Consider the following 72,089-nt stretch of genomic DNA (forward strand, 5'->3'; position numbering starts at 1 on the left):
ATCCTCGCAGGGAGATTTGCTAGTGCTGTTGCGGTGCGTGGGTTTTAAACTAGATTGGCAGGGGCTGGGACCCTGAGGGCAAATTCAGAGCAGGGAACGGCAGATGGGGAATTAGCAAATGACTCTGAAAGACAGAAGAAGCACAGGTTATAAAGTGTGCAGCACAGGAATTTGGCAGCCTTAAAAGGTTTATATGTAAAGCCAGGAGTATAGCAAAGAAAGCTGATGAGCTGAGGGCACAGATAGACACAAGGCAGTTTGATATCGCTATAATGGAAACTTCGCTTAAAGAGGGGCAAAAATGGCAGATCATTATCCTTGGGTATAGAGTTTCAGGCAGGATAGCAAAGGGGATAAATGAAGGTGGGGGTGTAGCATTATTGGTTAAAGATACAATTACAGCTGTGAGAAGGGATAATATGCTAAATGAAGCACAAAATGAGTCCATATGGGTTGAGCTCAGAAATAAAAAAGGGGCAGCCACATTCCTAGGATTGTACAATAGACCCCCAAATAGTGGAAGGGAGTTAGAAGAGCAAATATGTAGGCAAATTCCTGAGTGCAAAAATAATCGGGAAGTAATAGTTGGAGACTTCAACTGTCCTAATATCAATTGGGATACGAACAGTGTGAAGGGCACAGAGAGCACAAAATTCTTGAACTGCATTCAAGAGAACTTTTTCAGCCAACTTGTAACAAACCCAACAAGAAGGGCTGCAATTCTAGGTTTAGTCTTAGGAAATGAAGCTGGGCAAGTGGATGAAATAGCAGTGGGGGACCATTTCTGGAGATAGTGACCATAATACAGTTAGATTCAGCATCATTATGCAGAAGGACAAAGATAAAACAGGAGTAAAAGTTCTAAATTGGGGGAAGACAAATGTTACAAAGCTGAGAGGTGAACTGACGAAAGTGGACTGGATAACGGTACCAGAAGGGGAGACAGGAGCATATCAGCAGGATATGTTCAAGCGAGATTCTACATAGTGTAGACATGCCCCCACAAAGAAAAAGGGTGGTACTGCCAAATCTAGAGTCCCCTGGTTATCCAGAAGCATGTAGGGTAAAATAAAGCAGAAAAAGAAAGCTTATAACAGTTACAAAAAGCTTAATACTGTAGAAAACCTAGAGGAGTATAGAAAGTACAGGGGTGAATGAAAAATGGAAATTAGGAAAGCAAAGAGGGGGTATGAAAACATATTAGCAAGTAAATTCAAAGCAAACATAAAGATGTTTTACTAGTATATTAGGAGCAAGAGAATAACTAAGAAAAAGGTAGGGCCTACCAGAGATGTACATGGTAACTTATGCATTGATGCTGAAGATCTGGGCAGAGTTCTCAGTGAGTACTTTATCTCTCTCTTCACTAAGGAGAAAGATGATGCAGACATTCTAGTTAAAGAGGAAGAGTGCAAAATATTAGGTACAATAAGCATAATGAGAGAGGAAGTACTGGAGGGATTGACATCCTTGAAGTTCTGGGCTGGATGAATTATATCCCAGGTTGTTAAATGAAGCCAGGGAGGAAATAGGGGATGCACTGAGGATCATTTTCCAATCCTCACTAGGTGCAGGCGAGGTCCCAGAGGATTGGAGGTCTGTGAACGTTGTACCAATATTTAAAAAGGGTGCAAGGGATAGGCCAGAAAATTGTAGGCTGGTTAGTCTGACTTCAGTGATAGGCAAATTATTGGAATCAATTCTGGGAGACAAGATAAACTGTCACTTAGAAAGGCACAGATTGCTCAGGGACAGTCAGCATGATTTTGTTAGGGGAAGATCATGTTTACTAACTTTTTGAGGAAGTAACAAGGAGGATTGATGAGGGTATTGTAGTAGATGTTGTGTACATGGATTTTAGTAGGCAATTGACAAGGTCCTATGTAGTAATTATGGTATTACTTAGCATGCAACATACCTTTCAGAGTAATACTTATCAAGGAAGATCACATGATCCATAGTTGTCAATAGGAGAGCAGTGCAGGCTACCTCAGCAGTCAGTGCAGAGATAGAGTTAGAGTTGAAAGCACACGTGCAGCTGCTGTTGAGTATATTGTAAATAAACTTTGAGTTTCCACCCAAGAAGTGTCTGCTAATCAACTCTGTCATTAATGGCAGAAATCAGCCACCCAACAGCAAACTGGTGACAAGGATAAAACAGGATTGAAAAAGCTAACTGGTGATTCCTTGGCAACCAAGCTAGCACACTTTCTTTTTCATTACAGGACTACTCCTCACACAACAACAGGTGTCACACCCGCGGAGTTTTTGTTGAAACGCCATCTCAGGACGAGAGTGAACTTAATAATGCCAAATTTAGAGGGAAAGGTTGAAAGGAGTCAGAGAAGCCAGAAAACTAGAGACGATTGGCATAGTCATGAGAGGAAATTTATTGTGGGAGAGCTAGTATACGTAAAAAGCTTCGGGCAAGGACCAAAGTGGTTACCGGGTGAAATAAGTGCGGTGACTGGACCTCTATCTTGCCATGTGGAGGTGGAAGGCTGGATCATCTGTAAAAATGTGGACCATTTAAATAAGAGAGAGACAAATCATCAAGATTTGGTTCCACCAGTGATCATGACCGGATCTGTGTTTCCTGTTGAGGATACTCAACCCAGGGATGACATGTCTGATGTCCCTTTAAGAGTTGAGGATTGAGAACTGCCAGTGCCACTGAAGCACCTGATGTTCAGGTAACTCCGGAAAAGGAGGTTCCTGACAAAGAATCTGAAGTTGTGGAGCTGCAACGTTCCACATGTACCAGGAAACCACCTGAAAGACTGAACTTGTAAATTCTTTACCCAGTATAAATATTATGTTGTCTTGAAAAATATGCACTTGTAAATATAATATGTATAGCCGAGTTAAAGGAGGAATAATGTAGTAATTATGGTTTTATTTAGTGTATAATGTACCTTTAAGGGTAATGCTTGTTAAGGAAGATCACATGATCTGTAGTAACCAATAGGAGAGTAGCCTGGGCTACCTCAGCAGTCAGTGTAGAGATAGAGTTAGAGTTGAAAGCACACGTGTAGTTGCTGCTGAGTATAAACTTTAAGGGCAGAATTTTGAGGTCATCGGGCCGGCGCAGTGGGCGGGCCTGGGAGCGGCCAGGAAACGGTCCTGGAAAGGCCTACCCAGTGAGAATCACGGCTCTGTGCTGACCGAGAAGGGCTGAGCAGGTGTGAGGGCCTTTCAGCCGCAGGGTCCAATGGTGACCTGGCGGCTCAAGGGCCACGACTCTGATGTGCCCTGCGAGGTGTTCCTCAGCTGGAGTTGGCCAGGCTGCAATGGCGCTGTAGATAGAGAGTGGAATAATCAATGCTCCTCTGTCCTTTCAGGGGAAGACAAGCCATTACCAGGCATAGAGGTCACGGACAGGTGGAGGCCTGCCCAACCTGCTGCTTCTCGGCAGGTTCAAGCAAGATGCCCAGGAGGTAAGGAGCTGGCACGCTCCACGTGCAACCGGGTGTGGAGAGGTGGGGGTGCCAGACGAAGTAAGAGCGCAGTACACAGAGGTGAAAGCTTCGCATTGTACAGCCATTCTAGTGTAGTCTCTTCATCGACGGGAGCCTCGAACCTGGAACCCCCATTGATCATTGAAAGACGAGAGCACTGTGATGCAGATCTCCAATGTCTCACCAGGGTGTCTGGCATGCGGAGTGACAGTCTGATGACTTTAACTAATGACATGTCCTTGTCCTTCCTTTTAGGTTCACCAGCAGGTATTCACTCTGTGGACCCTGAAGGGCCACCCCTGATGCTGAAGGACCGCAGAGCTTCAATTGCACCTGCGTCACACCCACTCTCTGAAGCAGGCACCAGGTCCCTCCCCTGGAAGCTACATTGGGACACATGGCCTCCTCACCCTTCTGCCCCTCTCTTCCTCAGAGGAGGAGGTTCCTCCAGCAAAGACCACAATCCCCATTACCAAGGTAAGGGAAGGCTGCCTGATACCTGGAAGGGCCCACACAATCTGAATCATCCAGAGGCTTTGGAGACACCAAGGAGACTTGAAATAAAGCCTGGAAATACTAAGCATGAAGCCCCAAACAGAGATGAAGCTGCCAAGTACAAATAAGTCACAGCAGCAAACTATCTACCAAACTCCCCACTACTCACACTGGCAATGCTGCTGACCCCTTTTATCCCGCCTGTGGATGAGGTTTATGAAAATGTCGGCTGGCCGCCTGCCTGTTTTGCCCGTGCAATGAGCGCGAAAATCGCACAGGTAATGAGAAATCGCCGTCAATTGGATTGTTAATGGCCTTAAGTGGCCTCTTATTTAATGGCGTGCGAGGCTCCGGCACCCGTTCGTGCTCGCTGAGCAAAATATCACCCAAGTGCATGATGGCTTTGGGACGCTCGCCCCACATCGTCATGCACTATTTACGTCTGATCGGGTTGGGCGTGTGCCCACCCAAGGGATGTAAAATCCTGCCCTAGGTTTCCACCCAAGGAATGTCCGCTGTTCAACTCTATCAATAATAGTACAACTTGGCCACCCTACAACATCCCGCATGGCAGACTGGTCAGAAAAGTGAGATCCCATGGGATACAGGAGAACGTGGCACATTGGATCCAAAATTGGCTCAGTGACAGGAAACAAACGGTAACAGTCCATGTTTTTGCGAGTGGAAAGCGTTTTCCAGTGGCCTTCCACAGGGCTCAATGTTGGGGCCCTTGTTGTTTTTTGCTTATATTAATAGTTTGGGCTTAAATGTGGGAGGCATGATTGAGAAATTTGAAGACGACACAAAAATTGGCTGTTTAGTTGATAGTGAAGAGGACAGCTGTTGTCTCCAGAATGATATCAATGGTTTGGTTGAGTGGGTGGAAAAGTGGCAAATGGAATTCAATCCAGAGACGTGTGAGGTAATGCATTTGAGGAGGGCAAACAAAGCAAGGGAATACTCAATAAATGGGAGGATATTGAGCGTGTTTGAGGAAGTGAGAGACCCTGGACTGCATGTCCACAGGTCCCTGAAGGTGGCAGGACAGGCAGATAAGGTGGTAAAGAAAGCATATGGAATGCTTTCCTTTATTGGACGAGGTATTGAATACAAAAGCAGGGATGTAATGACGGAACTGTATAAAACGATGGTTAGGTCCCGGCTGGAATTTTGTGTACAGTTCTGGTCCTCACATTACAGGAAGGACATAATTGCTCTGGAGAGAGTACAGAGGAGATTTACAAGAATGTCACCAGGACTTGAAAATTGCAGCTAGAAAGAAAAATAGGATAGTCTGGGGTTGTTTTCACGAGAACAGTTCTCGTGAGGCTGAGGGGTGATCTAACCTTTTTTTCTATTCATTCATGGGATGAGAGCATCACTGGCTAAGCCAGCATTTATTGCCCATCCCTAATTGCCCTTGCTCAGAGGGCATTTAAGAATCAACCACATTTGCTGTGGGTCTGGAGTCACATGTAGGCCAGACCAGGTAAGGACAGCAGATTTTCTTCCCTAAAGGGCATGAATGAACCAGATGAGTTTTTACAACAATCGACAATGGTTTCATGGTCATCATCAGACTTTTAATTCCAGATTTTTATTGAATTCAAATTCCACCATCTGCCGTGGTGGGATTCAAACCCAGGTCTCCGGAGCATTACCCTGAGTCTTTTGTCTACTAGTCCAGTGACAATACCACTACGCCATCACCTCCCAAATTGAGGTATGTAACATTATGAGGGGCCTAGATAGGGTGGATAGGAAAGGCCCGTTTCCCCTAGCTGAGGTATCAATTACCAGGGGGCATAGATTTAAGATGATTGGTAGAAGGATTAGAGGGGACATGAGGAAAAACCTTTTCACCCAGAGGATGGTGGGTGTCTGGAATTCACTGCCTAAGTTGGTGGTTGAGGCTGAAATGCTTAACTCATTTAAAAGGTACGTGGATATGCACCTGAAGTGCTGTAAACCACATGGTTATGGACCAGGCACTGGAAAGTGGGATTAAAAATGAGTGGCTAGCTTCCTTTTCCTCTTTTTATGGCCAGCACAGGCACAATGGGCTGGATAGCCTTTTTCTGAGCCATAAAATTTCTATAGTTCTATGGTTCCAACCCACGGGGTCCTTGATCCCTCGGGAAGGTGGCAATACGGGGATCTTTTCAAGTCTTGAAAAGTAGCTGAGACTGTAGTCAATGCCGCAAGATCCCAACCATAGCACCTCCTCCCACAGCAGTACTGCAGGCTGCTGTTAGCCCTGTCAATTTTTCTTACCACCCACCCCCCCAACCTACCCCCAATTCTCAGAGGGCTCAGGGCTGCTGTCTATGGTGCAGTTAAACTAAGTTGGTATGCTTAAAACTGGCGAGTGGCAATGGGGCACAAGGTTGGCATTTGCAGCTTGATGGAATTAATTTACATGGTTGTAAATTGCAGTACAGAAACAGGCTTTTTGGTCCAACTGGTCTTGCTGGTGTTTATGTTCCACACAAGCCTTCTCTAACCCTACCTTATCTCACCCAATCAACATACCACCCTTTCTCCCTCATATGTTCACCTAGCTTCTGCTTAAATACATCAATGCTATTCACCTCAACTACTTCATGTTATAGTAAGTTCCACATTCCAACCATTCTGTATAAAGACATTTTTCCTGGATTCCCTCTCGGATTTATTGCTGATTATCTTATATGTTTGGCCCTTAGTTTTGGACTGTCCGGCAAGTGGAAACAACTCCTCTATTTTTACCCTATTAAACCCTTACTCATTTTCAAGACCTTTATCAATTCACCTCCCAGCCTTCTGCGGAGGCTAGATCACTGAAAGTATTTAAAGAGGAGGTATATAGATTTTTGAAATATCAAGGAGTTGAGGGCTATGAGGAGCTTGCACGAAAAAGGAGTTGAGGCCTGGGGCAGATCAGCCATGATCTTATTGAATGGCTGGGCAGGCTTGAGGGGCCGAATGGCCTAGTCCTGCTCCTATTTCTTATGTTCGTATGTTCTCTTTTCTTGAGGGAAAAGCCTCAGCCTTCTCTTTCAGAAAAAGGGGTTTAGGATCCAATTTTGGACAAGTTTAGAGCCTCAGGAATCTGCTGCACACTCCAAGTGGACAGCCCATCTCATGGCCAATACTGAAGCTAAATGGAATTCTTACCCCACTGTGGCTTTTAATGCTCGTTAACATAGAGTCATTTACAGTGCAGAAGAAGGGCCTTCAGTCCATCAAGTCCATGCCAGCTCCCCACGAAGCAATCCAGTCAGACTCACTCCCCTGCTTGACCCCCACAGCCCTACAAGTTTATTTTCTTCAAGTGCCCATCTAATTTCCTTTTGATATCATTGATTGTTTCTGCTTCCACCACCCTCATCGGTAGAGAGTTTCAGGTCATTACCACTCGATAAGTTAACAAAGGGTCTTCCTCACATTTTCCCCTCCATCTCTCGCCGAGAGCCTTGAATCTGTGTGTCCTGGTCCTTGTAGTATTAATGAGCCTGTCATAATCTTGTACACCTCTACCATATCTTCCCTCAACCTCCTTTGCTCCAAGGGGAACAACCCTATTCTTTCCAACCTAACATTGTAACTAAAACCACCCATCCTGGAAGCCATTCTGGTAAACCTCCTCTGCACCATCTCAAGGATCTTCACATCTTTACTGAGGTGTGGTGACCAAATCTTGGGGGCCTAACCAAAGCTTTATAAAGCTTCAGCATAATTTCCCTGCTTTTGTACTCAATGCCTCTATTTATGAAACCCAAAACCCCATATGCTTTGCTAACCACTCTTTCAACATGCGCTGCCACCTTCAAGGATCGATGGACATGGACCCCCAGGTCCCTCTATTCCTGCGCACTCTTTAGAATTGTGCCATTAACTCTATACTGCCTCTCACTATCGCTTCTGTCAAAATGCATCGTCTCACACTTCTCTGCATTAAATTCCATCTGCCACTTGTTTACTCATTCTGCTAGCTTATCTATGTCCTGTTGGAGGCAATAAGTATCATCCTCACTCTTTGCCATTCATCCATGTTTGGTACCATTGGTAAATTTTGAAATTTTACTCCACATTCCAAGATCCAAGTCATTTATATATAGCATAAAAAAGGAGTGATCCTATCACTAACCCTTGGGGAACACCATTATTCATCACCCTCAGCCTGAAAAACAACCAACTACCACGACTTGATGCTTTCTGTCCTTAACCAATTTTTTATCCAGTTGGGCACCATAGGCCTCCTATTCCATGAGCCTCAATTTTGTTAACCAGCCAAACAGTTATGATGGCCAAACACAAGACTCCCAACCCCACTCAAACAAGCAATTAACTCTTTCTTTGTACTAGTAGTGAGCACATTGTTTGCTTTAGTCCCTCTTGTCAAGTGGCTTATTTACATTCCTTTTTCTTTTCTATAAAACCATAAGACGTCGGAGGAGAAGTAGGCCATTCAGCCTGTCAAGCCTGCTCCGCTATTCAATGAGACCATGGCTCATCTGATAATCCTCAACTCCACTTTCCTGCATTTTCCCCATAATCCTTGATTCCATTACTAATTAAAAATCTGTCTATCCCAGCCTTGAATATACAACCTCTCAGCATCTACCCTGTCAAGCCCCCTAAGAATCTTATATGTTTCTAGAAGGTCACCTCTCATTCCTCTAAACTCCAATGAGTACAGGCCCAACCTACTCAATCTCTCCTCATAAGAAAATTCCTCCATACCCGGGATCCATCAAGTGAACCTTCACTGGACTGCCTCCAATGCCAGTATACATTTCCTTAGATGAAGGGACCAAAATTGTTCACAGTACTGTAGGTGTGGTCTAATGAGTGCCTTGTATAGTTATAGCAAGACTTCCCTATTTTTTATTCCATTCTCTTTGAAATAAAGGCCAATATTCTATTTGCCATTCCTATTATCTGCTGAACTTGTATGTTAGCTTTTTGGGATTCATGCACGAATACTCCTAAATCCCTCAGCACTGCAGTTTTCTGCAGTCATTCTCCATTTAGATAGTGTCCTTGGCCCAACCATTTCAACTGCTTCATCAATGAATTTCCTTCCATCATAAGGTCAGAAGCGGGGATGTTCACTGATAATTGCACAATGTTCAGCACCATTGGCGACTCCTCAGGTACTGAAGCAGTCCATGTCCAAATGCAGCAAGACTTGGACAATACCCAGGCTAGGGCTGACAAGTGGCAAGCAACATTCACAACACACAAGTGCCAGGCAATGACCATCTCCGAAAAGAGAGAATCCAACCATTTCCCCTTGATGTTAAATGGCTTTACCCATCACTGAATCCGCTACTATCAACATCCTTGGGGTTACATGGACCAGAAACTGAACTAGACGAGCCATATAAAGACTGTGGCTGCAAGAGCAGGTCAGAGGCTAGGAATCCTGCGATGAGTAACTCACCTCCTGACTCCCCAAAGCCTGTCCACCATCTAAAAGGCACAAGTCAGGAGTGTAATGGAATACTTGCCACTTGCCTGGGTAAGTGCAGCTCCCACAATACTCAAGAAGCTTGACACCGTCTAGGACAAAGCAGCCCACTTGATTGGCACCACATCCAAAAACATTCACTCCCTCCACCACCGACGCACAGTAGCAGCAGTGTGTACCATCTACAAGATGCACTGCAGGAATTCACCAAGGCTCCTTCGACAGCACCTTCCAAACCCACAACCACTACCATCTATAAGGACAAGGGCAGCAGATAGATGTGAACACCACCACCTGGGAGTTCTCCCCCAAGTTACTCACCATCCTGACTTGGAAACATATTGCATATCCTTTACTGCCGCTGGGTCAAAATCCTAGAACTCCCTTCCTAACAGCACTGTGGGTGTACCTACACCACTTGGACTGCAGTGGTTCAAGAAGGCAGCTCACCACCACCTTCTCAAGGGCAACGAGGGATGGGCAATAAATGCTGGCCCGGCCAGTGAAGCCCACATTCCGTGAATAAATTTTTTAAAAATTCAGCTCCTCAATTCTTCCTGCCAAAGTGCATAACCTCCCATTTTCCCACATTATATTCCATCTGCCAAGTTTTTACTCGTTCACTTAACCTGTCTATGTCCCTCTGTAGACTCTTTGTGTCATCCTCACCATTTGCCTTCCCACCTATTTTTGTGTCATAATTATGGATTATAGATTATTAATTATGGATTTCTGAACAAATTGTTACGCTTATTTCTTCTGTCAGGTCTGACAGGCTGAGAGTGAAATGTTAGCATTTTCTACTTTTAATAAACTCTGAATATCTAAGTAAAATTAAAAGCATGGGAAATACAGGTTTGAATTTGCAAATTGAAAATCTCTTCACTGGAAGCATAGACTTGTTACGTTAGCCTCCAACGTCAGAACCTATTGTCTCATGCCCCATCTCCCCACCCCCAACCTCATTAGAATAGAAATTTCTTTTCTGAAAGTTTGTGCCTGCACTGCCCAGAAGTTAATTTGAAGTATTGATGTGAAGACTCTGTGTGAAGGAGAACCTCCTGGGCCTGGGTTGCCTGGTCGTCGGGCGATCTCGGTGGGGGCGAGCGGGAGTGGCTGCGAAATGGCCCACCGCCTGCGACCAGGCCCCGACTGTGATCTCACGCTGGCTGGCCAATTAATGGTGAATCACATGCTGCGGCGCTCAGTGCTGCCGGGGTGGGAGCGGGGAGGAAGGCAAATGCTGAAGTTTGCGCATGCGCGTGGGTGCGCACAGTAAAAGTTCCCTGAAGTACAGAGCTGCCTCAGGAAGCTGAAGATTTTTATCAATAAAAATTAAGAATTTTAAAATAATGGAAACATGCCCCCCCCCCATGTGATTCTGTCGCATGGGCAGGGACATGTAAAATATGAGTGCAAAAAGCTTTTAGTTTTTAAAAAAAATCACTGGTCGAAACCGCATCCCGCCCATGGATGTGATTTTGCCAAAAATGCAAAGGCCGCGGGACTTTTCGCCCACCCGCCAACCTAACGGTTGGACAGGCAATGAAAAATTCCTATCAATTAGTTGATTAATGTCCTCTATAGGCTGCTTAATTGTCGGCGGGTGGGCTGCCGACTCCCATGCCTGCCCACTGACCGAAAAATCGCACAAATGCACGATGATGTCAGGACGCTCGCCCGACGTTATGCGCCATTTCGCTCTCGTTCGGGTCAGGCGCACGCCCACCTAATGAGCCAAAAATTCTGCCCTTGATGTCAGTCCTAAATTTGGATGTTACCACTTTGAACCTTTTCCTACAGCCATGGTTTCATTTAAAGTACTGTTCTGGATTTGCCTTTAGCACCAGCAAGATCCTCTAGCTGTCTCTTTCTTTCAGGGCTGTGGGATTTAAGAAGTCCAAAGGTGCTAAATATGTCCAGTGCAAATATGTCATGCTTTGTTAGAAAGTCTAGATTTAGCATATGGTTTTGGTCCTAATAGTTTGCCATAACTTGAACTTGCTTGGAGGTGCTAAACCAGAAACATGCAGTTTTAACATTCAAGTGCTGATTAGGCACAATTTTCATGGAACAGCAAAGGTGGGCTCCTTGCACCCACTTCCAGCAAAGGAGTGGGTGGCACTCACAGGCACACAATGGCACCCTGCAGGATGACTCAGGGACTAAGGGAGAGGGCACGCAGGTTTGCAGATGTGAAACTGGAGGTTCTGTTGCGGAGACCCAGAGGAAGAGAGATGTCTTGTATTGACAGGAGGAAAGGATGCCACCTGTCCTCCTCTCCTGGCAGGCCCTCTCTCCTTCAGCTGCTAATGCTGCTCTTTCTGGTCTCTTCTCTTCCTCCCATTCCTCATCCAAACCAAGGGGACTTCTGGTGAAATTCCCATGATTAAGCATTGCTTCCTAGTGTTGACCCCTAGAAGGTATCCAATAAAGTGGAGCAGCACAATGCCTGCTCTTTTTACATGAAGCCTTCAGAAAATATCCGGAACAAATGTTACACAATTGTTGGGGAAGTCTTGACAAAATGCCCCAGAAGGACTCCTGAAATGATTTAGAGGTCGTCCTCACAGTTCCAGCAACACTGAAAATGAAATGGTCAGCATCCCTTAAAATAGCACTTGAAAGCAACATTGGCGCTGTGTTTACACCAAAGCAGCTAGTTGCTGTTGGGAGAGGATGTTAGGGTAACCATCAGTAACCAAAATGACATGCAGTGGCTTTAATAAACGCTAGCAGGGATTTTAAGTGACTATCAATGATTTAATGAGCCTGCAGATGGCTGGTGTGATGCTGGCTTCAACTCCTTTACCAAGATGACATCATGTTTTAACCGTAGGCTAAACCGGTGTTTCAGCTCAAGGCCACCTCAGCGAATCAAACTGCCTAAATGCGTTGCCCAAAACACGCCCACAGACTCTCCAGTGCCTCATTACCCTATACTTTTAAACCAGGGACCAGTCTTTCCTGAAATGCCTGCAGGACTTGAAGGGCATGCTGTGTGCTAGATTTTTTTATTCTTTCATGGGACATGGGCCTCACTGGCTAGGTCAGCATTTTTATTGCCCATCCCTAATTGCTCTTGAGAAGTTGGTGGTGAGCCACCTTCTTGAACCCCTACAGTACATGTGGTGTAGGTACACCCACCATGCTGTTAGCAAGGGAGTTCCAGGATTTTGACCCAGCGACAGTGAAGGAACGGCGATATATTTCCAAGGCAGGATGGTGAGTGGCTTGGAAGGGAACTTCCAGGTGCTGGTGTTCCCACGTGTCTGCTACCCTTGTCCTTCTAGGTGGTAGTGGTCACGGGTTTGGATCAAATTAATACTCAGCCCAAGACAAAGTAAGATATGCACCTTTAAAAAAAGCGGCCAACAGAATGAGATAGATATATATTTCCTGGGCTGCTCATTTTTATTCCCATTGGTGCAAACATTGGCAAAAAATTGATGGTAGGAATTTAACCGAATGGAAATCCTTTTCGAGGACAATTCAGCTTGCATCTTCAGCTGCCGATGGGGGACAAACAAGTAAGAGAGGATCATTGTTTGGCTTTTTTATTTCATTCTGAAATAATCTTATTGCATATTTTTTCATTTTTTAAATTGCACTTTTACAAAATGGTGACTACACATGCACCATCTATACCCAAAGGGCAGGAGGTTAGGACCTAATCCAGCAAAAGCAAGTTTTAATTTCCTAGTGCCTTTAGTGTATTAACAAGACTGCTCACAGAGCTGCGGCCAGACAAAAAATGTTTCTGTGCCAGCAGCAGCTCCAATGAGCTTCATGGCCCTAATGGTGAGAAAAGAAAGGCGTTTGAGGGAAACTACTAGGAGGGAAATTAGTGAGATTCTGAAGGGCAGACAGCATGAGTGCAGGAAGGTGAATGGAGGTTAAGAGCTGCAGGGATGGGAAGATGCAGGAATCATTTCAAAATGGAACTGAAGGATGGTAGGAAAATAAATGGGTAGTTTGAGGAGTAGCAGACACATTTGGCGAAAGAAGTTAGATGTCAGGGAGTAAAGCTTGGGTCAAAATCCAGGAACTCCCTCCCTAATATCACTGTCAGTGCACCTACACCACATGGACTGCAGCGGTTCAAGAATGCAGCTCACCAGCACCTTCTCAAGGGCAATTAGAGATGGGCAATAAATGTTGGCCTAGCCAGTGACACCCAGAACCCATGAGGAAATTAAAAAATGTAGCAGCAAAGAGAAAGAAAGACAAAGTAGCAGGAGAAATGAAATGGAGAAATGACAATACTAAGGCCTGAATTTTCACGGGGACGAAGGGGTCTCTGGTTTAACCAAAATGGTGCCAGAGCCCTGATTCTGCAAGTCCTGCCCCTGACCCTGGCAACAACCATTTTTGCTAGCAATGGGGGAGGTTGCTGCAGTGCAGTGAGGGAACATGGGTTGCACTTTGCATTTTTGTGGTTCACAGAGACAGCAGCACATTGAAAGATGCAGCTGTCTTCAAAAAGAGATTTAGTTTTCATTAATGGGATGCCCAAAGAACGAGTTGTAGACTTTAGACCTTTGCGGAAAAGACCTAAAGCTGCCGGAGCTATTTGGAGAGGTAGGGTACCCTTTTATCATTTTAGGTAGGTCCAAGTACACCTTTGGGATAGCTCCAGGTATCCCTTTGGGAGAGCTAAGGTGCCCTTTGGGATTGTTAAAAGTAGAAGTGAATGTGCATAAAAAGTAGGTAAACTCATTAGAGCTGTCAAGCTGTCAAACCGTTTAAATCTCCTGCCTTTAAAAAAGTCTGCAATTTAAATTTAAAAAAATAGTCCTTGCTATTTCATGCTGTCTGTTGATGTAAGCCTGAGGGTTATCATAATAGGATTTGTGCTGCACGAATGACTTCACAGCCTATCATTAACACAGTGGGATGTCTGTCAGTTCACAGTTTGATTAACAACTCCAAATAGTTATAAAGGCCAGATTTTCTTGTGCAGATGGAGTGGCTCCCTGTCTTAGCGAAAATGGTGGTGAGGTCCGGATCCGGAGTCCCACCCCTGAACCTGGTTGCTGTCATGTTCTCAGGGGCGGGAATGAGGGCAGGTTCCAATGTGCACATCCGTGGTTCAAGGAAGTAACTGCACATGTTAAAGTGCTGATGCCTCAGTGTGATCTTATTTTGGCTAGTGAGACGTTGAAAACATGACTTGTGCACTTTAGTCTCATAGAAAAAGGTCTAAAGCTTCCAGAGTTCTTTGCAAATGTAGGGTACCCTTTTAGAGAGGTAAGGTACCCTTTTGGATCTGGTCCCAGGACACCTTTGGGAGGAGTCAGATGCCACCTGGGAGAGGTAATATGCTCTTTGGGAGAGCTAAGATGCCCTGTGGGATTGTTAAAATTAGCCATGAATGTGTGTAAAAGTGCATTAACTCATGAAACTGCCAAGCTTATTGAAAATAACAAAATAACTGTCAAGAGAACTGTCGAGAGAACTGTCGAGCTGTCAAGGCATTTAAATGTCCTGCCCTTTAAATATTAGAAAAAAATCTGCCTGTGGTGTTAAAAAACAGTGCTTGCTGTTTCACTCTGTCTACTGACATAAGCTGAGGACTTTCTTTACAGGATTAATGAAGTTCCTGTCAGTTCATGGTTTGATTGAAAGCTCTAATTGGTTATAAATTCTTTGAATTGGGGTTATGAATACAAATGTTTGTTTCCATAAAGGATTAAAGGAAGTTAAATGTAGTAAATGTTTTTTAATAATGAGTGTTTTTTTTTGAAATACTGAATTCATCAATATACATTTAAGAACTTTATTTAATCTTAGCAGGGGCCCTGAGGTCTCCCTATGGTGGATACTGGGTGAGTTGGCATGGTGGGTGTAAGGGTGGTGGGGGCATGGGGGAATGAGTTGGCACTAATTTGGCATAGAGGCTGCAAAGTGCCATGGGGAGTGATGGAGGGCTATAGGATTCCATGAGGGGCCATGGAGGCGTGGGTAGGGTGGCATTAGCTGGCTTGGACTATATGAGGGGCAATGGAGGTGGGTGGTGGAGCTTGGGTCGGCATGGGGAGCATGAGGGAACATGCAGGGTGGGGGGCATGAAATGGCATAGGTTGGCATGGTTGAGGCATGGGAATGTGTGGGGGTGAGGGGAAAGGGTTAGAGGAATGTTTTTGATTTTATTATTTTTTGATATCTTTGACCAAGTGCCAGAACACCACTACAGGCCTTCTGCCCAGCCTATCTCAGCACTTGGCAGCCTAAACTCATTTCAGGATCACCCACCATAACTCCTCTTTCAACCTGCCCCCCGGGCCAAAAATTAGAACTTCTGGAGCACTTTTTCTGAGGTTGGGTTTTGTGGAGCTAGGAAGGTTTCTCAACTCTGCGCTCCTGACTTAGGAGCAAAAATTTGGTCCAAAGCCTGTGATGTGGGGCTATGAATACAAATGTGTGTTTTTATAAAGGATGAAGCACTTGAATGAAATGTTTATTTTTATATGGGATTAAGTAGCTGAATGAATTTAAATGTAGCAAATGGATTTTTATGAATGAGAGTGTTTCTTTTAATAAAGTCTGCAATGCACACTTAGAACCTTATTTTATTTCATCTCAGTATGGCCCCTGAGCTCTGCCCATGGTGGCTACTTGAATAGTTGGCATGGAGCGTGTAAGGGCAAAAGGTGGTGGGTGGGGGCACGGGTTGGCATGAGTTGACATTAAATTGGTAAAGGGGCTATAATTAGGCCATGGGGGTGTGGGTACAGGGCATTGATTGACATGAAGGGTATGAGGGGCCATTTGGAAGGTAGAAGGGCATGGATTCGAATAGGGGCTATAAAGTGCCATGGGGAGTGGGTAGAGGGGCATAGTTTTGCATAGGGGCTATAGGCTTGAGTGTCAGCACATTGATACCTGTTGAAAAAGTGGATTACGGGTTAGACAGCAAGCTCTAGATAGAATGGACTTGATCCATTCTTACACTGGACCTTCTCAAGTCAAAATTGCAATTATCCTTCTATTTCCAAACTGAGATCTAGCACTTCATAATAGAAAACCATAGTTACAAATGATTGCGATAGCTAGTATCTTGTCATTGTGTTTTCTACTTAATTTTGAAACTTTGTTTTTTGTGTGCTTTGTCAGCTTTGAATGAGCACTGCTGGTGTGGTGGGGTCAAGATTGGAGTTTCTTAAGGTCCAATACTCTCAGGAAAGCCTTTGACTTATTCTTCAATACCAAATTCAGGTGGCATGCTGTAATGAACTTGATGTACCGGACAGGTCTCTTACTTGAAGCAGATGTCATACTTCTTTAACAGCTCAGGAATTCCTCTACTGGCTCTTCAGTTGAGCCATGGTTTGCTCAAGATTCAGTAGTTGGGGACCTTCATTTAGGTATTTAAATGTGTGTTCTCCCACCACTGTGGTCAAGGCCCCCAGATCCACCACCATGACTAGAAGCTCCCCATTCACTTGAAAGGCACAGTTATTGGTTCACTTTTTACTGGTTTGACATTTTATAGGGAACAGATATCAGTATTGGCAGTTTCTGGTTCTGTTGTATTTGCACTTCAATTATCTTGGTCTGCTGTCTGATTGGCTGTATCAATTTTGCCCTGCATTGCTTTATTAAATGCCCTTTTTTTGTGGCAGTGATGGCACTCTGCCTCCTTTAATCTGCAGGTTTCTGGTACATGGTTACCCCACATCGGTAACAAATTAATTTCTGAATCGCTGCTGAGATGCTTCCACTAGGCCTTTTCATTTTTCAAGCAGCCGAGACTGTCTCCTGCTTTGCTGCTGTCTCCCTGATTTTCACACCATGCCCGGCAGTAGGTTCCCGCCCCAACTGAAGAACGGCGCCATGTTGCACACTCTCCATTGCTAGCGCTATTGCCATGGTGCGCTTCAGCTCAATATTAACTTCTGCAAGTAAACGCTGCTGAATGGCATTGTCGTGAACGCCACAAACCAACCAATCCTGCAACATGTCATTGAGTATATCTCTGAAGTCACAGTGCTCAGTCAACTGCTTCAACTTTGCTATATAGATTGCGATGGACTCTCCCGGGGCTCTTACTTTGGAGTTGAACTTAAACCTCTGCATAATCACCGATGGTTTTGGCTGAAAATGTGTCTTCATGAGGTCTACCAATTTGTTAAAAGATTTAGAATTGGGCGTGTTCAGGGCCATCAGACTACAGTTGAGGTTATATATCTTGCTACCATAGTCTTTAAAAAAATTGCTTTCTGCTTCTCCTCCGCTGTTATTTTATTCGCCACGAAATAAAAGCCTAGGCACTCTATGTTTTGGCTCTAGTCCTCCACGGACGAGTCATAAGGGTCAATTCTGCCAACAAATGGCATGTCTGGTGAGTATACTTTCCTTAATAATTGAAGCTCTTTTAAATTCATTCCTGGGCTGTGGGTGCCTCTGGCTCAGCCAGCATTTATTGCCCATCCCTAATTACCCTTGTTCAGAGAGCAGTTAAGAGTCAGCCACATTGCTGTGGGTCTCAAGTCACACGTAGGCCAGACCAGGTAAGGTTTCCTTCCCTAACCAGATAGGTTTTTACAACAATCAGCAATGGTCCTGTGGTCATTATCAGGCTTTTAATTCCATATTTTTATTGAATTCAAACTCCATCACCTGCTGTGGTGGGATTCAAATCATCCTGGGTCTCTGGAATACCAGTCCAGTAACAATACCAATACCACTATGCCACCCCACACTCCCCGAGGTTCAGCGTCGATGCTCTTTATCCTCGTCGCCAATTGTAATGAATTTGAGGTACCGACCAGGTTTCTTACTTGAAACAGATAACTTTATTACAGAGCTCTTTTAGAAGCTCCACCCCTAAGATTCCGTGCTTAGGACGCATCCGTCAGTACAATCACATGGCCCCTAAAGGCAGCAGGAGAATTTATACCTGCAATCACTACACATGCTGAACGTAGAAGTAGATTATTACGTCACAGAAAACAGGTCAGCTTCTATTACGGTAGAGCAAATGCCACACTGAATTAAGCTAAATAATGCAAATACTCTTAAGCTATGTTTTGGCAGGCGTAGCTCTGCATACAGCTGAACAAAAGGCTTTGAATAAAATCATTACGTAGTTCAGCAACTATACAAAGTTGGCTTCGTTCCCTTATTATTTCTCCTCAAGTTTCTCAGTGTAACAATGAGTCGGGCAAGCAGAGTTAAACAGTCTGAAGCATTCAAGTATTATTCTCAGCTTCCTCTTCAACTTCCAATTTCTTACATATCAATGGTTGTTCAATAGAAGATTTAACATCTACCTTTTAGGGGCATCTTTATCTGAAAATAGGCTATTCATTTTAACCCTTAGCCTAATGTGAAACATAGCATTTGGCAGTATTGCATTTTTAACATACTTAAGAACATAAGAACATAAAAATAGGAGCAGGAGTAAGCCATATAGCCCCTTGAGCCTGCTCTGTCATTCAATAAAATCAAGACTGATCTTGGACCTCAACCCCATTTTCCCACCGAATCCCCATATCCCCAGTTTCTCCTAGGGTCCATAAATCTATTGTTCTGAGCCTCGGGTATAGACAATAACTGAGCATCCACAGCCTGCTAGAGTAGCGGTTTCCAAAGATTTTTAATTCTCTGTCTAAAGAGATCCTTCCTCATCTGTGTCTTACATGATTGACCCTTTACTCTGAGACTATGGACCCCTAGTCCTAGATTCTTCTGATAGGGGAAAGAACCTGTCAATGGTTGCCCTGCCAAGCCCCTCAGAATCCTATAGTTTCAATAGGATCACCTCTATTTTTCTAAACTGTGGGGAGTTTAAACCCATTATAATCAGAGTCTCATCATAGGAGAACCTTCTCATCTCAGGGACCTAGTGACCCACCACCTCCAAGGCAAATACATTCTTGCTTAGATAATGAGACCAAAGCTGTACACAATACTCCAGGTGTGGTTTCAACAATGTTCTGTACAATTTCAGCAGGTCTTCCTTACTCTTGTATTGCAGCACTCTTGCAATAAACGCCAACATGCTATTTATCATCCTAATTGCTTACTGCACCTGCATGCGAACTTGTGTTTCTTGTACGATGACAAAAAAATCTCTCTAAGCATTAACATTTATGTTTATCCTTATTCTCTGCTTTTAGCTTGTTAACCAATCCTCTATCCATCACAACATATTACCCCCGATCCATGAACCCTTACCTTTTCTCTTATGTGGCACTTTGTTAAATGCCTGCATTCACTGGTTCTTTATATACCCAACTAGTTTAATCCTCAAACAACTTTAATAAATTCATCAAGCACAATTTATTTTGATAAAACCATGTTGACTCTGCTTAATCATACTTTGGTTTTCTAAGTTCCTTGTTAACACCTCTGAAAGAATGGATTCCGGCATTTCCTGAGGACTGATGTCAGGTTAACAGTTCCCTGTTTTCTCTCTCCCTCCTTTCTTGAACAGTGGTATTATATTTACTACATCCCAATCCACTGAGGCCGTTTTAAGATGTAAGGGCTGGTGGAAGATCATAACCATTGCAGCCACAAACTCTGCAGTCACCTCTTTTAGAACCCTGGAATGTGGATCATCAGGTCCAGGGGATTTTAGACATATCAGTTTCTCTAATACATTTTCACCATTGATATTAATTACTTTAATTTGTTCACTCTCATTAGTCCCTTTCTTCCCCCACCATTTTTTGGTATGTCTTTTGTGTCTTCTGCTGTGCAGACAGATACAAAACATTTGTTTAACATCTCTACCATTTTGTTAACATTCACTGAACATTTATAATCTGCCAAAAATGTTGTACAAACATATGTGGAGTTAGATGGTCTTCCTACAAACTAAATCGTAAACTGAAATTGGTGTGACTTTTTGACTAGACAATGTAATGTAAAAGAACTTAATCAAATACTTACTTGAAACTTTCTCTAGAATCAAGTAGCACTGGTTTGTGTTTGCTGTGCCAGTGAATGAAATCTGAATGAACATCTTTCCTGGCACATACTCAAAATTGCCTGCTTATCTGATGTATATTTCTGGTTGACTTCTCTGTCAACCAAAGACTCAAAAAGTAAGTCACTGTGGAGTAGCATAGTCCTGTACGTGAAATATGCGACTGATACAGGGTATGTTGTGTTAGTTCATCTTAATAACACTCATGGCTTATTCTTGAAAATGGCACTAGATTCCATATGGAATACAGTTTGCCCCAGCCTAACTCCTTTACGTTCACAAACACAATGGAATCAAGCATCAGTAGCCAAAAAAGTGTTGGTAACACCTATAAATCGCAAGCCAGTCTTTGTGACATGTTAACTAACACAATTGCCTGTGGGAAAATTGGGCCTAATTTTTTTTTATTCATTCATGGGATGTGGGTTTCGCTGGCTGAGCCAGCATTTATTTTACAGAAATATGTTTCTCAGCATATTTTAACAGCTTTGAGCTCCCAAGCATTCTCTTGCTATAGCTGAATCACGCAATTACTTTTATGATAAAAAACAGAATGGTTGAAGGATGTATATAGCCAGTATTTGAGGTCGTATAAGCTGAATGTATAGCCCAAGATCACTTCATTTCCTTGACCTCACTTCTCAGTGCACACGATACTTCTAAATTAAATAGGTAATGACTTTGTTACTCAGCCATTCCTTGGATAGCATGGCATGCAAACCTAAGCATGTGATGATGACCCTGGATGTACCACCTGAAAGGGTGGTGAAAGCAGATTCAATAGCAACTTCAAAAAGGAATCAGCTATATACTTTGAAAAGAAGAAATGTACAGGCCCTATGGGGAAAGAGCAGGGAGAATGGGGCTAATTGGTTAGCTCTTTCAAAGTACCAGCACAGGCAGAGTGGGCTGAGTGGCTTTCTTCTGTGCTGAATAATTCTATGATTATTCTGGTGGAAGAAAGAAAACATCATCAACCAGTGGTGGATGTCATTGATTCAGAAAGTTTAATGGATTAACTTAATGCATGGTCACAACCTATTAGGATGTCAAGTCTTCCCTGCCCACTTATTAGGAATAAGCAGATGGATTGAATTTGCACTTATCAGCAGCAGAACACTTTGATTTCACCTCTAGCACTTTCAATAAGAATTTTAATATGTATGCATAATAATTCGCCATTAGGCAAAATGATGGAATAACAATGTCAGTAACTAGTGGTGTTTAGTTCAAATAGGGTTACATTCCAATGTTCACAAATCAAAGTGAGAGAAGGAGGTGTGAAGTAAATCTAATAGCATTTCCATCCACATAATTATAATCTATCTGCCCACCCACACATAAGTACTCCTGTACATGTAAATTCTGAAAATCTTAATTACAGTTAATTTGATCACCAGCTTCTGAGAAGTATTTCAGTATCTTATAGGATGCATTTACAAACCCTAAGGGAAAACAACAATCATAGCTACGGTAATAATTCTCGGAAAACATATGCATATACATTTATATAATAACATATTCAGCTTTGATCAATGGGCAGGAACACATCCTTCTTCATGTGCTGCTGGGAAATTCTGTAAATAAAAGAGATTTATTGCCTGAGGTTGTGGTAATTGCTACAGCAAAATCCATATTGAAGTCAGAACGAGCCACAGGGAGTTATAACCCGACTCATCTGGCATTGATAGGCAGGTAAAATAATCAAGGCATTCACATGAAAAGCACAGAGACCATCAAGAGTTGCTAGCATGGCTTTAGAGGTAACAGGGTGTCACGTGTTGACTGCAGTTACCAAAGATGCGAACTAAATGAACAGATGAGAGCTATTGAGTGAATGTTAGAAGAATGGTAGCAAAGCAGGAGTCTTAGAACTATGGAAAAGTTACAACACAAAAAGAGACCATTCAGCCCATTGTGTCTGCACCAACCGAAAAATAAAAAAAATAAAAATAAACTAGCTGCCCATTTTAATCCCATCTTCCAGCACCTGGTCCCTAACCTTGCAGGTTACAGCACTTTTGGTGCAGATCTAGGTGTCTTTTAAATGAGCTGAGGGTTTCTGACTCTAAAACCAAATCAGGCAGTGAATTCCAAACAGCCACCCTCCTCTGGGTGAAGAAGTTTTTCCTCATGTCCCCTCTAATTCTTCTATCAACCACCTCAAATCTGTGCCCCCTGGAGGGGTCATTGACATCTCCGCTCGGGGAAACAGGGCATCCCTGTCTACTTTATCCAGGCCCCTCATATTCTTGTACATCTCAATCAGGTCACCCCTCAGCTCCTCAGTTCCAAGGAAAACAACCCCTGCTTTTCCAATCTTTCTTCATAGCTGCAATTTTCAAGCCCTGACAACATTCTTGTAAATCTCCTCTCTCCAGAGCAATTATGTCCTTCCTGTAATGTGGTGACTAGAACTGTACACAGAATTCCAGCTATAGCCTAACCAGCATTTTATACAGTTCCATCATTACTTCCCTGCTTTTGTATTCTATACCTCTTCCAATAAAGGAAAGCATTCCATATGCTTTCTTTACCACTTTATCCGCCTGTCCTGCCGCCTTTAGGGACCTGTGGACATGCGCTCCAAGCTCTCTCACTTCCTCTACTCCTCCCAATATCCTCTCATTTATTGAGTATTCCCTTGCTTTCTTTGCCCTCCCAAAATGCATTACCTCACACTTCACTGGATTGAATTCCATTTGCCAAATTTCTGCCCGTTCAAACAAACCATTGATATAATTCCAGAGACAACAGCTATCCTTTTAACAATAACTTAGAGGATTCCAGAGTTTAGGGCTGGGAAGCTGCCAATGATGGCAACAATGAAAATCAAGGATACTCAAGAGGCCAGAATTGAAAGGACACAGAGAACTTAGAGGATTACAGGGATGGAGGAAGTTGCAGAGATCAAGAAAGTTGAGACCAGAGAGGGATTTGAACGCAAGGATGATGATTTTCAATTTGAAGCATCTGCATACTGAGAGCCAACACAAGTCAGCAAGCACAAGAGTGATAGGTGAACGAGACTGGGTGGTGTTAGGATATGGACAGCAGAGGCCTGGAGAAGCTTAAGTGTGTGGATGGTGGAAGGCGAACAGCCAGCCAGGAAGCCATTGGAGTAGCTGAGTCTAATTATAGAACCAATGTTATTCGAACTGGGAAAATTTTAATATTGACAGTGTAATAATTATGATCACATTAGTTTACTAATTCAGTTTGGTTTTATCCATAGAAATTAAATCCCATTCTATAAATATAGTCAAGCATTTACAGTGAGATTGTGCTAAAATGTCTATCTCAGTATCACGTTAAGATAGCATGATGAATCTTTTGCAGCGCCCTTCTTTTGACCTTGTTTGTCAGAGGGATTTATCAGACATAACTGACGTAAACATTTCTTTTGCAGTATTGGATATAAGAGTACGGTAATAGTGCCCCATTAAGAACCACAGTTCACATACTTTTTTTGTATCAAAAACTAGTGCACTTAATGATCAATCTGCTAGGAGAATAGCAGCCAGCACGCATCAGTTTTTATTGCATTCATTCCACAACCTAGTCATGTTAATGTTTTATGGTTTAATATGGCGTGATGAACAATATATTAATTCCACTCTTGCACAGGTCTCCATCAATCAGTATCACTATATTAATGTTGCATACTGCAACAATTCTTTGTGGTGATTTACCCCCCAGCTGATATTTTATGTATATCATTCTAGATTTAATGAATGCTACTCTTGTTTGAAGTTGAACCTTTGAGGAGGCCTGATATCACTGTATATTGATGTACTCGTGTGCTACTCCATGGGCAGAATTTTCCTGTTGGCGTGCGGGGGCAGGCCCAGTGTGTCTGCATGTAAAATGACGCGTGCTGGCGTTGGGCGAGCGTCCCAATGTCACCATGTGCCTTTGTGACATATGGCTGGGCAGGCGCGTGATGCTGTCCAACGCACGCCTGACATTAATTAACGGGCCACTTAAGGCCCTTGACTCCCCAGTCGACGCCGATTTTTCGGCGCCCTTGCAATCTTCAGGTTGGCGCACGGGCGCAATGGGCAGGCGGGTAGGGCACATTTGTATTAACCTCATCCACGGGCAGGATAAGAGGGCTCACTGGGGTCGCGAGTGTGCACAGTCAAGCATTTATTTATGAAAGTTTTTGAAACTTGCCTGTGTGATCTGCAGTACTTCAAAACGCATACCAGCTGCTTTTTCTGGACTCTTAAGCTTCAGGTCAGCACACTGCAGTGACTAACATTTTCTGGGCCTGCAGGTTTCAGGAAGCATTCCCATAGCCTGGGAATTGGAGGTGAACTGTCCACTGGAGGCAGCTCCTCCTCTGAGGAAGGGAGGGCTAGAAAGGGGAGGAGGCCAGGAGTGCACATTCAGCCTCCAGACGAGCCACCTTTGGGAGGCCAGGCACAGGCACAAGGGGTGCAGAGCCAAGAGGTTGTCCAAGGTGGAAGGAGCCGCAGAAGATGCCACTATCCTGCTGCCAGGGTATACAAGCGATGAAGCAACTACCTCAATATGTCTGAGGTGCAGTGCCGAAGGAGGCTCCTTCAAGGGAGACAGTCAACTATATCTGTCAGATGAAAGGGGCTGAGATCTCCGCTAACTGTGTGGGTGGACACCCCATGCCAGTAGCTCTGAAGGTTAAAGTTGCCCTCAACTTCTATGCCTCTGGCTCCTTCCAGGGGTTAGTGGGTGATTTTTGCGGCATCTCCCAATCAGCTGTCCACACTTGTATCAAGCAGGTTACAGATGCTCTGTTCAGATGGGAATTGACCTTCATCCACTACCGTTGGGACCAGGCAAGCCAGACACAGCAAGCCAGAGGCTTCACAGCCGTTGCTGGCTTCCACCACGTCCAGGGTGCAATAGACTGCACACATGTGGCCATCAAGGCGCCAGCAGGTGAGCCCGGTGCCTTTGTCAACAGGAAGGGCTTCCACTCCATGAACGTGCAGATAGTGTGTGATCACAGGATGCTGATTCTACAAGTCTGTGCAAGGTACCCAGGCAGCTCCCACAATGCCTACATCCTCAGACACTCCCAGGTGCCGGGGCTCTTCAGTGCTCCAGCCCGGCTGGATGGATGGCTGCTGGGTGACGAGGGATATCCCCTCAGAAGGTGGCTCATGACGCCTCTCCGCCATCCAAGAACAGAAGCTGAGCAGTGGTACAATAGGAGCCACGGCACCACAAGGGCTGTGATGGAGAGAACCATTCTCAAAATGAGCTTCTGAAGCCTGGACCGCTCAGGGGGCGCACTCCATTACCCCCAAGATCGGGACTCAGTAATAGTGGTTGCATGCTGCACTCTGCACAATCTTATGCTGGAAAGGTGGGGGCGCTGTGGACAATGAAGACGTAGACGCAGTGGCTGTGGCTGCACACGATGAGCCCAGCAGTGAGTCCAAGGATGAGCATGCACAGGGAAATGCTAAGGGGGTAAACGCTGACCCAGGCATACTCCATTGGGGCAGGGACACCCGGGAGGCTTTAATCCAACGAAATTTCAGCTAGCACAGCACATGTGGACCACCAGGACAAGCCTGGGCTGTAGGCTCAATACTCGACACCTAAATTCATAATCTGCCAGGTTAGGAAAAGTCACTAAGGGCCTTGTTAATAAAGCTGAATGTCCAACAAAGCACTCGTTATATTTTTGGAAACCATACATGCAGAAGAAAAGAGGCACCCTCAGCCATGGTAACATATCTGAATTTAATATGTCAAGCAAACCAACTTATTCCAAAAAAAAGAGAATAGTGTTATAATTCAAAACAAAGCATAAGGACCTCATCTCAGGCCAACACAAAAGCACCAGTGAAAAACTGGTGGTGTGCCTAAGGTGTCTTATGTTTTTGTTTCCGCGTGCTACGTCTTGGTACTGCCCCCTCACTCAGAATGGTATCTGAGACAGCCTGCTGACTCTGCTGTCCTGTTAGCCTCGATGACCTTGGCAGTTGTCCTTTGCCCCATGGAGCCAGTGCTGGAACCACCTGGGAGGGAACTGCCAGTTCCACAGCTGGCATCTCCCCAGTCGTCGCAGCCTCATTGGATGATAGGTCACTGGGAGAGGGGCGGAGGAGCTGCCGCCCTCATCTGGAACACCCTGAGAGGTGCCCGCAGAGACGCCAGGCACCTGCTGCAACGACGTGAGGTCGCTTCGGACCTCCCTGCTCACTGTGGATGGATGGGCACCGAGCTGGGAAAGTTGATGCCCAAACCATCTCCCATACTGGCACTGACCAGCTGAGGTCAATGCAGGTGTGAGGGCTTTCTGGTCAGAGCGCATCCCCAGGAAGCCCTGACAGGTCTCCTGGAGGAGCCTCTTCACAAGAGTCGCCACTCTCTCCATGGAGGACGCATGGCGCTTGGACATGTGGCTCATTCCTTCGGCGATCGCCCGCATAGATTCCTCCACCACGGAGACCAAGCCAAGCATAGCCTCATGTATCTCCCCCAGATGCTCCCGCACACCCGGCCGCATTTCCTGGAGCTGCTGCGTTGCGGATGACTCCACAGGCACATCATCCGGCACCGACTGGGCATTTGCCTGGTCCTCTGCAGTTCTCCGACTGTTGGCGTCATGGGCATTCTCTGTCTCTGCCAGCTCCTCCAGTGACTGTGAAGTGCCCTCACCGCTGTGCCCTGGGACACGAGCGGATGTTCGAATTCCCACCGAGGTGCTAATATCTGCGCTGGTGCCTGCCTCGCAGAAATGGTGTGACGCTGGTGAGACTTCAGGCCCCTCAGGTGTGAGAGGGGACCTCTGCTGCTCCTCCTCCCAGCCCTGCTCCAATGATGCTGAAAGGAATAACAAAGACAGTGGATCAGTTAATGTGAAGACAATATCAACGTGTATCCCTGTCCCCCGAATCATTATGCATTCATCCTTTCAAAACCAAAGGTCAAGACATGTTGCAAAATTAAATCAATTAACATTCAGCAGTGCTATGGCTGTTGGGAGAACAATGCTGACCTCACTGTTGGGCATAAATAGGTGGCACCCCGGCCTCACCAAAACCAGTGGACCTTGATACATGGCACCCCTCCAGATCCAGGGCCTCCTGCTCGAAGCGGCTAAAAATGATAATTTGCACCTGGCCACTGCCAGTCCTCGCACGCTCTGCCACACTATGAGCATTCTTCTCCAGAAAATGAGAGATGAGCATTGATTAGTGAAAATTGCACATGGACTCTCTTCGCACACGGCCCACCCCAACCAGAGTTGGACATATCAGGGCTCCAGTACCTCCTCACCCCACTGCTGCCGAACACTCACACAAAGGTGCTAGGCCTGTTCCCCAGCCCCCCATCCCACCCTTGGCCACATGCTGCCTACATCACATTAGGCACCACATGGTATATCCTTCCATAGCAAGGAGGCGCAAACACATGGAGCGCAGAGGGCAGCAGATGGTTCATTGCCACGCCATCTTGAAGCTCCCCTCCCAGCATGTCATCACCCTGACTTGGACATGTCCTGGAGTTCCAGCACTGCGCCTAGGTGCAGCTCCTCCAGGTTGCCCCCAAACCAGCCACGTGGGACTCAGTGTACCACAGGCTGCGGGGGCAAAACACATCTCTTCATCACCCTCTCAGGGTGACCTCGACATGGGCAGTATCTGCTGGCCCACTCAGCAAAGGACTAATGCCGTCAATGATTCAATGCAGTCACTACACTCAGATTTGCGGGGAGATGGAGGGGATGTGGGCGATGTGGGAGGGGCAGCAGGGGGGTAAGCCGACCTGCTGGGTTACGTGACCAATACCAACATGGTACTCACCCTGCCAGAGCGCAACAAATTATTGAAGCGCTTGCGACGCTGGATGCAGGTGTGCCACACCGCCACATCGCGGCAGCTCACCACGTCTGCCTCTACCTCCTAGGTATGTTTTGTCATGTGGGGGGTCCTCCCCCTCCCATCCTGGGGAAACAGCAAAGGCTTAATTGGCCTTAATTGGCCTGCCTGCGCAAAATGGCGGTGCAGACCCGATCGCCGGTAGCGATCGAGTCCCCGCATGCCCACACCCACTCCCGCTCTGCCCCCCCGCCAACCTGAAAACTCAGCCCCATGGAAATATGACAGGCAACTGTTGCCATACCCTGTGCTCTGATAAACCATCTGAGGAAAAGCACTAACTGGAGGCAAGTTATCCGTCTCTGAAGAAGAGTCATATGGACTCAAAACATTAACTCTGTTTCTCTCTCCACAGATGCTGCAAGACCTGCCGAGTTTTTCCAGCATTTTCTGTTTTTGTTCCAGATTTCCAGCATCCACAGTACTTTTCTTTTACCTGTCTTGAATTTGGAACGGGGAGGTGGGGTCTGGAATCAGAAAATATGTCAGACTTTGCTTCTCTTCTGCATTAAAGCTTCATAGCACTGTCCCAGGAAGCAGGTTCGCTGTTCCTTCACTATCGCTGGGTCAAAATCCTGGGACTCCCTTTCTAACAGCACTGTGAGTGTACCTACACCACATGGACTGCAGCGGTTCAAGAAGGCAGCTCAGCACCACCTTCTCAAGGGCAACTAGGGAAGGGCAATAAATGCTGGCCTAGCCAGCGACACCCACATCCTGTGAATGACTTTTTAAAAAAAGTTGTCTGCCTATCCTTTTGCTTATGCAATCACATGAGTGCAAGATAACAAGGCAAGAAATATTTCCAGAGTCGGGTTATATTTCCTCCTTAGCACTATTGTGACAGTCTCACTAAAGCGTTAACTTTCCAACCCTCTGTCTTTGGCATCCTTTTGTTCTAATGAGGCTTAGTGGATGCTCACAGAAAAACATCTCATCTTTCAATTAGGCACTTTATGGGACTCAACATGAGTTCAATAATTTCAGATTATAACCATTGCTTCAATTTCTTTGGACAGTAGTTACAGGTAATGATTCTTCTGTTGTCATTTGCAGCTCCTCCACACTTATCTTTTGTTTCTTTTCTTATCCTATTTTGCCACCTCCTTTTGCCTGGCACTTTTAACCCTTCTGTCATTAAATCTTTCCTGCCTGTCACAGATATTCCCTTTTGTTCTTTTCTCTTGTCCACCTCCCTTCCCTATCTCTGTACTTGCTAAAAACAAGTTACATCTCTAACTTTTTCCAGATGCTGCCAGACCTGCTGAGTATTCCCAACATTTTCTGTTTTTATTTCAGATTTCCAACACCTGCAGTATTTTGTTTTTGTGTCAGTAAAGTTTGGTTTTGACAATTCACAACTCAAAAACTATTTGCCAAAGTATTAGAGCAAAGAAGAGCTGTAGTTTATTTACCCTATGATGCATCAATGCTAATGTTCAGCTTTACTGAACATTATTTTATTAAGAAGTCAACTCAAATTCAAAACAAAAGTGTCCTTTACCTAATTATGAAAAAGCCATTGTAAAAAATTGATTTTCTGGTCTTGGATAATTTGCATACAGTGGTAACTGTGGCTCAGTGGGTAGCACTCTTGCTTCTGACTTGTTAAGATTTGGGGTTCAAGTCTCCAGGGCTTGAATGAAAAAATCAAGACTGACACTCCAGTGCAGTATTGAAGGAGCACTGCAATGTTGGAAGTGCTGCCTTTCAGATGAAACAGTAAACTGAGGCCCCATCTGCCTGCTTGAGTGGATGTAATTAAACAACTCAATGGGGGAGCAGTCATAGAGTTTTACAGCACGAAAGAGGTCCTTTGGCCCATCGTGTCCATGCCAGTCATCATGCTCCTATCTACTCTAATCCCATTTTCCAGCCTTGTATGCTATGACATTTCAAGTGTTCACCTAAATACTTCTTAAATGTTCTGAGGGTCCCCGCCTCTACCACCCTTTCGGACAGTGAGTTCCAGATACCCCCCTAACCCTCTGAGTGAAAAAAAAATCCTCAAATCCCCTTTAAATCTTCTGCCTCTCACCTTAAATCTATGCCCCCTGGCTATTGACCTCTCCACTAAGCAAAAAGGTTTCTTCCTATCTACTCTATCTATGCCTCTCATAAGTTTGTACACCTCAACCAGATCCCCCCTCAGCTGTCTCTGCTCTAAGAAAGCAACAACAGCCTAAGAAGACTCTCTTCATAGCTGAAATGCTGCAGCCCAGGCAACATCCTGATGAATCACCTCTGCACCCTCTCCAGTGCAATCACATCCTCCCAATAGTGTGGCAACCAGAACTGCACACAGTACTGCAGATGTGGCCTAAACAGCTCCATCATAACCTCCCTGCTCTTGTACTCAACGCCTTGGCCAATAAAGGCAAGTATACCATATGCCTTCTTATCCATCTTATCTAATTGTCCTGCTGTCTTCAAAGATCTATGGACATGCACACCAAGTTCCCTCTGATCCTCTGTACTTCCTAGGGTCCTACCATTCATTGTGTATTCCCTTACCTTGTCATTCCTTCCAAAATGCATCACCTCACACTTTTCAGGATTAAATTCCATTTGCCACTGTTCTGCCCATCTGACCATCCCATCTATATCGTCCTGTAGTCTAAGGCTTTCCTCCTTACTATTTACCACACATTGAATTTTCGTGTCACCTATGAACTTACTGATCATACCTCCTACAATCATGTGTAGATCATTAATGTACTCTAGGAACAGCAAGGGACCCAGCACCGAACCCTGCAATACGCCACTGGACATAGGCTTCCAGTCACAAAAACAGCCTTCGACCATCACCCTCTGCCTCCTGCCTCTAAGCCAATTTTGGATCCAATTTGCCAAATTGCCCTGGATCCCATGGGTTGTTACCTTCTTGACCAGTCTCCTATGTGAAGCCTTACTGAAGTCCATGTAGACTACATCAATTGCACTCCACTTTTCTATATACCTAGTAATCTCCTCGAAAAATTCAATAAAATTTGTTAGACATGATCTCCCCCAAAAAGCCATGGTGACTATCCTTGATTAATCCTTGCCTCTCCTAGTGGAGATTAATTTTGTCCGTCAGAATTTTTTCTAAAAGTTTCCCTACCACTGATGTTAGACTTACTGGCCTATAGTTCCCTGGTCTATTCCTACTATCCTTCTTGAACAATGGTACCACATTAGCTACTTTACATTCCTCTGGCACCTCTCCTGTGGCCAGAGAGGATTTCAAAATTAATGTCAGGGCCCCTGCGATCTCCTCCCTTACCTCCCACAGCAGCCTGGGAAACATCCCATATGGGCCTGGGGATTTATCCACTTTTAAACCCGCTAAAGCCGCGAAAACCTCCTCCATCTCAATACTAATTTGTTCAAATATATCACAGCCCCCCTCCCTGATTTCTATACCTACATCATCCTTCTCTATAGTGAATACAGATGCAAAGTACTCAATTAAAACCTCACCTACGACTCCTCACATAGATTGCCTCTTTGGTCCCTAATGGGCCCCAATCTTTCCCTTGTTATCCTTTTGCCCTTAATATACTTATAAAACACCTTTGGATTTTCCTTTACTTTACCAGCCAGTGTTTTTTCATGCCCCCTCCTCGCTCTCCAAACTTCTTTTTAAAGTAACCCCATGCACTTTCTATATTCTTCTAGGGCTGCCACTGCTTTGAGCCCTCTGTATCTATCATAAGCTTCCCTTTTTTTTCCTTATCAAATCCTGTATATTCCTTGACATCCAAGGTTCTCTGGATGTGTTGGTCGTACTCTTCACCTGTATAGGAACATGTTGGCTCTGCACTCTCACTATTTCCTTTTTAAATAACTCCCTCTGCTCTGGTGTAGATTTGCCTACAAGTAGCTGTTCCCAGTCCACTTTGGCCAGATCCTGTCTTATCATATTATAGTTGGCCTTCCCCCAATTCAGAACCTTTATTTCCGGTCCATCTTTGTCCTTTTCCACAATTACCTTAAATCTTACTGAATTATGCTCATTATCACTGGAATACTCCCCCATTAACACATCTACCACTTGCCCGGCTTCTTTCCCTAAAACTAGGTCCAGCAAAGTCCCTTCTCTTGTAGGACTTTCTATGTGCTGGCTTAAAAAGGTCTACTGGATATATTTTAAGAATTTCGCCCCCTCTAAGCCTTTCACACTTTGTCTATCATTGTTAATATTAGGGAAGTTGAAATCCCCTACTATTATTGCCCTATTACTTTTACATTTCTCTGTGATTTTCCTGCATATCTGCCCTTCTATCTCTCCCTGGCTGTTTGGGGGTCTATAGTACACTCCCAGTAATGTGATTACCCCCTTTTTGTTTTTAAGTTCTACCTATATGGCCTCATTTGGGGAACCTTCTCAGGTATCATCCCTTCCTTTTTGCAGTAATTGACTCCTTGATCTATATCGCAACACCACCTCCTCTTTAAACCCACCCCCACCAAACTATGCCCTGTCTTGCCTGAAGATGCAATACCCCGGAATACTCAGCTGCCAGTCCTGCCCCTCCCTCGACCATATCTCTGTGATAGCAATGATATCATAGCCCCATGTGTTAATAAACACACTCAACCCATCTGTCTTATTCACAATAATCCTTGCATTAAAACTAATGCCCTCCAGCCTTGCCATGCTCCCTGTGCCTTAACTTGACTATAAGCGCCCTGCCTTCCAGGCAGAGGAGGCTCCACAAATATCCCCATCCTCAATGATAGGGGAGCACGGCACATCAGTGCAAAATGTAAGGCTGAAGCATTCACAAAAATCTTCAGCCATAAGTGCTGAGTGGATAATCCATCTCGGCCTCCTCCAGAGGTCCCCGACATCACAGGTGCCAGTTTTCAGCCAATTCAATTCACTCCATATGGTATCAAGAAACGGCTGAAGGCACTGGATATTGCAAAGGCTATGGGCCCTGACAACATTCTGGCAATCATACTCAAGGCTTGTGCTCCAGAACTTGCTGTGCCCCTGGCCAAGCTGTTCCAGTACAGCTACAACTTTGGCATCTACCCAGCTATGCAGAAAATTGCCTAGGTATGTCCTGTACACAAAAAGCAGGACAAATCCAACCCAGCCAATTACTGCCATCACTCTACTCACCATTATCAGTAAAGTAATGGAAGGGGTCATCAACAGTGCTATCAAGTGACACTTGCTTAACAATACCCTGCTCACTGATGCTCAGTTTGGGTTCCGCCAGGGTTACTCAGCTTCTGGACTCATTACAGCCTTGAGTCAAGCCTAGAAAAAAGAGTTGAACTTCAGAGGTGAGGTGAGAGTGACTGCCCTTGACATTAAGACAGCATTTGACCGAGTGTGGAATCAAGGAGCCCTTGCAAAACTGGAGTCAATGGGAATCGGGGGAAAAATCTCTGCTGGTTGGAGTCATACACAGCACAAAGGAAGATGGTTGTGGTTGTTGGAGGCCAATCATCTCAGTTTCAGGGCATCACTGCAGGAGTTCCTCAGGGTAGTGTTCTCAGCCTAACCATCTTCAGCTGCTTCATTATTGAGATTTCATCCATTATAAGGTCAGAAATGGGGATGTTCGCTGATGATTGCATATCACCTTGAATGTTCAGCACCATTTGTGACTCCTCAGATGCTGAAGTATTCCATGTCCAAATGCAGCAAGACCTGGGCAATATCCAGGCTTGGGCTGACAAGTGGCAAGTAACATATGCACCATACAAGGGCCAAGCAAAGACTACCTCCAACAAGGGAGAATCTAACCATCATCCCTTGAAATTCAATCATTACAATCTCTGAATCCTTTACTATCAACATCCTGGGGCTTACTATTGACCGGAAACTGAACTGGACTAGCCACATAAATACTGTGGCTACAAGAGCAGATCAGAGGCTAGGAATCCTGCACTGAGTAATCACCTCCTGACTCCCCAAAACCTGTCCACCATCTACAAGGCACAAGTCAGGAGTGTGATGGAATACTCTCCACTTGCCTGGATGAGTGCAACTCCCTCAACACTCAAGAGGCTTGACACCATCCAGGACAAAGCAGCCTGCTTGATTGGCACCCCATCCACAAACATCCACTCCCTCCACCACTGACACAGTTCATTGGCAGCAGTGTGTACCATCCACAGGATACACTGCAGAAAATCAGCAAGGGTCCTTCGGTAGCACCCTCCAAACAAGTGACTGCTGCCATTTAGAATGACAGATGGGATCACCACCTCTTGGAAGTTTCCTTCCAAGCCACTCACTATCCTGAATTGGAAATATATTATTGTTCCTTCACTGTTGATGGGTCAAAATCCTGGAACTCCCTTCCTAAAAGCACTGTGGGTGTACCTACACCATATGGACCCAGCGGTTCAAGAAGGCAGCTCACCACCACCTTCTCAAGGACAATTAAGGGTGGGTAATTAATGCTGGCCTAGCCAGCGAAGTCCACATCATGTAAATGAATGAAAAGTAAGATCCCATGACACTATTTCGAAGGAAAGCAAGGGTGTTATCACTGATGTGTTGGATCTAGGTAGGAAGAGACTGGACAAGGGAAAAAAATAGAGATGAGATTGAAAGAAATATGTTCAATGGAACAGAAGCAGGTTGAAAACAATGTGTTGACCAGCACAATCTTGTTTATAGATTTCAGAAAGGAGGCAAAAGTGGGCTGTTCAGGTTGGAGGCAGTGCAAGGAAGATCTCCAGAGATGAGGTCACTGACAGTTCTGGAAGCAATGGCTTGATGTTTGGTAGTGGGGTCACTGGGGAGCTAGGAGGACATGTTGGAGAGATGGAATTCAGCCTCTGCTAGGTAGAGGTCAGTACGTGAGACAACATCAACACTACCCTTGACAGCAGATTTGATGACGCCGTTGAGGCTGGACCTCAGGGAACAGGTGCTACCAGTTCAGAGGGAGACAGTGAGGGAGCACAGAAATTGAGATGGCCAGCAGTTCTCAATGAAAAGTTCTGGAGATGGTAAGAACTTTGCTGAGGACAGAGCATTCAGAGTCAGAGAGGGGAAGGTCAGAAAATAATGTGGATACCGGCAAGGGATGAGATTTGAGGAAATGATGGGTTGGAGGAAAAAGAAGGGGAAGAAGAATCTGGTGGGGCAATGGTACCCATGAGTTTTTGGAGCTTGCTATCCTTCATATCTGAAAGGAAGAGCAAAGGTTTTTTGTTCAAGCACCAATAGGGGTGAAGAATGATACGAAACTCTATAGCAAGGCAGAATCACAGAGTTACAGAATTGTTATGGTGCAGAAGGAGGTCATTCGGCCCATCATGTCTGCACCGGCTCTCTGAGCATTTTAACTTAGCGCCAATCTCCTGCCTTTTCCCCCTAACCCTGCACTTTGTTTCTATTTAAATAATCATCCAATGCCCTCTTGAATGCCTCAATTGAACCTGCCTCCACCACACTTTCAGGCAGTGCAATCCAAACCCTAACTACTCGCTGTGTGATTAAGTTTTTTCTCACCTTGCTTCTTTTGCAAAACACTTTAAAACTGTGCCCCGTTTACGAGTGGGAACAGGTTCTCCCTAACTACTCTGTCCAGACCCCTCATGAGTTTGAGACTTCTCCAAGTCTCCTCTTAGCCTTTTCCTCTCCAAGGAAAACAGTCCCAACTTCTCCACTCTTTCCTCATAACTGAAGTGTCACATCTCTGGAACGATTCTCATAAACCTCTTCTGCACTCTCTCCAATGCATCCACATCCTTCTTATAATGTGGCGCCCAGAACTAGACACAATACTCCAGCTGAGGCCTAACTAGTGTTCATCAAAACCTCCCTGATCTTGTACTCTATGCCCCTATTGATGAAGCCTAGAATACCGTATGCTTTAGAAACACCTCTCTCTACCTGTCCTGCCACCTGTAATGACTTATGTAAATACACACCCAGGTCTCTCTGCTCCTGCACACCCTTTGGACTAGTATACTTTATTTTCTACCGTCTCTCCATGTTCTTTGTACCAATGTGTATTACCTCACACTTCTCTGCATTGAACTTCATCTGCCACCTATCTGCCCAGTCCACCAATGTGTCAATGTCCTTTTGAAGTTCGACACTGTCCTCCTCACAGTTTACAATTCTCCCAAGTTTTGTTTCATTCGCAAAATCCTGGAACTCCCTCCCTAACAGCACTGTGGGTATATCTACACCACATGGACTGCAGCGGTTCAAGAAGGCAGCTCACCACGACCTTCTCAAGGGCAACTAGGGATGGGCAATGGATGCTGGCCCAGCCAGCGAAGCCCACATCCCGTGAATGAATAAAAAATATATATATATTTGTTCCTTCACTATCGCTAGGTCAAAATCCTGGAACTCCCTTCCTAACATAGCACCTTCTCACGAGCAACTAGGGATGGGCAATAAGTGCTGGCCCAGCATGAATAAAAACAAAACTACAAAAAGCTGTGCACTGATCTAATCAGACTGTATACAACAGGTACCTTCAAGCAATAAGAGTGAATATCCGGCAGCCCCTGTGAAACATACATGAGGTGAATGGCAAACCAAAACATGACGATGATGTGCACGATGAGATGCAGAGTGGCAAATACGTGTTTCGCACTGTCAATCTCTTGGAAAATATAAACACTGTCACACTGTCCAAAATGTTTTCCAGGATTCAAATTATCTGTCCTAAGAAAGTGGGTAACTACACGTTATTGACCAAGATTGGCACAGGGGCAAGTGCTAACACATTACCCCTGAGAATTCTAAAAGACATGTATCCACAGACATGGAAGGCTATGGTGTAACCTACTGCTGTGTAATTTTCAGAATACAACAGTTCACTAATTCCATGTGCAAGAAGCATACTCATGAGTGCGAGTATAATGAATCCTCCTGGGTGGCAAAGGTGTTCTATGCCATGGAGACTAAAGGCCTGCAGGTGTAACAGCATGCCATAACGTTACACTAGTGAGAACGCATGGAACCAGTCAGGCTTCAAACAGCAGATCAATCTCAGAAACTACTCCTATCATCTCAGTCCATACCCAACATCAAGATATCTAGAATATTTCAACAAAATTGGTAGCTTCAAAGGAGTTGCAATGTTATGCTTGCAGGAGAATGTGAGTCCATCAATTGATCTGGTTTATTTCACATATTTTGCCTGTAACTATAAGGAGAAATTGTGAAAGATTCCACACTATAGAATCTGTGAAAAAGCATCACTGAAGGATGGCCTGATTCACTTCAGCATGTTCACCATTTTGCCCTTACCGGGTGAGCTAGGCATCTCCCGGGGTGCCATTTTTAAAGGCAGGCAGGTCATCATAGCGAAATCTTTGCGGACCTTATATTCTTCAACAACTTCATCACTCACCCAGGGGCATAGATCGGATGAGAAGACTGGCAATAGAGACAGTCTATTGGCTGGGTATGAACAATGACTTTGAAGTCGTCATTAAGAAGTGCAAGGCATTGCAAGGGCATATGCCAAGTCAGCACAAAGAACCATTGACTCTACATGAAGTCCCTACCCATCCCTGGTCCCAAATTGTATCCGACCTCTTTCAAGTCCATGTCACCGACATCATCGTCATCGTCGACTACTTTACCAAGTATCCCATTGCTCAACAATTGCATAATGTGTCAAGCATAACTGTTGCGCATTGTCTGAGTGTTTTTTTTCAGTTTATTTGGTGTGCCTAGAGAGATCATTATAGATAACAGCCTGTGATTTATTGGCAAGTCTTTTCAGGATACGTGTGAGAAGTGGAATATTGATCACACTACTTCTTCTCCTCATTACACGAGATTTAACAACCTAACTGAATGAATGATAAACACAAAGAAATCCCTAATTCTCAAATGTAGACTGACCAAGCAAGATCTACACATTGCAATGTTACATCTGAGAGCAACACCTTTAAGTGCAACTGTTTCATCACTGGCAGAGCTCATGTTTGGCAGACTAGTGCATACCAATTTACCTACTCTTACCCGTTCTGAGTGTCGATGAGCAACAAGCATGATGAAAATGCAGGCACAGAATTGCCAAGTTTATAATTGGCAACAAGTACGCCTCCAGGATCCCACAGAAGGGATGTGGCAACCAGTCGAGGTGACAAGGACTTTTTCAGAACCAAGGTCCCAGAAAGCCATTACACACAGATGCTCAATGTGAGACATAATCAAGGACAAATCAGATCAATTTCAGCTCCTCAACCACCATACTGTCCTATTGAATTGAGGACAAGATCCAGGATGAAATCAGGAACAACATCCAAGAGTGACGAACCCACAGATCACTGTGAGCAATTAAAGACACCTCCAGACAAAGTTACCATTGCAAGATCTGGATATCCTAACAAATGATCTCTACGCTTTAAGGACTGCAGCCCTGTACACTTATGTAATGGTAATTAAACATGAAGATGTATTGTAAATAGTTATACTTCTTTGGCAGGAGGCGAGTGTATCTTTAAAAAGGAAGGGGGAAGTGAAAAAGCTCTTTGTGTACTCCGAATTCTCATGGACTTTGAGTTTTTAATGGTGAATGGAGCGATCTGAAAGGTTGTGCATTTAAATTATGTGCACGCTTGTTGAATTTTACAGATGTTGTCTGACTAGAATATGATCAGATGAACTTGTCTGTTGAGCTTGTCTCACAGCTGCTGTCTGTGACCCTGATGTGTTCTCCTCATGTTCAAACACCTCTGTCTCAGGATGTTCCGATTCTGAATTGGCCTCCTCATGAATCTCAATTTCCAGGCCTTTCTGACAAGCAGATTTGTGGAGGACACAGCAGGCTACCAGGTGGTGAGATGACATTGAGATTGTGCTGTAGGGAGTGTCCAGACTTATCTGGCAATTTGTGATTTCTTTTCAGCTTGCAAATGATAAGTTTGATTTTAATTTGAAACAATAATTTAGGACAAAATTACTGGTCATATGGACAAACAAGGGTTAATTAAGGGAAAGCCAGCACGGATTTGTTAAGGGGAAATCACGTTTAACTAATTTGCTAGTGTTTTTTGAAGAGGTAACAGAGAGCTATGTTCTTTGGGAACTGGGCTGACCGATTCTTTTTCCCCTTCACCGTCAGGTCAGTCGGCCTGGAGGTGCTGGGGATATGGTTCGGAGGGACCGGGGCATGCGTTAGAAACTGGATGGAGCGAGTGACGATGGTGGAAAAAAAACTGGGCATGTGGGAGCAGCGCTCCCTCTCCATTGCAGGTAAGAACCTGGCCATCAGGTGTGAGGCACCCTCGGTGTTGCTGTACGTGGCGCAGGTCTGGCCCATTCCTCACTCCTGCGTGATGGCGATCACCGGAGCCATCTTTCGCTTTACCTGGAGGTCGAAAATGGATCGTGTTCGCAGGGACGCGATATACAAGCCTCTAGATAAAGAGGGAAAAAACATGCCTAACATCGCCCTCATCCGGATGACCACCTTTGTGTGTGGCTGTATCAAGCTGTGCGTAAACCCTCGGTACGCAAACACCAAGTGTCACTACGTGCTGAGGTTCTACCTATCCCCGGTGTTGTGAAGGATGGGTCTGGCCACGCTGCCGCAGAATGCTCCAAGTAGTTGGACCGTACCGTACCACCTGTCCCTCGTGGAAAAATTTATGCAAAGAAACACTTTTGACCACAAATCCATCAGGCAGTGGTCGGCACGCAACATCTTAGAGGCCCTGCGGGAAATGGAGATCGTGGATCCTGTCAGATGATTCCCCGAGCAAACTGTCAAAGTCATTTTGCAGAATGCCTCATCGCCAGAACTTACCAACAAGCACCAAGATGTAGCTTGGCTGGTGGTGAGAAAGGCCCTCCCCGTCAGATCCTTCCAACATGCCAGGAGTCTCAGCCCTCTGCATGTTGCCCTCGGGGTGGCTGTGGTGGGGAGGAGACCATTGTTCACCTCTTTGTGGAATGTGCCTTTGCAAAGAAGATCTGGAGAGAGATGCAGTGGTTTTTTGTTGGTGTTCACCCCGAGCAGTTCTGTGACACAGGACTCTGTGCTCTACGGGCTGGTCTCAGGGACACATACCGAGACAAACATCAACTGCAGCTGGAGGATCATAAACAAAGACGCTCTTTGGTCTGCCCGAAACTTGTTGGTCTTCCAGTGCAAAGAATTGTCCCCAACCGAGTGTTACAGACTGGCACATTCCAAGGTCCAGGGCTATGTGCTGAGGGACGCAGTAAAGCTTGGGGCAGCCGCCGCAAAGGCCCAGTGGGGAAAGGTCGCTGTCTAAGACCTTTCTGCCAGAGTGCACCAAGGGGCTGGGAAAGGTATAGACCCCTCGGGATGTACGGCTCAGAATAAATGTATGCATTGAATACTAATTGTATTACAATTGTATTGAAGCACCTCAGAGTGCAACATGATGTATGTTGATAACTCCAATACCATTGCACTGTCTGTCTGTAATGACCATATTGAAATGATAGTAATATTCATTGATTGTATTGAAGTGCCTCGTGATCCATGTTAAAAGCTGAATCTCATTGTACTTTTTGTGATAGTGATTTAGGAATGTTTTATAATGTTCTTTCAGATATTTTATGAATAAAGTATATTTTTCAAAGAAAAAAAAAACAGAGAGGGTAGATGAGAGCAATGTTGATGATCTGGTGTACACGGACTTCCAAAAGAGATTTGATATAAAGCCGCAAAACAGAGTTGTGAATAAAATTAGAGCCCATGGAATAAAAGGGAAGGTAACAACATTGATACAAAATTGGCTGAGTGACAGGAAACAGAGAGCAGTGGTTAATGGGTATTTTTGGATCTGGAGGAATGTTTGTAGTGGAGCTCGCTTGCACCAGGAGTCAGTGTTGGGAACCTTGCTCTTCCTGATGACTTAGACCTTAGTGTACAGGGCACAATTTCAAAATTAGTAGATGATATGAAACCTAGAAGCATTGTGAACTGGATGAGGCAAGTGTAGAACTTCAAAAGGACATAGACAAGTTGTTGGAATGGGCAGACAAGTGACAGATGAACTTCAATGTGGAAAATGTGAAGTGATTCATTTTGGCAGGAAGAACATGGAGAGGCAATATAAAATAAAGGATACAACTCTGAAGGGGTTGTGGCAGCAGAGGGACCTGGGCGTAGATGTGCATAAGTCATTGACGGTAGCAGGACAGGTTGAGAGAATGGTGAATAAAGCATATAGTGTCCTAGGCTTTATTAATAGAGGCATAAAGTACAAGAGCAAGGAGTTTATGTTGAACTTATATAAGACACTAGTTTGGCCTCAGCTGAAGTATTGCATCCAATTCTCGGCACCACACTTTAAGAATGATGTGAAGGCATTGGAGAGAGTGCAGGAAAGATACACGAGGATGATTCCAGGGATGAGGAACTTCAGTTATGAAAATAGACTGGAGAAATTAGGGCTGTTTTCCCTGGAGAAGAGAAGACTGTGAGGAGATTTGATAGAGGTTTGCAAAATCATGAGGGGTCTGGACATAATAGATAGGGGGAAATTGTTCCCACTCGTGAAAGGATCGAGAATGAGAGGGCACAGATTTAAAGTAATTCGTAAAGGAAGCAAAATTGACATGAGGAAAAGTTTTTTTGCACAGCGAGTGGTTGGGGTCTGGAATGCACTGCCTGAAAGTGTGGTGGAGGAAGGTTCAACTGAAGCATTCAAAAGGAAATTAGACTGTTACCTGAAAAAGGAAGAATGTGCAGAGTGGAGAGGGCGGAGGAATGGCACTCGGCAGATTGCTCATTTGGAGAGCCGGTGCAGACAGGATGGGTCGAATGACCTCCTTCTCCAACCATTCTATGTGATTTGAGTGTCGGAATGAGCCTCACTGTCGTCCTTTTCATCCTTTTCAATGTTGTTGGATGCTACACTGGAAATAAATAGCCCTTTTCTCCGAGAAGCTAGCCGATGTTTGGCCCTGGTTTCTGCAAAAGCCCAAAGACACTGTAAGGCTAAAATATGAATGGATGGGACTAATCCTTAAAAAGTTGAAGCGATGCATTTACAACCTTGTAAAATATTAATCATATACCTATACTTTGTACAATAGATCAGCATTTGGTGTATACACTGTACCTAGAGAAGTATAAATGCTTCATATTTCATTTGATGAAAGTACAACACACAAACAGATAAGTCTGCTTAGATCTTGATAATGTCTCACCTTCTATCTTCATAGGCATATGAAGCGTGCTTATAATATCAACAGTCTAAACCATGGATGAACAATTATGCACACTGGACTCTGAGATTGACAATGGAACAATTTCAGCATCAGCTGCTGTAGGGCATCTCTCTGGAATGTTCACAATGTTGCTGTGGTTGTTATGGGGATCCCAGGTCTAACAAGTATTGAAGAATGTTTTCTATTTGCTTAGAAGGTAATGCCTAAACTCAGCTGTTCAGATTGATGTTGTCAATTGTGGGGCTCTGCCCAAGTGGCTTCAACCACTGGCTCAGAAAGCAATGATAACCCAGTAAGTACAACAAGTGTCTTGTTCAATTACTCATTGGCTGATGCCCTTGGATTGCTTGAGGTCAGGAGACCTGAGCTCTAGCAGACCATGCACCTGCAGGTATCCGCATGGTATTCAATCTTTGCGCTCTCAAGGGAATCTAGGCCAGCAGATCCTAACAAGGGATAACACCGACAACATTCAACATATATTAGAGTCAGTCACAAGTTCTGGTAATGTCAATCATTGAAGAAAACATCTCAGAAAAATTCCTTGAAAACTTACACTTCGTGCATTCATTTTAATTCATAAGGTTATGATTTTGAATATATTCTGCAACCTGTGATTTTTTTTTACTGTGCAGAAAGACGAACTCAAAGCAGAACAAGAGAGGCATTTGCAGTTCTTAGTCATTGGCTTTCATGTGATGTTAAATAATATGCCACAAAAAGCTAAATCTGAGTGAGCAAATTAAAGAATATCGTGCCCAAATCTTAAAAATTACTAGTGCAACCTTGTAGTGAAAAAGCGTTCTGATAGGATTGCCTGTTCAGAATATCAAGTAGTTTATATATCTCACCAAATATACAAAGTGTTTGAAACTACACACATTCTTTATTTTTATGCCATACAAAATCGTCGAACTATTTAAGTCAACTTGTTTAAGTAATACCGTTTCATTTTTACATGCTGTGTATTCAGATTATATTGAAGCAAGAAACATTTTAAAATCTTAGTGTAACAGATTTGTAGGTGTGAAGTGAATTAATGGAGATAAATGGCCAAGTCTGCACTACCTGGAAGGCCCATTCCCCATTAGCTGTACACATAGAAATTCATTAGCAGGTCATCCATAAATTTCAGCCCAGGAAAGGACAGACTATTGTGCAAAAATACACACGAGTAATGAAATTTCCCCTGTCTCCCTCAGACAGCTAGAATGAGAGGGTACGCGCTGGTAGTGCAAACCTCCTCCTTCCCCCATGCAAAGAGAAAGGCAAGTGACACCAGGGGTGCAGACCACCTTTCAGCCCTGTACCATTAGGTGAGGCAAGGACATTCAGTCATGGGATCTGGGTATTGCAGACAAGCCCAACATTTGTTGTCCATCCCTAAATTCCCTTGAGAGGATGGTGGTGAGCCACCTCCTTGAACTGTTATGGTATGTCATAGTGGTTTTGATACAACTGAGTGGATTACTAGGCCATTTCAGAGAGTAGTTAAGACTTTACAACAGTGTTGTGGGTCTGGAGTCACATATAGGCCAGGCCAGGTAACGATGGCAGATTTCCTTTCCCATAAGACATTAGTGAACCAGGTGGGTTTTTATGAGAATCCAGTAGTTTCATTACTGACATTAATTTTTATTCCGAATGTACTTAATTGATGAGATTTAAATTTCCAATTTCTGTGGTGGAATTTGAACTCACTTCTTTAAATCATCAATCCAGGTTATGGTTCTGGGAGGGATGCAAAGACGTAGGCCTGGATTTTTACCGATGTGGGATGACTTGGGAACCCTTTAAAAATGGTGGGCTGGTCCCGATTTTGGGATTCCTGACCCCATTCCCGGGCTATCTGATTTTTGAAAATGCCTTTAAAGGGTGCTGGCTGGTTCCCGTCAAAATCCCACATCTGGCACTCCTGACCTGGCCGGATCCATTACAGAGATAGGCATGACCTACTGCTCTGCAATTTTCATGGAGTTGGGTCAGGTTTTTAAAGAGTCATGGTTCACGGCCCTTCAGAAGAGTTGTGAACCCTAAAATGCATAAGGGATCTTTTAAAAGGTAAGTTCAAAAGGTTCCCCTAATGCCCCTACGTCAAGCTCTACTTTTCTATCCATGCCCTATGGCGCCTCATGCTCCCAATGCTAATCTGTGGCACTTCCATCCCCATTGACCTACTATATGCAGCCTAAGCCCAATGAAACCTGTAGTGACAGTAGGATGTGTAAAAAAAAGAGCTTCGAAAAAAGTAATTCATTCACAACTTTCCCCTGTGTTGAAAAAAAAGTCATTTCACTACAAGCTAATAAAAGTGTCAATCATCCAGAACTATTACAGTATCAATAACAAAAAAGCCACTAACCTTTGGAACCACTTAACATTGAGTCAACAAACATTGTGAAATTGACGGCAGAGATCAGAGAGACTGATCTGGCAATCAATGTTTTCTCTGGGATGCAGCTGTTTCAACAAGGGTAGTTGCCTCAACCAAGCCTCATCTTGTATGTTTACCTGAGAGCCCAAATATCATGGGCCAATGGACATGGGAGTGCCATTGCTTAGCATGGAGGGTGTGAGGGGCTATAGGGGTTGGGTGGCAGGGCAGTGCTTGACATAGGGAGCATGAGTGGACCTGGGCAGTCGGTGCGGGGGGCATAAGGTGGCATGGATGGGGCATGGGGAGTATGTGAGGGGTGAAAGCTGATGTGTCTTTCTGTTTTTATTTTAACTGAGGTGAAGTCCCACACCACTGAGACCTTTTATACAGCCTGCCTTGGCACCCAACAGCCTCTGGGGCTGCCTTCAAACTTCTTCCTGGTTTGGCTGGCCCAATTCTAGCACACCCCCACACACATACCCTGTACCCCCTGCCCCACCGGCAATGAAGATTCCACCTTGCCAAAAATTTTCCCCCGAGGAGGGTGAGTCGAGCCGGGAATTTTCCCGACCCCCACTACCTACCTCGAGGATGAAAATCTAGGCCATAAGACCAGGAAGTGTGGCAGATATATAGCTGAGGGTGCGTGTTTATCACAGTAAAAAGGAATTCTCAGCTGTCTGCAGTAATTTATCAAATAGTATTCTAATTGTGATAGTAACAAAAGTTAGTTGATATGCAGATGTCAAGTTATTTCTCATCATCTTAACCTTGAGCTGTTTTGGCTTATTCTTGAAATAACAACACCCTGCCCCCCACCCCCATCTCCACCCCCACCCCCCCACCCCTTTCCCACCCCTTCCCCACCCCTCTACCACGATGGGAATTATAGTGATAGACTTTGGAATTGTTGCCATAGAAGAAATGTCAATCACTGAATGAGTTGTTCCAGTGAATTGACAGATTGGAATAACTGCTAAATTCGCTTTCATTTTTCAGGTAGAGTTGGGGATTATCTCCTTCAGATTTTTGAATAATTCAACATATGAATTAGGGTTTTGGCCGGAATTTTCCGCCTGCCCATGGAAACGCTGCCATTAGTTGTTATAAAGGAAATAATAGCCAAGAAACTCAAAAATATTTTCGAAAAGCTCTTGCCTACTCTTACCCCTTTGCCTAAATTGTGCATTTCAAGTAATATTAAAGCAATGATATTTCGGCATGAAATCTATTATCCTGTCTGTAATTACCAGCTCAATTGATAGGAGTTTGGAATAGAGCTCAGTATGAGAAGCGGCTGAGCCATATTGTCAAAGTGAATTGCACATAAACCTCACCATACTTTCAACTGCATTCTCATTGAACTGGTCACAAGAATTACAGACAGTTATATTACACCTGGTTGCTGAAACTGTTACAATCCACAGAGACATGCAATGGCCTGGTAAAATAACCATAAACTTTGATAATTGCAAGCCTGTGGCATCTAGTTGAAACAACAACACACTTTACAATAAAGGGCACTAAAATGCATTTTGCTCAAGGCAGGATTACTTCAGCATGAGGATTTATAGTGGTATTGTTTCCAACAAGAGAAAAGAAAGCCCATATAGTCCCATTAGCGCTCTGAGAAAACGCACACATATTGTCAAAAGCACCAATAACTGACATGCAGCATTAATAGGAAACAGAGTAGGCCATTCAGCCCCTTGAAACTGTTCCACCATTCATATTGTGGCTGATCTGTAGCTTAACTCCACCCACCTATCTTGATTCAGTAAGCCTTTACCACCTTTGCCTAATAAAAATCTAGCAAAACTCAGATTTGAAATTTTCAACTGGCCTAGCCTCCTAAGCTTTTTGGGGGAAGAGGATTCCAGATTTCCTTGACACTTTATGGGAAGACAACCTTAGAAGATTGCAGAACTAGTGAACTGGAAATGGTCTATCCACCCATGATCCACCCTTAGGGACCAAAATTACATCACAGGTTTGTTACAATGGCATGAGAACTATATGAAGTTACTTTGCCTGCTATCTTAACAAAGTCTTTGTCCTTTAATTTAAATAGGGTGACATCTCCACTAAAGAGCAACGATTTTGAATGTTATTATCCTGTAGTCAAACTATGCAGTCCATTAGGTTATATTCATTTACGTTTCATCCTCAAGTCTCCGGTCTTTCTTATCTTGTTCTAAAATTGTCCCTTTCTTCCTCTTCTTCAGTTGAGCTATTACTGGGACTCTGTTCAATCTATTGCTTTGATGGCACGTTAGCTTTTGGATCCAGTGGCTCACTGGCCATGAATACAGCTTTAAGGATGTACTGAGTGTGTGCAGCCACAACTCTTAGGGCCAAACTAACCAGGTTTCTGCTCCACTATTATAAATGCACAGACCAGCCACCCCAAAGAAGCACTGTTACCTCACCACTTTAATGGCATGATTTGGAATCTGTTAATGGACTAAAAAATAAACTTGAAGGATTTCAATTTCCTGTGGCAAAAAGCAATTCTGACACAATGAGGTAATAGGTCCACTGTAACATTATTTACTTTCATTCCTTGGAATGTTTCAGACCCTGGGATGTCCCATGACTGCCCTCAAGAGGTTTCCATTGTGCCTGATGAGTGTATTTCTGGGTGGGAACTGCATTAGAAACACCCTTAAGCACCGCCATCCCCACCCACACCCCAACCAAAATCTCTCCAAAATGTATTGGGTGTGGGTGGAAGATTTGTATGCTCGCCACCCGCTCCATCCCCTGCACCCTGTGCCAATCTCCCTCCATTCCCTGCCCCTCCCACTTCTCTATCCTTATGGGAATTTCAAAGAATTCTTCAATCAGATGAAAACCCATTGGATCTGATCACCGCCACATTCCTATTAACCCTTCTCCACCAATTCCCCAACCCCAGGTGATCCCTGGGATTTTTCACCTTCCCCTAACTCCTATTAGGCTGATGGGAATGTCCAGTTTAATTATTATTTGAAAATTATGAAAGTAAGATTTGTTTAATCAATTTATTTCAGTCAGAGTCATAATAAACTTTGTTTTGGTGGGCGGTGGGAGGGCTAAGGGGGTCAAACCATATACGTTCATGGATGACCAGCAGCTCTGTTGCTGAACAGTGATTGACTTACTTGGGGGAGTGTGCTGTTAAGGGGGGGGGAAATAAAACCTGCAGGCTACACTCACTGGCCAGAATCACAAGATGGCACTTGGAGAGTACCTTGTTGCGTAGCCACAGTGGTTGTCCAAAATCAAAAACCACTAGCACATCCCAAAACCACAACCTCTACCACCTCAAAGGACAAGGGCAACAGGCACATGGAAACACCACCACCTGCAAGCTCCCCTCCAAGCCACATGCCATCCTGGCTTAGAAATATATCACCTTTTCTTCACTGTTGCTGCTGGAATTCCCTCCTGAACAACACTTTGGATGTACTTACACCACATGGACTGCAGCGGTTCAAGAAGGCAGCTCACCACCCCCTTCTCAAGGGCAATTAGCACCAGTAAATAAACGCTGGCCTTGCCAGCGATGCTCACATCCTGTGAATGAATAAAACATTTATGCAAATAATCCCCCTGCACCTGTTGCAATTTTCACCTCGGCATGGCTATTCCAGAGCCTACTCACAAACCCTGGGTGGGAAGCTGAGGCGAGGGAGGCTGCAGCAGCGTTATGCAGAACAAACTTGATCTTCACTGAGGTAAGTGTCGGTTTACTGCATTCCTGTACCCCTGTGCCTAGTTACCAGCTGGCAGAGTGTGCTCAAAGTACATTCCATCCAAAACTGCCTGTGCTACTGGATTCTGATCATTTGTTCCCATGGATCCAGCAACTGGATAAGTGAAGGGAAGTCAGTGGACAGTGTAAGTGGCAAGTCTAAGTAAAAAGAAATAAGTTGCTGCTCAATGCAAGAGCAGCCCCTTTAAATCATTGTTGTTTGGCTGTCTGCTGTGGTACTCGTTCTAATCTCAGAGAAGAGGACTGGTATTTCCTCCTTGTGACCACCTCCACTAATACCTTCAGGGAAGACCAGGGCAAAATAGTCTGAAAACCCTCATTTAAGCTCCATGATGCACACTGCCTATTCTATTTAGGAGGCTCAGGGCAGCTTTCAGTGACATTGCTCCTGGCTGAATTCCATCCGCCTCTATGCTACTGGGCAAGTTGTCCATTGATTTCATGCTGATAGCTCTCCCATGACACTGAAATAAAGCACAAACCTAAAAATGGTCTATTGCCCTTGTGAAGGTCATTCGACAAGCAATGTGCCCTCCATACCCACCTCTTTCCCATTTCAGACAAAAGTTGGAAATCGCCCCATTGTGATTTATCTATCAATTTTAAAACATAACATGTTTTCCACCACTTAATCAAAGAATTGGCACATTATTCCTAACTTATAAGCTTCCAATACCACTGTAAGATTTCTGGTAAATCTCTAGGATGTTGGTAGTGAGGGATTAAGCAATGGTAATGCTGTTGAATGTCAAGGGGCGATGGTTAGATTCTCTCTTGTTGGAAATGGCCATTGTCTGGCACTTGTGGCAAAAATGTCACTTGCCACTGATCAGCCCAAGCCTGAATGTTGTCCAGCTCTTGCTGCATGTGGACGTGGGCTGCTTCAGTACCTGAGGAGTGGAGATAGGACTGAACATTGTGCAAACATCAGTGAACATCCCCACTTCTGACCTTATAATGGGGGGTGGGGTAGGTCATTGATGAAACAGCTGAAGATGGTTGAGCCTAGGAGACTAAGGAACTCCTGCAGTGATGTCCTGTTGCTGAGAAGGTTGGCCTCTGAAAACCACAACCATCTTCATTTGTACTGGGTATGACTCCAACAGTGGAGTTTTCCCAAACAAAAACAGAATTACCTGGAAAAACTCAGCAAGTCTGGCAGCATCGGTGGAGAAGAAATCAGTTAACGTTTCGAGTCCTCATGACCCTTCGGCAGAACTGAAGATCATGAGGACTCGAAACGTTAACTGATTTCTTCTCCACCGATGCCGCCAGACTTGCTGAGTTTTTCCAGGTAATTCTGTTTTTGTTTTGGATTTCCAGCATCCGCAATAGCTTTTAGCTTTTTGTTTTTATCTTAGTGGAGTTTTCCCCTTGATTCCCTTTGACTTCAATTTTGTTAAAGCTTCCTTGATGTCACACTTATCAAGTCAAATGTGGCCTTGGTGTCAATGGAAGTCACTCCCACCTCACCCCAGGAATTCAGCTCTTTTGTTCGTGTTTGAACCAAGGCTGCAATGAGACCTGCAACTGAACAATCCCAACAGAACCCAAACGGAGCATCGCTGAAAAGATGATTGGTGAGAAGAAAGAAAAGCAGGGAGTTCTCTCTAGTGCCCTGGTTACTATTTATCCTTCAACAAAAACAGATCATCTCCTCATGTCAAACATTTGGGACTTTGCTGAGCACAAATTGGCTGCTATGTTTCCTACGTGACCAACAGTGACTGCTGCTGCAATTTAAAATTACTACTTCAGCTATGAAGTGCTTTGGGGTGAGTTGAGGTCATGCAAGGTGTTGAAGAAATTCAAGTTCTTTCCATTTTAATGAAGCGGCAGCTTCTATATACATTCAACTCATGTTCAGTGCCTGCGGTCATGTTTAACAAACCATTCCCGGTGTAACAGGAGGAATTGGTGCTTTGCATTTTGCACAGCCTATACTTTCATCAATGTAACCTGGGCTGTCTGATGTTCTTCTCCTTGATTAATTTCATCATGAGGAATGACACATGTAAAAGTTTCAAATACTGAATATGGTCAGTATTGATTTTTCTTTTAGATGGATTTCTCTTGCAAAGTTAAATATAATTGGAATGAAAATAAAAGTTCTGGACATAAGCTGAGTTCCCTACAAATCCCATCAATTTTAAACTCAATTGGATACATTGGACCAGGTTTCCCTGTTTTAGTGCTTGCATGTCCTGGGTTCAACTGGGCACAGTGAAGGAGATAGTCAAGCAGGGAGGATCACGCGCTACTGGTAGAGCCAGCCAGATTTGTTTCTTACTGTGATTTCCCTCCATCCATTATGCTGTGGTAATATGATAAGTCCAAATACAGGAAAAGGAAATTATGTCCACTTAAAAATGTATTTGATTGTGCCACATATCTTTTACTGTTATCATTCAGAGAAGACGACAGGCTTTTTGTCCAAGGAACAATTGGTGATTGATTTTCCTGTGCTCCTGTGCCCAGGTATCAGTTGGCAGGGTGTGCTCAAAGCACACTCAGTCTGAATTTGTGGTGCCATTGGATTCAGGATAGTCTGCAGAGGGCAGATGCTCCCCTGAATCCAACATCTTTAGTCGGAAAGTCAGCCAGCAACACCTGTCAATGTCATACCCTTCAGGCACTGTGCAGAGCAGCAGCCAAAGGCATTTGGTGCCAATCTCTGTCCCTGGAAAAAGAAAGGGATTTATTTTGAATCTGGCTATCATTGTTGCCTTTCTGTCTCTGGCTGCCTGATTGGAGAGGGCCTAAGTGCATGGGGCTAAGGGCAGCTTCTTCTAGTTACTCCTCAGCATAGGCGCCCTTTTGGTGTTGGGGAAAAGAAGGGAAAACTAGGAACACCCCACCCTACTTCATTACTGTGGCAACCTTTAACCTGCACCTATTGTAGGAGTGACTGAGCACTTAGAGAAATTTGAGCTGATTAGAGAGAGCCAGCATGGATTTTTAAACAATAATTCAAGTCTAACAAACCTTAATTGGATATTTTGAGGAAATAACTAAAGTCATTGACGGGAATGTCTATGGATATAGTTTATATGACATTCCAACATTGTTCCACGGAAGAGACTGTTAGGTAAAATTAAAGATCATGCAAATTGAGGCAAATCATTGACACGGCTATGAGATTGGTTAGGCAGTAGAACACAGAGAGCAGGGATAATGAGTATTTAGGCAAACTGGAAGGAAGTGACTCATGGTGCCTCATAATGTGCTGGGGCCTGAAATGTTCGCTATATTGCAAACTTAGGTAACACCATAGAGAGCCATGTATCGAACTTTTTTGAAGACACAAAGATTGGCGGAATAGTAAATAAAATGTGTAGCTGAAAAGATGGTGCAAGAGGGAGGGTTTTAGATTCTTGGGGCATTGGGATCAGTCCTGGGGTAGGTGGGACCTGTTCAGTCTGGATGGGTTGCACCTAAGCAGAGAAGGGACCAATTTCCTCATCGGGGCCATTTGCTAGTGCTATTGCGGAGAGTTTAAACTAACTTTGCAAGGGTGTGACAATCAGGAGATACTGGAGAGGGAGACTAAGGTGCAAAGAATATTGGGAGGGATAGATAGTACTAGAGTAGGTAATAGTAAGGCATTAGGTGGGTTTCACCTGATAATTCGAGACAAATTAATAGTCACATGGACAAATGGGGGTTAATTAAAGAAAGCCAGCATGGATTTGCTAGGACATTTCTGAGGAAATTTAAGAGCCAACCACATTGCTGTGGGTCTGGATCACATGTAGGCCAGACCAGGTAAGGACAGCAGATCCCTTCCCTAAAGGACGTTAGTGAACCAGGTGTCTTTTTTTTTTAAGATGAGAGGAGTCTTGACAGGGTGGATTTGGAGAGGATATTTCCTCTTGTGGAAGAATCTAGAATTAGGGGTCACTGTTTAAAAATAAGGGGCCGCCCAGTTAAAACAAAAATGAAGCAATTTTTTTTTCACTCAGAGGGTGGAGAGTCCTTGGAACTTTCTTCCTAAAAAGGTGCTGGAAGCAGAGTCTTTGAATGCTTTTAAGGCAGGGAGGGATAGATTCTTGGCAAGCAAGGGGGTGATAGGTTATCAACCATATGCAGATTTTAAGTTACTATCAGATGTGATAGTATTAAATGGCAGGGCAGGCTCAAGGGACTGAATGGCCTACTCCTTGCTTGTATATTCACCATTTGATTTCTAATTCCATCTTTTTTAACTGAATTCAAATTTCACTATCTGCTATGGTGTGTTTTGAACCTATGTCTTCAGAACATTACTCTGGGTTTTTGGGTTAGTAGTCTGGTGACAACATGACAACATGACTACACCACTACAACACCACCTCCCTTTAATAACCTGGACCTTGTTCCAGCTATAAAAAGTCCTGGCTAAATCAAACCTGGAGTGGTGTTTAGAATTCTGGCCACTGCACCTTTGAAAGGATATGTTAGCTTTGAGGGGAGTGCAGCACAGATTCACCAGAATGTGTCTAGGGCTCCACAGGTTAGATTATGAAGAGAGATTACATAAACTATGCTTTTAATTCCCTGGAATAGAGGAGGTTAAGGGATGATTTGATTGAGGGTTCTTTTTGGATTTTGATAGGAATTGGTAAGGTAGATTGAGGGAAACCTTTTCCTCTGGCAGAGCAGTCTAGGATATAACCTTAAAATCAGAAACAAACCAGGAGAGAAGTTATGAAACACTTTTTCTTGCAAAGTATAGCAGAAGTGTGGAACTTTCAGCACCAGATGCTAGCTCAATTTACAACATTAAATTGAGGCTGATCGTTTTTTGATAGTCAAGAGTATTGAGAGATGGGGAGTGGGTTAGGATACAGATCAGCCATGATCTTACTGAATGGTAGGATAGACTCAAGGGGTGGATGGTCTACTTTTGCTCCTATGTTCTTGTGTTTTTATTTAAACTGAATTCTAATTCCATTGCCAGAGTGGTATTTTAACTTAAAACAAAAACAGAATTACCTGGAAAAACTCAGCAGGTCTGGCAGCATTGGTGGAGAAGAAAAGAGTTGACGTTTCGAGTCCTCATGACCCTTCAGCAGAACTGAGTAAAGTTAGGAGAGGGGTGAAATATAAGCTGGTTGAAGGTGGTGGTGGGGTGGGGGGGTGGGGGTGTAGGGGCGGCACGTGGGGGGTGGGGGGAGAGAAGTTGGAGGGTGGTGGTTGAAGGGACAAGCAACAAGCAAGCAGTGATAGGAGCAGATAATCAAAAGATGTCACAGAAAAAAGGAGGTGTTGAAGGTGGTGATATTATCTAAGAAAATGTGCTAATTAAGAATGGTTGGCAGGACACTCAAGGTACAGCTCTAGTGGGGGTGGGGTGGAAAGACTGACAGGGTATTACAGTTATAGATTTAAAAATAATGGAAATAGGTGGGAAAAGAAAAATCTATAGAAATTATTAGAAAAAACAAAAGGGAGGGGGAAGAAACAGAAAGGGGGTGGGGATGGGGAGGGAGTTTAAGATCTAAAGTTGTTGAATTCAATATTCATTGTGGAAGGCTGTAAAGTGCCTAGTCGGAAGATGAGGTGCTGTTCCTCCAGTTTGCATTGGGCTTCACTGGAACAATGCAGCAAGCCAAGGGCAGACATGTGGGCAAGCAAGCAGGGTGGAGTGTTAAAATGGCAAGTGACAGGGAGTTTTGGGTCTTTCTTGTGGACAGACCACAAGTGTTCTGCAAAGCGGTCGCCCAGTTTGCGTTTGGTCTCTCCAATGTAGAGGAGACCGCATTGGGAGCAATGAATGCAGTAGACTAAGTTAGGGGAAATGCAAGTGAAATGCTGCTTCACTTGAAAGGAGTGAAAACACTAGGCACTAGGCACTTTACAGCCTTCCGGACTGAATATTGAATTCAACAACTTTAGATCTTAAACTCCCTCCCCCATCCCCACCCCCTTTCTGTTTCTTCCCCCTCCCTTTTGTTTTTTCCAATAATTTCTATAGATTTTTCTTTTCCCACCTATTTCATTATTTTTTAAATCTATAACTGTAATACCTTGTCAGTCTTTCCACCCCACTCCCACTAGAGCTGTACCTTGAGTGTCCTGCCATCCATTCTTAATTAGCACATTTTCTTAGATAATATCACCACCTTCAACACCTCTTTGTTCCTTTTGTCTGTGACATCTTTTGATTATCTGCTCCTATCACTGCTTGCTTGTCCCTACAACCACCACCACCCCCAACTTCTCTCCCCCCCCACCCTCCACCTTAAACCAGCTTATATTTCACCCTTCTCCTAATTTTACTCAGTTCTACTGAAGGGTCATGAGGACTCGAAACGTCAACTCTTTTCTTCTCCGCCGATGCTGCCAGACCTGCTGAGTTTTTCCAGGTAATTCTGTTTTTGTATTGCATTTCCAGCATCCGCAGTAGTTTTTTGTTTTTATCTTGGTATTTTAACTTGTTTTCTTTGGGTTATTAGTCCAGAGCTCAGGGTTAACTTGTTTAGAAAAATAACCATTACACCATCGTAGCCCTGCTTTTTAAAGGATCTTATAAGACACAATAAGGCACTCTTATGCTGAGCAGTAACATAAATGGTACCTGTTAAAATGAAGACACTATCACCTTGAATGTGATTTTGATCTCAAGTATTAAAAGTTCCTGATTAGGAATAGGTCCAGCTGCTTATTTTTAACGTTGTCAAATCTGTAGGGGGTGGTGGTGTGTGTCAGCTTCACCTCTGAATTCTGAGCAGTCCGAATTGCTCTCACTCCCTGGGTTCTAGACCTTGGACTTATTTGGGGGTTGTGACAAAGTGCAGCAGACAACTGGTTTTGGTGCAAGAAAAAAAAACTGGGTTTATTGAATTTACAAATGAATTTATAATATTAAGATTACACTGAGATTATACAGACTTACAAAGTACACTTAGTTAAGAATGGGGAACACACGGCATAAGCTTGTCCCACCCCAAAACCTAATTAAGTTGAACTAGGAGAGGTCAGGGATCATGCTCACCAACCAGGGTTCCTTGACAATTTGAAATCCAGCCAGGTAAGCCGGTTGCCGTTTTACGCTCTTTGTGTCCTCTAGGGCCTGCCGTCCCCACGTGGTCCTGGTATGTAGAATCTGCGAAGGTTCTTCAGTTGGGTGGAGGACGCGGTTGTGGGTGGTCGATCTTCGTGGAGGGCTGCGGTTGTGGCCTTGTTGTCTTCGGTTGAGCCTGCCACCCCGTACCCCTCACTGTGATGTTGCCTGCGGGCCTGCAAACCTCCAGATCTCCTCCCTCCGCTTGGCACATCTACCTCTCCCTGCTTAAACTCTGCCTTCAACCGCTGCAAAAACTGCTCACTCTCCAGATCTCCTCCCTTTCGTAACTGGTGGCCCAATTAGACTGTTTTTTTCCGAATTTCTTATCTCAATCCAAATCAAGGTTAGTTCTTTGTCTGATTTTGGTGGGCTTCCTCAGGTGATTGTTGACTCGTTGTTTTTAATGGGCTCGCATGATGTTTATCGTTGTCTTCCTGTCCCCGTAACTAGTCTTGAGCTGAAAGCCATTGTATATGTGGAGTATTGATGGGTTCACATAATTACATGATTGCTGCCTTTCTTCCTTAGTAGTTAGTAACGATTATTTATGCAAGATTTTGATGGGCTTTCGTTTCATGTAAGATGAAGTCTTTCTCTGGGTTGATTGTTTTAAAGGGAAGAATGCGTATTCTGTCTCCTCTCATTGTCTGGTTACAGGCAACAATCCACACTGCACTCAACAAGCCCGGGCATGTCCAGTCCCAGGCCTTCATGGGCTTCAGGGTTCTACACTTAACTCAGCAGTTGGGTCCTCTGCCATAAAAGTCCAAAAGGCATTTCCTTGTTTATGATATGAAAAATGTGGGAATTTTGAGAACCCTTCAAGTAACAAAATCCTTTCATTTCAGTATCGAATGGTAATGCAATTCTTAAGATAGCCTTGCTTCTCTCATGATCTCTACCAAAGTATTCTTTCATGAAATTATTGAAATCCATGTCATTCTACAAAAGTACAATGTAATGTTTTTAATTTTCTTCAAATCATTTTCCCTTTCAAATGTTACCTCCTCCTGGCAGTCACTCTGATCCGAAGAATTGTCTCGAATCTTTTCCCTCTCACCCCAAAATTTTAAATGGCAGCTAGTGACAATCTTCCACTTTCCTTCTGGGCATGTCTGAAAATTGACATTTTTAACCTAATTTCAGAACAAAAAATAAAATCAAGATCATCAAAAATCTCCTAACAAAGAATCATAGAAATAATGGGCTGAATTTTATGGCCTAGGCTGAAGTCCTGTTCAGGGACCAAAAGCGGGAGACGCGCCCGTTTAGGTCAGTGGCATAATCCCAATTCACTGGCAGTCGCTGGGACCACTGACCTGATTAAGGAAAGTGGCCCACCCCCAAGTGCCACCAGCCCAATCAGAGGGCTGACAGCTCAACAGCCTCAGCAGTGCCACCACTAGCAATGGCCACTGTTGGGGCTGCACCTGCAGGATGAGGGCACATCGATGGCCATGTGTCCTCAAAGTGGGGTCTGGGAACATTGGGGTCAGACAATATTTTGTCCTTGTCCTTCACATTTATTGGCATATGCCCCCAGATCATCGACATCCCCTTAAAGTTGAAGACAAGTTTATCTATTTAATTTTTTATTAGATTTCTGCTTGATTTGGCTGCATCTTTCCACATTGATACCACTAAACACTCTCATCTTTCTATCAATGAGCCCTCCTAGTGGACTGCCTTGGCTTTATTACTGCTCTCACCAACCTTGTTGTCCTGCTGGTTTTATTGCTGAACCCATTTTGTTTGGCTCTAAAATAAAATTGGAAGAAAATATCTCTTTTTTCATGTATTTCTTCTTGGGAATTGGGCAAACTAGTAAAGCAGTATTTGTTTCCTACTTCTATTTTGACTGACCACATTAAAGGTCAACTCTATATTGTAGGACTAGAATCATATGTAGGTTAAACAGGGCCCACTTCCCTGAAGGATGTCAGTGAGCCAGTTAAGTTTTTATGACAAACCTGAAATATCTCATTTAAGTTAAACAGGCCAGCTGCAGACACCTAATTCCCATTCCCAGGAAGCTGGTTGGTCAATTTTGGCCCACTGCCAGTTGGCAGCAGCCTTCAGGTCAGTCCTGGGGTGGGGTGGCACCATATGAAGCATCGGTTAGGAACAGTCCTGGGACAATATTCAGGTAATTACATTAATTATGATTTTCAGAACTTACATTTTTTAGGCAGCGGCTTCTTAAAGGATCATTTGGTTAGTCTACATGTAGTTCTAGTTGCTAATGGTATGCTAATCACATTGTTAAGGTATGCAGGTGAAGGGCATTGTTTAACTAAGTATTTCGAACACTTATAAAGAGAGACTGCTGGGGCATTTGGTTGGTAGTTAGGAAGCAGATGTATGTCGTGTTGCAATCTGTGAATAAACCTATTATCAAGAAAAGTATTAGTGTCTAGATTCATATTACACCAACTGGCTTGGGATCGTACTAATACTGGATACCCTGAATGCCTTCTAGCTGCATTCAGACAGCCCAATTTCAGGAAGGAGTCACAAAACAGGTGTTACTCCACCTATTTATATATAAGAACTTAAGAAATAGAAGCTGAAGTCCATTTTGTCCTAAGTCTGAGGGCTTAATAATATGCTCCCGGATCGCAAGCGTGCGCCGCTTCACGGAGCGTAATATGGTGCACGATGACGTTGGGCGCCATTTCCGACGTCATCAAGCCAATTTGCGATAATGCATTAGGCGGGCGGGTCAGAAAGTCGGAAACCTGCCCATGTTATTCAAATGGAAATTGAGAAGGAAATGAAGGCAGTTAACGACCCAACTAACAGCAATAATATGCTCTGAAGGCAATAATAGGCCTTCAGGGATAAAATCACGACAGGTGGGGAATCCATTTTTCGAAGGGCAAGATTGTTTGGGTGGGTTTTAAATCTACAGCTGAGACCAGAGCCTCAGCTTTGCAGTTAATGCTTCAGTGACTGTCGGGGCCGCTCAGGTCAATGAGCAGAGAACCTTTTGGAGATTGTTTCATAAGGAGGACTCCCCTCTGATTCAGAGGGCTGCTTTCGATAGCGAGGCCTGTAGCACACTGGACCAAGATTGCTCATACTGATGCCATACTCGCCCTGGCTGACCTCGTGAGGTCAATGAGCCTTTTGTGCCACCGGGACCAAGTCCTTCTCACCACACCCACACTGTTGATCTCTTTGGCCACCTCCTCCCATGCAGCACAGGTCTGGCTGAGATTCCTCCTACTGCCTCCAGTTGCCATTAGCTGGTCATGCAGATCATGAACTGCACACTGGAGGACACCAAGGGCAGCCTCACTAAACCTGGGGGCTGGTTTGGCCCTTCTGGTGCATCTCACTCCGATGGCGCTGACATCTATGTATGGAAACATGTAACAAATGTTCCTTCACTGTCGCTGGGTCAAAATCCAGGAACTCCCTTCCTAACATCATTGTGGGGTGTACCTACACCACATGGACTGCAGCAGTTCAAGAAGGCAGCTCACCACCACCTTCTCAAGGGCAACTAGAGATGGGTAATAAAAGCTGGCCCAGCCAGAGAAGCCCACATCCTGTGAATGAATATTTTAAAAAATGCACAACTCCTCAATGCCAAAAGGTGCAAGGCTTACCGACTTTTAAGATTTCTGCTACCTATGAATATTGACATGGTTTGCAGAGATTTAAATGCACTTACATATCCAGATTGGAAAATTCACAAGCCTTCTCTCTGGAAAGTTAATCAAGCTACTCAGTTCGAAGGCAATTAGGGATGGGTAACAAATATTGGCCTTGCCAGTGATGACTGCATCTCATGAAAGAATTTAAAAAAGCCCCTTAATATGTTTCAATTAGACCACCTCTCATTCTTCTAGACTCCAAGGCACACAGGAATACTTTCTTTTTATTCATTCATGGCATGTGGCCATTGCTGGCTAGACCAGCATTTATTGCCCATCCCTAATTGCCCTTGAGAAGGTGGTGGTGAGCTGCCTTCTTGAACTGCTGCAGCCCATGTGGTGTAGGTACACCCACAGTGCTGTTAGGAAGGGAGTTCCATGATTTTGACCAGCAGCAGTGAAGGAACTGTGATATATTTCCAAGTCATGATGGGGAGTGGCTTGGAGGGGAACTTCCAGGTGGTGGTGTTCTCATGTATTTGCTGCCCTTGTCCTTCCAGATGGTAGCGATCATGGGTTTGGAAGGTGCTACCTAAGGAGTCTTGGTGAGTTCCTGCAGTGCATCTTGTAGATGGTACACACTTCTGCCATTGCATCGGTGGTGAAGGGAGTGAATGTTTGTGGATGGGGTACCAATCAAGTGAGATGCTTTGTCCTGGGTGGTGTCAAGCTTCTTGAGTATTGTTGGAGCTGCACTCATCCAGGAAAGTGGGGAGTATTCAATCAAACTCCTGACTTGTGCCTTGTAGATGGTGGACAAGCTTTGGGGAGCCAGGAGGTGAGATACTCACCACAGGATTCCTAGCCTTTGACCTGCTGCTGTAGCCACAGTATTTATATGACTTGTTCATTTCAGTTTCTGGTCAATGGTAACCCCCAGGATGTTGATCGCGGGGATTCAACTATGGTAATGCCATTGAATGTCAAGGGGCGATGGATCGATTCTCTCCTGTTGGAGATGGTCATTGCCTGACACTTGTGTGGCGCAAATGCTACTTGCTACTTGTCAGCCCAAACCTGGATATTGTCCAGGTCTTGCTACATTTGGACATGGACTCCTTCAGTACCTGAGGAGTCGTGAATGGTGCTGAACATTGCACAATCATCAGTGAACATTCCCACTTCTGACCTTATGATGGAAGGAAGGTCATTGATGAAGCAGCTGAAGATGGTTGGGCCTAGGACACAACCTTGAGGAACTCCAGCAGTGATGTACTGGACCTAAGATGATTGACCTCCAACAGCCACAACCATCTTCCTTTGTGCTAGGTTTGACTCAAACAGCGGAGTTTTCTCCCTGATTCCTACTGACTCCAGTTTTGCTCGAACTCCTTAATGCCACACTCAGTCAAATGCTACCTTGATGTCAAGGGCAGTCACTCTTACCTCATCTCTAGAGTTCAGCTCTTTTGTCTGTGTTTGAGCCAAGGCTGTGATGAGGTCAGGAGCTGAGTGACCCTGGCGGAACCCAAACTGGACGTCAGTGTGCAGGTTATTGTTAAGCAAGTGTTACTTTATAACACTGTTAATGACCCCTTCAATCATTTCACTGATGATGTAGAATTGACTGGTGGGGTGGTAATTGGCTGAATTGGATTTGTCCTGCTTTTTATTTACAGGACATATCTGGGCAATTTTCCACATTGATGGCTACATGCCAATGTTGTAGCTGTACTGGGACAGCTTGGCTAGGGCCGTGGCAAGTTCTGGAGCACAGGTCTTTAGTACTACTCCCGGAATATTGTCAGGGCTCATGGCCTTTGCAGTATCCAGTGCCTTCAGCTGTTTCTTGATATCATGTGGAGTGAATCGAATTGGCTGAAGACTGGCATCTGTGATGCTGGGGACCTCCAGAGGAGGCCGAGATGTATCACCCACTTAACACTTTTGGCTGAAGATTGTTGAAAATGCTTCAGCCTTACCTTTTGCACTGATGTGCTGGGCTCCCCAGTGATTGATATTTGTGGAGCCTCCTCCTCCAGTGTGTTGTTTAATCATCCACCACCATTCATGACTCAATGTGGCAGGACTGCAGAGCTTAGATCTGATCCGCTGTATGTGGGGTCGCTTAGCTCTGTCTATCACTTGCTGCATATGCTGTTTGGCACGCAAGTAGGACAGCCAATGTGGTACCACTATTCAAGAAGGGAGGAAGGGATAAACCAGGGAACTACAGGCCTGTCAGTCTAACCTCAGGGGTAGGGAAACTATTGGAAGCAATTCTGAGGGACAGAATTAATCTACACTTGGAGAGGCAGGGATTAATCAAGGACAGTCAGCATTGTTTTGTTAAGGCGGGGTCATGTCTGACCAATTTGATTGAATGTTTCAAAGAGGTGACCAGGTGTGTAGATGAGGGCAATGCATTTGATGTAGCCTACTTGGACTTCAGCAAGACTTTTGATAAGGTCCCGCATAGGAGACTGATAATGAAGGTAAGAGCCCACGGGATCCATGGCAATTTGGCAAATTGGATCCAGAATTGGCTGAGTGGCAGGAAGCAGAGGGTGATGGTCGAGGGGTGTTTTTGTGACTGGATGCCTGTGTCCAGTGGGGTTCCACAGGGATCGGTGTTGGGTCCCTTGATGTTTGTTATATATATAAATGATTTAGACTTGAATGTAGGAGGGTTGATCAGTAAGTTCGCAAATGACATGATAATTGGTGGGGTGGTAAATAGTGAGGAGGATAGCCTTAGATTACAGGAGGATATAGATGGGCTGGTCAGATGGGCTGATCAGTGGCAAATGGAATTTTATCCAGATAAGTGTGAGGTGATGCACTTGGGCAGGACAAACAAGGCATGGGAATACATGATGAATGGTAGGACCCTGGGAAGTCCCAGGGATCAGAGGGACCTTGGTGTGCATGTCCACCGGTCTCTTAAGGTAGCGGGACAGGTAGATAAGGCGGTTAAGAAGGCATATGGGATACTTGCCTTTATTAGCCAAGGCATAGAATATAAGAACAGGGAGGTTATGCTGGAACTGTATAAAACGCTGGTTAGGCCACAGCTAGAATATTGCGTGCAGTTCTGGAATCCGCATTATAGGAAGGATGTCATTGCACTAGTGAGAGTGCAGAGGAGATTTACTAGGATGTTGCCTGGGCTTGAGAGTTTTAGTTATGAGAGAGATTGGATAGACGGGTTATTTTCCCTGGAGCAAAGGAGATTGAGGTGGGGGGCATGATTGAGGGGTATAACATTATGGGGGGCATAGATTGAGTCGACAGGAAGGAACTTTTCCCCTTGATGGAGGGATCAATAACCAGGGGACATAGACTTAAGGTAAGGGGCAGGTGGCTTAGAGGGGATGTGAGGAAGAATTTTTTCACCCAGAGTGTGTTGGGAATCTGGAACTCACTGTCTGAAAGGGTGGTAGAGACAGAAACCCTCATAACATTTAAGAAGTATTTGGATGCGCACTTGTGATGCCATGGCATACAAGACTATGGGCCTAGTGCTGGAGAATGGTATTAGAATAGTTAGATACTTGTTTGACCGGCGCCGATTCGATGGGTCGAAGGGCCTTTTTCTGTGCTGTAGACCTCTATGGCTTGATGACTCTAGTCTTGTGTTATAGCTTCACCAGGTGGGTGATGTTGGAGTGGGGGATAACAATTGTTTGGTTCTTTCACATATCATGTTCATATCATCCTGGAAATTCTGGTTTATCCTTTTGATTCCAATTCCCAAAGCACTTCACAGCCAATACATTTCATGGGAAAACTCCTACAATTGAAAAATGTGGGAGTCATTGTTTTTTCAAAGATCAGTTTTAACCTGTTCCTATGCCCTCTTTATCTGTAACCTGAAAGATTGCCTTCAGAATATCATAGATCAACACAGAAGAAAACTGCACAATTGAAACAGATTCCCCAGCACTCAGCACTAGTGTAAAAACTAAATTAGGTTTTTATTGGTAGGAAAATTTGAGGAACTGGTCGTAATCTGTTGTTCACACATACCTTGGAACATTTCATGTAATTATAGCTAATGAGGTGAATGTATTTAGCATCTTTCGGATAGGAGTGTTAAATTTGATACCAACTGTTCAGTCTGAGGGGATGATGGTGTAGATGTAATGTTACTCGTTTAATTATCCTAAAACCCAGGCTGATTCCCTGTGAACCTAAGTTCAGATCCCCTCATAGCAGCTGTTGGAATTTAAATTCAATTAATATAATCTGGAACATATATAGCCTCAGTGACAGCTATCATTGGTTGTTGTAAAAGCCCCTCTGTTTTTTTTAAGGTAAGGAAATCTGCTGTCCTTACCTGCTCTGGCCTCACAGCTGCCCTCTGGTGTGGCCAAGCAAGCCACTCAGTTCAAGGGCAATTAGGAGTGGGCAACAAATGCTGGCCTTGCCAATGACACCCATGTCCCATTAAAGAATAAAGAAAATAAACCATGATTGGATTATTCTCAATTTACAATGATGACTGAAAATATTGACAGAATAATCTTTGAAGGGAAGCCACCAAACCAAACAGCTGAGTTTTCTTTATTTCATTTTGATTTGACCTGTTGTCCTTTGAGTGTGAGTAACATGCTTTTGCACGTCACAAGTAACCTCCATCAGGGCAAACTAAAGCGGTTCATCAGTTCCAGAATGTCCCTCCTGCCAACTGACCAGTAAAAGATCTTGACACAATTAATGCCAAACACTACATTTCTGCAGATTCAAAAAAGTCAGTTGTCCTGGAGGCTTTCCAGCATTAAAAATATGGAACAATTTGACTCCTTTCCAAGCGTGATAACATAACATATCAGTATGACTCTTAGATTGAAGAAGACAACTCAGTGGAAGGGAAAACCATATTCATCTGTAGTGAAGAATTGCTTATTGTCTGACAATTGAATATCCGAAATAATATAATGTGTAACCTCTTGTGAAGAGAAATGCTCTGTGATTACTTACGACTGCGAATGTGGATCAACAGTCGTCAGCAGGTCATTTATAAGCAATTTGTGCGTCAGAATAATAAATTATGAACTGTGCACTGTCTGAACAGATGGTGAGTTAGAACAGGAACAGGTCTAGTGGGGAAATAATTTTTGTGCAGCTGCGTAGTAAATCTCAAGTGACAGCACGGACTGCGTTCCCTACTCAGGCATCTTTTGGGTTTCAGATTTGGGCATCAGTGTCAACGTTGAAAAGGGAATAACATTTTTATTTATCAACAAGCAATTAAAAGTCATGGTCTGCAAAACTATACTTAAAATAATCAATTTGCATTGTTTTTTAAAAACTAAATTAATTAGGTAATCAATCCTCACTGTTTTCCTGACTTCTGATTACTATAAATATAGGCATAGTCCCTATTATTGTAGTCCTTTGGGATTCTTTGCAATGGTTCACAATTTTAACACTTCCCTAATCCCACCTATAGCGTTGGAGGCATTCAATAGAGAAGCATATAGTTATTATTCTGCTTGTTTCTGTTATTTCGCCCTAGAAACCAGGAATAGGAGATTGCTTTAAGCAATTAGGTATATATATGATTGAAATAAAATAGTCCATAATTTAAGAATCTTAAGAATGCTTATGGTGCTTACATTGAAATCCTTTCACAAATATTATTATGGAGGCATTTACCTATTAAGTTTAGGTAATCATAGAATTATGGGCATGAATTTTATGGGGCCTACAGGAACGGGCTGGGGGGCAGGGAGGGGCGGAAAATCAGGAGGGAGGGGCAGGAGTGGAGTACCATCGCTGTCCTGCTGCCATGCCATTCTGTCAGCGATGGGGAAGCTAGAGGAAAGGCCTCCCCCTCAGGGGCTAATTGTGCCATTTAAATGGCCAAAAAAGGGCCTCTTCCTGCCGCCCCTGGCATTTTACCAGCGGTGGGTGGGTCTTCTGCACTGATTGCAGAGACCACTTGGTAAATGCTGGCAGCCTCCCTGCGGGCTCCAGAGCCACGGTCCCCTCACAGGGGGCCCCCCGTTGGAAATGACTGCCCTCTCAGCAACGCCCCCCTCATCAACTACCCCCAGTCCTCGCGGGAGTCCGCCTGATTGGCCTGAATGACCCTGACCCCACTTACCTTGTTCTAATTCCTTTTTCAATGTTACAATTGAACCTCCTTTCACCGTTCTTTTTTCAGGCAGTGCATTCCAGATCATTGCATCGAAAAGCATGAATCCTAATGTTCCACTCCTCAACTCTACTCTTTGCCAATTATTGTTAATCTGTGTCCCCTGGTTACTGACCCATCCTGCCAGTATTGTGTCAAAACTATTCTAATAAAGCAACAGAAAGAAATTCAATACAAGGACAATGAGTGTTGTACAATAACATTGCTCCCAGCACTTACCAGGCTAATGTATGTAACACACTGAGTTTAGCTCTGAATAGTATATGTGTCCTCATGTGAGCTGCTTCTGTAGTGATGCTCAGCTGCCATCTCAAAGTGCAGATCTCAAGCAGCCAGCAGCAGAACAGAATTAACCTATCGTGTTTTACTAAGACAGGTAGTTGGGAAGACTGAAGGGGAAAGATTTAGTTAGGCCCAATATCCAATATTGGGCACGGGGATCTTGGATGAGGAGCTGGAGGCCCTAGTGATGAAAATCAAAAGAAGGAGAGAGACCATGGGCAGGGTTTTCCTGTAGGCATTGAGACCTCGACACTAAGGTCAAATGGGTGGCCTAAGGGAAAACATTGATGGGTATGCACACCAAGATGCTTGTTGCATAGACAGGCCTGCCACAGAGCCTTTTGTCACTGTCGAGGATCAAGGAAGGGTACAATTTTGACTTGGCACAAGGCTTCACATGGAGCTTGCAGCCCATTCTATCCAGCCTGGATGTGGTAGCTAACTTCATGCAGACTTATATATCCATGATGAAGTGTCTAGCGACCAATGTCCCAACTTCCAAAACAACCCAGGCAGAAAACACCCAACGTCTCAGTGCTATAATGGAAGCTCAGACTGAAAGCATAAGACCATAAGAAATGAGAGCAGACATAGGCCATTCAGCCCATTGAGTTGCTCTGCCACCCAAAAAGATCATGGCCGATTTGACAGTGGCCAGAAATCCACTTTCCTGCCAGTCCCCGAAACCCTTGACTCCCTTGTCAATCAAAAATCTTTCGAACTAAGCCTTGAATATATTCAAATGACCCAGCTTCCACTGCTAGTTGGGGAATAGAATTCCAAAGATGAACAACCCTTCAGGAGAAGAAATTCCTCCTGATCTCTGTTTTGACGTCATGCTTGATGCCATGCAGGCTCAGACTGCTGCCATCATGGCCGCAAATTTTAGTGCTCAAAGGAGCGTGCAGGCTCTCGCAGCAGCCCAGCCTAACCTGTCCTCCAGCAGAATACTAGAATTTCTGAGGCACCGCCTCAGGGGAGTAAGAGTGGCTCTGTGATCCTGCTATCCTCTTTCAAGATGACAACATTTGTGGTCCCACCAGTGCCACTTTGCCAGTGCCCCTACTGATGCCTCTTCACCAGCCAGCCCAGACTGCTGCAGCCTGTGTAGAGGTGGTGCAGTCCAAACCCTGGTCTCCAAGACCCAGAGCTACTTGAGGACAACCTGCAAGGCCATCACCAATCTCCCCCTGTGAAACTCAGCAGCCTCCCATCAGCCATGTTGCAGCCACTGGGGTGACACTGTATAGGAGCACCAGGCCAGGCGAAGACACATTGAAACTCTTTCCCAATTTTGCTAAGCTCTTGTCCACAGATGACATCGGATGAACTTTACTTTTGACTGCTTTGTTCAGCTGTGTCAGGACTACATACGATCTGATAGAACTTTTGGGTTTTGGCCTGTTGGTTCTGTTGCAGGTAAAATAATCTTTTGCTTCAACATACAGAAAATTTCCTTCTTTACCTGTGGCAAGATTGGATGAGGAACTTTTCTGAGTGTAAACAGATACACTAGCTTTGTTTTAGAATATAGCACATGTGCTGTGCTGTCTTCAGCTTACCTAGTCCTTCAGAAATTCAGCTCTGAGGTTTTTAGGCCAATCTTCTTGGCTTTCCAGTCCCTCTACTCTGCAAATCAGATGTAAGTTGGTTTTCCCGATTAAGAGTAAACAATTCTGGTTCAGGATCACATATAAGGTTTCAGTGATTTTTTTTTTTCTCTCTATATTGAAGGGCTGCATTCAGTTGTCCTACATGGTCCATATAATTTTATATATGATGGCTGAAAAGAACTTTTCTCCAATTACAGCTCAGCATTAGTAAAAAACAAAACTGCTGTACTGTGTCTAACTTAAAGCTTGTCCTGTTTCTCTCTACTAGGATAGCAGCTCTCCAAGACCTTCCACTTACTTCATGTGTCTCTCCAAGGAGAGGCATCTCAATATTATTGATATATTCTGTTTCATGGATCTTGCTACCTTTTGAAGGCTCCTCTTTTTGCTTAATCTGTACAGGCTTCTTGCTGCAACAGACAACCTGAAAGTGACCATTTCTCCCTGCAAAAATGACATCTGGTGTTTTTCCCGCCACACCAATTGCCGTTAACTGGGCACGGGCACTGGTTGATGGGCACTGGTCCCTGTCTCCCCTACATTTGTACAGCCACGTCTCCACTTTTAAATTTGACATACTCCACTGACTAAGCCGTTCTTTCTGTCACCCCAAGTCACCGACCGATTTTGCTTCTTGTCTGTTCAGTTGAATTGACTTTATTAAGGTTTAATCATCTCTCGACTGCAAGTGGTCAGACATTGCTTCATCCAAGACTCTGGCAACAATTCCGTCCCTGATTAGTTCATCTTTTAAGCTGACATATTCACAGCTTTCTGCAAGTCCATCCAGATTGTTGATAAATGTATTAATACTATCCCCTTGTCATTGGGTAAATTTAGCCCACTTGACAATGGTATTCTTTCACAGGTTGGAGCAGGCATCAAGTTATTTTATTACTTCGTTGCATGTGGGCCAGAATTTTTCATCCCCCTTGACGTCGGGCATCATGCCGGGCATGGGCAAACAATATGGTGGGAAGGCCAAAAATTGGTTTCACAATGTCGTGAAACCAGTTTGCGATCGGCCACTCTGCCCGTCAATGGCAAGCCGCGTTTCCCACCGCTGGACATTGAGAATGTCATTTTAATACATCTGCATATTATTATAAACTCTGTTCGGCGGAATCACCCCCCACCCCGCCCACGCTGGATCATCCGGGCATGTTGGCCTGGTTGCACGTTGACGAATTTCATAACAACATTTAAAAGGCTGAACTTCTAGGGGAACTGGGAGCCGAGTGCACACTAACATTGTGCAGCGCTTGTAAGGGTCGCCTGTTGGACTTCAAGGTTGAGTCACCACACTTTCAGGCGAGGGCACAGGCAAGTCGTTTATTCCTGGCTGGCTGACAATGCAGTGCCGGGGAAAGGGCTGCACTGCATCTGGGGTGAGTTGGGGCAGGCAAGGCAGCCTGGTCTGATGGTATTGTACAAGCACATACCGGGGGTAGGGGGAGGGAAGCAGCTACGCATCAGGGACACCTTGTATAAAGTGACTATTCCTCTTCAGCTGAGACAGTTCAGACGCAGCCACATTGACATGCTTGGAGTCGGGCCTCTAGCTTATCTGCCCATTAAAGCAATGCAGAGGCATGAAAGTGCCACCAAGTGCTCCAGAGCTTTACATCTGTCGGTCACAGATTGCAAACTAATGAGAATTTTAGTGGACTGCAGAATAGTTGAACAACTGGGCAAGTTGTACAATCTCCTTGTGAAAGCTGGCCATGGAGCAGTCACTGGTGGAGGCGCTCACAGCCCCTTGCTATGTCATCATCCCAGCCTAGACTGGTCACCCCCATGGTACAAGCTAACAGTGCAGCCTTGCAGTGCGGGTTAGGAGAATGCCTGTGCCTGAGCTGAGAGCACAGCAAGCAGTCCAAAGGGCAAAGCTGCCGCCAATCGGTCAGGTGGAATGGGGCAAAGGTGATGGGGTTTCGGGCAGCCATGCAGCGCACTAAACTCTGGCCATCCAAGAAGTGGCCAGCACTCTCCAGGATGCGTTAAGGGGTCTTCAGACTTAACCAGGAGAGGTTCTTAGTAAATCCATTCTAACCCATGCATCACTTTCTTTCATCCTGCAGGAGAAGTACGTCAGGAACATGGAGCCTGGTGAACTACCTGTTTGCCTCCTAGCTTGGAGGGAGTGGAGACAAAGAAGAAAAGAGCGACGAAGGCACCTGGCTGGACAAAGAGAGGAGCAGCACCCTAAGGAGAGAGGGGTGGCTGGGGTTCCTGCGCACGCCACTGAAAAGCCAGTGAGAGCCATCGCTGGTTGATGCCTAGCGACATCCAGGGTGCATAGTTGGCACTTGTCATTCTAGCAGGTGACTGAGAACCGGTGTTGCCAAAAACTGTGCATATCCAGGAAACTCTGTGGCCACATCTGTGAAGCTACAGGATTTGGCATCATGGGGACATGGAGGGCATCCATTGCCAGTGGCTGATAAAGTGATGCAGCGTACAATTTTTATGCCAGCGGCTTCTTTCAGGGCTCCGCAGGTGACCTCTGTGGGGTATCACAATCCGCCACCCACAATTGTATCCAGGAGGTCATGGATGCCATCTTCGTGAAGGCACACAACTTTGTGTATTTCGTCCGGGATCAGGAAAGCCAGGAAGCAAGAGCACTGGGACTTGCCCAGACCTCGGGTTTTCCACAGGTGCAGGGTGCCATCGACTGTACTGATCTTTGTGGCAACAATTGGTCAACTACATCAACCGCAAGGACATCCACTCACTGAATGTTCAGTTGGTGTACGACCACCACAAATGCATCCTACAGGTATACATAGGATTCCCAGGGAGTGTGCATGACTCCAACGTTTTCGGTAGGTCTCAGATCTCTGACATCTTCCAGGGCTGCATGGTTGGCTCCTTGGGGACAAGGGCTACCCGGCAAGGATGTGGCTGATGATGCCTGGGCGGTGGTCTCAAACTGCAGCAGAGAGAAGGTACAATGAGGCTCATGCTGCAACTTGCACTTTGGTAGTGCAAACCATTGGAATGTTGAAGATGAGGTTCCGGTGCCTGGACCGGTCTGCTGGAGCCCTGCAATAGAGTCCACAGAGGGCGCCACGCATCGTCATCGCCTGCTGAGCCTGTTACAAACTGGCACTGCAAGGGGCAGAGGAGCTGGCTCAGGAGGAGATGGAGGATCTACATGTCTCCTCCTATGAGGAGGATGTTGATGGGGGTGAGGGTGAGCAGGTTCCCGAAGGCGATGAGGCCATCGCACTGGCCAGTGGAGACAGGAGCACTCGGGTGGCTCTCATAGCTGCTAGACCCATGGAGGATGATTATGACATGCAGTGAGGAGACACCATGGATCCTCATTGCATCTGTGAACATTTGACTCCTGTCTGGCTGATGGCAGCGCACATACCCTCTGTGTTAAGTCGCCTGTCATGGAGATGCAGCGGATATCCATAGTTCCTACATTTTAGGCGGATGATGATGATGTACAATGGGGACACTCCATAGGTCCTCACATAACTTATGTGAATGTCTGACTCCTGTCTGGCTGACGGCACCTCGCTCGCGATCTGTGAACAAGGTCATGTCATGGAGATGTAGAAGGGAAACTTTCATTTCTCCTGATCCTATGGCATCCTTCGTGAGCTGAACCATTCAGGAGCACACTGTCAACGGACACAGGTGCTGATGGGATGGGTGCCAACCGCACCTCAAAGGTGCTGAGAGCACACAGAGAGAAAGAGGGAACTCAATGCTGCCGGTCCAGGACATTCTGGCAGCAATAACAAGCCCCAGTGAGTATCAGCATGACTGATGTGTCCAGTGACAGTGAAGGCCCACCATCAGTGTGCTGGGAAGGTTGCACAAAGCACAGGCCCTGGACTGAGACACCTGCCTTTATCTTGGGCAAGGACCAAGGCTTCACATCTGAGTGACATGAACACTGCTCATCAGAACAAGGAGCCATAGGCAGGGAGAAATTCTTAGTGAACATTATGTATAAGTGATTATCACTCGTGCTCAGGCTATACAGTTACATCTTCTTAACCTTCCTAACCCTGCCGCAACGTCTCGGTGCTCCCCAGACATCCACAGCGCAGGTGGAGGCTGCCTGCTGACTGTTAAACCATGTCTGTGATGACCTTGATGGGTATCCTCTGGAGGGCTGAGACCTGAAGGACCCTAGCCTGCTTTCAGGGCCCTGCTGTGTGGCAGTGGTACCCTCCTCAGCCTGTGGAACTGGAACTGCTGGGGTCACAGGAAGAGGGGGTTCGGATGGGCCGTACACCCCTCGTATCGCCTGCTGATCCTCCTTCCTATGGGTGTCAGAGGGCCCCTGGCTGACTCCTTGTGGAGAAGTGAAGATTGGAGTGAGATCGAGCTGCCCCGCACCCCTCTTGCGTACACACTATTGGAGGCCAATGATGGTGTCAACGATGGAGTTCAGCCGGTGCAGCAGTGCAGGACTGATGTCCTGGACCAAGGTCACCATGGTGGCCGCCATTGTACCAGTGTTGACCTCGTGCATTGGCATGCTGGCGCTATCACCTCAGACTGAAGGCGGACAGACTCCTCCTTCATACCTTGCAATCTGAGTGGTGCAGCGGACATCCCTTCCTGATGTTCCTGAGTTTGCCTTTGCTGCTCTAGCAACTGTGACATGACCAAGTCCAGAGGCTCACCATCTGACTCGGACTCAGCAGATTTCTGGCCTCGAGCAGTTCTCCAAGTGCTGGAAACCTGGGAAGTCCCTGCCACCGGCTGCTGTGGATCAGACTGTGCGATGCATTCACCAGATTGTGATCCCGAAGCTACTCTAAAGCAAGGTCCCACCGAGGTGTGTGTCTCTGTACTGGTAGAGGGTGTGGGTGATGCTTTGATGGGTCTTCAATGAGGGTGTCATC

The sequence above is a fragment of the Cetorhinus maximus genome, chromosome 5, assembly GCF_964194155.1.
Source record: "Cetorhinus maximus chromosome 5, sCetMax3.hap1.1, whole genome shotgun sequence".
NCBI classification, from domain to species: domain Eukaryota; kingdom Metazoa; phylum Chordata; class Chondrichthyes; order Lamniformes; family Cetorhinidae; genus Cetorhinus; species Cetorhinus maximus.